The sequence below is a fragment of the Melopsittacus undulatus genome, unplaced genomic scaffold (genome assembly GCF_012275295.1).
Source record: "Melopsittacus undulatus isolate bMelUnd1 unplaced genomic scaffold, bMelUnd1.mat.Z mat_scaffold_562_arrow_ctg1, whole genome shotgun sequence".
Lineage (NCBI taxonomy): Eukaryota > Metazoa > Chordata > Aves > Psittaciformes > Psittaculidae > Melopsittacus > Melopsittacus undulatus.
In genome coordinates, this window is record NW_022994423.1 from 1 (window position 1) to 52,879 (window position 52,879).

Here is a 52,879-nt window from a genome sequence, read left to right on the forward strand (position 1 = left end):
ATAATTTCTGTATTTGTTATTACCTATACAGACATGAGAAAGAATACCAATGTTTAGAATCATACATAATCCAAATGAATTATGATTTAAAATCCTGGCTGTTTCTTTCCTGTGCATTTGGATGCTGCAGAAATTACTAGCACTTAGATCCTTAATTTACATTTCTGTTGAAACAGTCAGTGCTGTCATGCTTCCTCTATGCAGTCACAGAATCCAATAAAAAGCATACTTGAGTGTGGGTAACCCTCCAAAAATAGTTGTGATCTATCAAAGTGAATTCCCATGGACTAGTGACTGGTGTAACACATCTATGACATCTTTGATATGGTATTGTGACCTATAAAGGGTTTTTTTTTAATCTTCATTGAAAGTATCATGTATTTAAGCTACATGGCTCAATGTATCCATGTAATTGGCTTTCACTGAACATGTGCTTTTCACTAAAAAACTTTCAATAGCTATTCCTATTCAAAACACTTCTTTGAAATGCAGAATTGTTATCTGAACAAATTAGCATTTGATAGATAGTACTGAATATACTTTAAAACAATAATGCACTGGAGAACTAATGGTCTTTTGGATATAGTTTCCTCTCAGCAAGTTTGCCGATGACACCAAGTTGTGTGGGTCGGTTGATACGCTGGAGGGAAGGAATGCCATCCAGACAGACCTTGACACACTTGTGAGGTGGGCTGATGCCAACCTCATGAAGTTTAACCATGACAAGTGCAAGGTCCTACACCTGGGTTGGAGCAATCCCAGGCACAGCCACAGGTTGGGCAAAAAGGAAATTCATAGTAGTCCTGCAGAGAAGGACTTGGGGTGTTAGTCAATGAGAAAATGAACATGAGCCAGCTTCAGTGTGTACTTACAGCCCAGAAAGCCAGCCGTATCCTGGGCTGCATCAAAAGAAGCGTGACCAGCAGGTCGAAGGAGGAGATCCTGCCCCTCTACTCTGCTCTTGTGAGACCTCACTTGGAGTATTGTGTGCAGTTCTGTTGTCCTCAACATAAAAAGGACATGGAACTGTTGGAACAAGTCCAGAGGAGGGCCATGAGGATGATCAGGGGACTGGAGCACCTGCCGTATGAAGACAGGCTGAGAAAGTTGGGGCTGTTCAGCCTGGAGAAGACAAGACTGAGTGAAGACCTCATAGCAGCCTTCCAGTATTTGAAGGGGGCCTACAGGGATGCTGGTGAGGGACTCTTCATTCGGGACTGTAGTGATAGGACAAGTGGTAATGGTTTGAAACTTAACAGCAGAGGTTTAGACAGTATATAAGGAAGAAACTCTTTATTGTTAGGGTGCTGAGGTACTGGAATGGGTTGCCCAGGGAGGTAGTGAATGCTCCATCCCTGGCAGTGTTCAAGACCGAGTTGGATGAAGCCTTGGGTGATACGGTTTAGTGTGAAGTGCCCCTGCCCTTGGCAGGGGGGTTGGAACTAGATGATCTTGAAGTCCTTTCCAATCTTAACTATTCTATGATTCTATGATTCTATGACACTAATATACCTATATACTATTATTATTGTTATTTGGTCACCATTTATCCAACTGGAAGCATAAAAATCTCATTTTGGAAAATCAAATAAATTATTAATATAAGTTATATTCTACTATTATTATTTGTGGTCTTGAAACAAAGATTACTTTTAAAATAAATTTCTTCCATTTGGCTATCTCTGCTAAGCGATGACCTCTTGGCAGGGTGTCACATAATACCAAAAAAATGGCAGAGAAGAAAAAAAAAATCGCTAATGCAACATGAATGCTAGGTTAATTGAGTATTCTTTGGTTGTCCTTTTTTAGAAATGTAATTCTAAGGAGAATGAAATATTTATGACCTTAGGATTCAACCAAAAATTACCAGTAACAGTTATAATACTAATAAACATCACTAATGTTTTCTTTATGGAATGTATAAATAGTAACAGCCATTTTTCATTTCTCATTTCAGTGTGTATTATGCAAACCTACACTGGAACAGAATCCTCATTCTAACATTATTGTTATGCCTAAGCAGACACAGCACACAAAAGCCAAAGAACAAGGCACTAGGTCCTGAGCTCTTAGTGGAACATTTCCTTTGTCAAAATGGGATCAAATTCAAAATAATCTTCATTATTTAAAAAGCTCAAAAATTTGTCCTGACAGAAAAACTGATGCACTCACATATATACACAGAACCGACAAAAAGAGTCTGCTCCTAAAATAGCAGCATGGCAAACCTGTGAATACCCAGAAAGGCATAAATCATAAAAGTATGTTGCTACGGTCATGAAACAGACATTAGAGTTCACACACTTGTCTGAAGAGAGCAAGTGAACAGTAAAAATTCTAATCACTTACTTAAAGGTGAGGTTTTACTCAAAACAGCAGTCACAATGTTCTACTTCAAAAGGAATCCACCAGCATATTTTAAATGGAGATGAGAGAGTACTGAATTGCAGACTTTTACTTTAGTAACAGCATTGAGTGATAGTATGAAAAATAATAACTGATACAAAGTAACAATCAGAATGAAATAGCAACTCAGGTGATGAAGAGAGTACAGAATGCTGGATAGCTTACCATAGCAATGACTGCTGCTCCAGCTCCAGCAAGTGCCACAATGAACAAGTGGAATGTCATGTTTAGCTGCAAAGGGAGACAAAGAAAGTGACTTTCAGGGTGGCACACTAAACAGAAACTGATCAAAAAGTAAGAATAACATAGAGCAAATAATTACCTTCCTGGTGCCACCCCTCTACCAACTAACGATTACTGATACTTTTTACAAAAGACTGAGATCCCTACATGACATTGTGCTTGTATTTGTTTTGTCACAATACTCATAGCAGGGATAAAGCATAATCTATTTTAAAATATATTTAAATCATAAAATATTAAGCAAGCTTATTATTTAAAAATAAACAGTCCTACTTTTATTAGTTACAATAATACCGTATGAGATCTATAAACGTTTGTGGTGGTTTCAATAGTGGTAGAGACAGCCTAAGGAACCCTGTTTACCTTCATTAGATGTAGCTATCCACCCTCATATACTGATTTACTTCTCTTCCAAATTTCTCAATAAACTTTAACCATAGTCGTATAATATAAAACAGGTTTCTTAAACAATCCAAGTTAACTACCTTCCTTTCCCCACTCCAAACAAAATGACTACATTTGTTTTAATTTCAGTGATCTGGTTTACCAGCACACTGAGCATTGACTGCACAGCAAGGGTTGCATTTCCTTAGATGGTTTTGTTACAAAGGCAGATCATGTACCTTCATTCTAAGATTTATTCAAACACAGTAAGACCCAGTGAAGCATTTATCAAAGCATTCTCTGACTTCAGAGGGATCAAGATTTTAGCCTCTCTTTTTATGTGAATAGATGTAATTTTGTTTGTCCTTCATTCCTGATCATTTAAAAATGCAGAAACCTCAGCCAGACTGAAATAGGTGGCCTTTGCCTAAGGGAAAAACTGCAAAGAAAAATGTACTAGGCGTTATTATCCTAACACACTGAAAGATTTGGTCAAATCCATTTGAAAACCTTACTTTCCTGTCACAACAGTAATCATAAGATCTTCAAACAGTGATTCATTTTATAGACCTATTCATTGTGCAGCAGATGCATTAGCTTTCAAAAACATCTCGGTAAAAAATATACATGACAATGGAATTCATAAAAAAAGAAATGAAGAATACAAGCATATTTTAGAAAACAAAAGGTTGTAGAAATCGCAATGTCTAAATTTGATATGTGGTAAGAATGGGGAAAGTACTTGCTTAGTGTATTTTCCACTGGGACTTTATTGAATCACCATAGCTGTTAGAATTAGAACATTAAGAGCAAGAAAACACACATCAGTCATTTTCTACTATAACATATATTATGGTTTGCCAGAAGTATCACATTATTCACCTCATTAGAGTCACACATCTTGATGAAACTTTCTGAAGAGGTGCAAACCTTCTTTTCCTCTCCAATAGTTACAATACCTGGGAGCAGAATAAATATTCACAATATTTAATATTCTTATCATATAGAAACTTATTTCATACAAATTTGTGACTGACTTGCAGAACTTTAACAAAGGTCATTTTTTCGTTGATCAGGGGCTGGAAAACCATCCCTACTAAGAAAGGCTGAGAGAGTTGGGGTTGTTCAGCAGGGAGAAGACTTAGGGGAGACCTTATATTGGAAGGTGAGGCCTTCCAGTACCTAAAGAGGCCTACAAGAAATCTGGAGAGGAACTTTTTACAAGGGCATGTAGTGACAGTACAAGGGGGAATGGCTTTAAACTGGAAGATAGGAGATTTAAGTTAGATATAAGAAAGAAATTCTCTACTGTGAAGGTGGTGAGACACTAAAACTTGTTGCCCAGAGAAGCTGTGGCTGCCTCATCCCTGACAGTGTTCAAAGCCAGGTTGGACAGAGCCTTGGGCAAACTTGTCTAGTGGAAGTTGCCCCTGCCCATGGCAGGAAGGGCTGGAACTAAATGATTTTTAAGGTCCTTTCCAACCCAAACCATGCTGTGATCTATGATACTAGCTAATTTCAGCCATCACAAAACTAATACAGAATGTATTTAGTAAAAGCCCTATTAGAAAACATGCAGGTAATAATTTTTCAGCCATTTCTGAAAGTATCTTCATCCCTGATTTTGATCAACACACTAATCAAAACAACCGAAATTTATTTGCAACTCCTACATATACTCCTCATGTTGTTTACAAACATTCTCTATTCTCATGTGAAGAAATGTGCTGCATATTGTTTTCAAACATGTTGATCTGGTACAAAGCCTCATTTGTTAGTTGTAAAAAAGCATTACCCAAACATACACTTCATTGTAATACAGTTTTTCTATTAACAAAAATAACTGGAACCTTATCCATTGCTTCCTTTAGATAATGTCTAGGTGATAAATCAAAGACTAACTTGAAGAGAACTGTTATAACTTGGTTATCATGAAAAATGGTACTGTTCTTTCCTATCAGTAATCAGTGGTTTTTACACTGAATTTACAGGAACCAGGTATGTTTCCAGAATACACATTTTGTATGTTAACATTACATGCACATTTTAAATAGAATTAATGATAAAAAGTAGCCATGAGTATTAGCAAAATTAAAAGTCATGGGAAGAACACTCTTGAGATCTGTATGGATAATTGCTTTCTCGACTCACTTCTCATGCTGGTGGGAATCAATAAATTAAAAAAGATTATTTTTTTCTCCACATGAAAACACTAATGTGAAATATTTCATTGAAATATCACCACCAACACAAGAATTCTCAGACTTTTTACAATTACAAATCCCCTTTTGTCCAGATTTACCATCCCATCAGACAGAACACAAGTATGTGCATATCCCAACTTTATTTTAACCTTCACAGTTTAGGCTTTAGCTCTACTCTTTCTTCACCAGCCTCTTAGAGTTTTACTGTTTATATTATTACTCCTCATCAAAATTTTTGCAAGCAATCAGTCTTGTCCTGTCCCAGTTCACCTCTGCAGATAGAAATGATCCACATCTGTGAACCAGTGTCCTACCACAAGATTAAAGAGTCATTCTTCAGATAAATGACTAATTAAGCATTTCAGACAAGTTCCAGCAATTTCAAGAGACTCAACAGAAGCCCCAAGCCAAATTTTCAGTACTCTGGGAAGATCAACAATGCTGATTAAATTTTGTCAGGCCCAGAAATGCAGTGTATTTTTAATATACTGCTTTGACTAGCATGCAAAAGAAGAGAAAGAGATGCTTAACAATTGTTTCAGAAACACTGGAACGGTTCATTTGAGATACAAGAAAACAAAGCAATGTGATGTCCTCTTTTATGAAATCTTGGTTTATATTTAGTGCTGTTCATTCACATACCATACTGGCGAAGATCCAAGCAGAGATTAGCTCCATCCACTATGGTGGCATTTCGGCAAATGGTCCACAGATTGAAGTACATGTAAACAGGCAGAGATGTAAAAGCTGTAACTCCAAGCCAGGCCAACATAAAGATGTATGTCAGCATAATAAACTGCAGAAAAAGAGGAAAAAACCAAAACCAGTGGTATGTCAGAATTTAATTGATACTCCATTGCAAAAAAGAGAACAGAAAAATGACACATGCATTTCTGACTGGATTTGTCTGTATCTGCCCTTATTTAAAATTATGGTTTGGTCTGATGATCAATAAATAATCTGGTCAAAGTGACTTATAGAGCACTAACATGATGTTTTCTGAAGAAACAGCAGTTATGTTTCCGGAAGTACAAGCTTATTCCACATTCTTGTCGCTCTTTGGGCCTACAGTCGATGCAAAGCACCACAATCTGAAGTACAGACAGCTGCTTGCTTTGTGAAGCCTGCCTCTCCCTCTCTCTCATCACCAGTACTCCACAGTTAAGACAAGAGGCCACATGGTTGTTTTTTTTTCCACTAACAATCATGATTCAAAATATTAGAATGAAATACCATAAGCTTTGCTTGCTTTTGCTTTTAAAATCTGAGTCTTAATAAAACAAATACATTATCCATGGCAGTGTCAGAATCTCATTGGCAAATCCATTCTGTATTGAACCAATGAGACAACATATTTGTCATTTTATTACCATATTTAAATATATTTGGGGTCTACATAAAGGTAATTAATCATTAAGAACAAATTAGGGTGCTTACTTCTGTCAAGAAGTGTATTAAATTATGTGCTTTGTAACATGTGTTCTCCAAAGGCTACACATTTTCTTTTTTTAGCAAAGATTATAGCAATCTGCTTGTAGGAGGCATTGAACTCTACTTGCCTTCAGAGCCAGTAGTTGCATTAACACACCCAGCTTCTGTACATAGTTAAGCATGCTACATTACCACTCTGTTAACCTGAGACAACTAGTAGACACATTAATCAATAATAATTACCTTTTGGTTTTATGCTCTGGAAAAGATATGAAGATGCTACATGATTAAATGTGGAAGTAAATCAGCCTCAAGATTTGATGGCTTTGGAAATGCTGACAAATATAAACACATTACTGAATCAAAACACTTGCAGCATGCTAGTACTCCTTTAGTTGCTTACCATAGAAAAACACTAGCTGAGAATAAGAAATAAGAGCAATTTTTGAAAGCTGAGTAAGATGGTCCATAATCTGCTTAAAATTAAACCTTAATGACTATGTAAGGGGAAAATAGCAGATATTTGCTAATTCTTTTTTAATGTAAGTTCTCTCACATCAGGTGATAAAGGCAAAAGCCTAATATAAACACAGGTTTTAGCTGTGGAAATCAAACAAGGTCAGACTCAAAAAGGTTGTAAATAGTAGTAAGAATTGTTACAGGGGTGGCTTGTCCATGTGGATCTGATCAGGAATAGCAATTCAAACCAACAAACAGACTGAATTTTAGGTATGGCAGTTTTATTACTTTGAAGTTATGAGATGGACATTCTCAAGCAATATTAAAGAGGCCTTAATTTCATTTAATTTAACTCACTTCTAAAGATTATTAAATAAAAGCCATTTAAATTCTGAGGAAGTGTATTTACATAGGGATCTAATGTAGTTTAATTAATCCAGTTTAAAATTCAATTCAGATTCATTTTCCTGATTGTCCCTAGAGAGATGAGTCTTTTGCCAGATTTAAAAGCTAGAGAATTTGTAGCACTAAAAATATTTAGCAGACGGATGCAGGAATATTAAAGTGGAACAAATAGAAGTATTCCATATACTTGGTATCTTCTTTCTATCCTTTATTTAGGACTCAACACTTTAGCTTTACCTGCCAGTTGGCAAGTAATGAACCATTTTAACTTTAACATCAAAGCAGTTTAAAGATTTTTTAAATGTATTCATGAAGATAAAGGTCTTCTTTTCCAACTTTTCCCAAAATGATACTTACTAGAAAATCAATTGATAAAGTGAAAGCAAAGTCTATAAAAAAGTATATAATAAATCTACTACTTGAATGTTACGGAAGACTTTTCTGCCTGTCAGTTGCTTTATGTAATGGAAATACTATTCTAAATATTGGAGAGAAAATCATCAATGCAAGTAAATAGTGTTCCGTATGCACTTGTATTTATTTATTTTTCATTACTGCTCCTTTATTTTTTTCTCATATTTTTTCTCTCCATACTACTGTGGTAAGGCTAATGAGACAACATCTGGTTCAACCCCAGGCACTCATTTACAAATAATTACTTGGAAAATTACTTAGAAATGTAGATTCGCTTCAGGTCTATGAATTCCCAACTAAAATGCTATGTCTGATCTTAATTTATTATCAAGCTAAACAGTCGTACTCAATTTTTCTAAAGTGGGAGTGAGACATAAGAAAGAAGGCTTTCTCTTCTCAGAATCACCTTTAAATTCACAGTTTACTGAATTCTAGAAGTATTTTAAAAGTAAAATCAGCCTCCTATTCTATGAGTTTGGTAAAACTAGGTAAGTCTGAGACCTTATTCTTGTACCTTCTAGAATTTCTGAACTATGTAATATTTCATAAATTTAGTACAACTTTCAAAGTAGTACATGCATAATAGTTTAATGGACAACTAAATATTTTATATTAGTTGCATTACTGAACTGTGGTAACTGTTTTTAAGATTGGGTTCCACACAGATTCAGAAATCTTCCTCCTCCGTGGTGGTTACAACAGAATGGAGAAAAAATGTCAGCCTTATTATGAGCATTATTATCCCTTCTTAATATCATTTTATTTTCTGAGCTGCAGTATAGATGTAATTCTTTGTAGTCTTGCTTGCTTAAGAAGCTTGATTAAATATCTGTGCTGAGATAATACAAAGCACTGGTGTAGCAAAGAGGGGAAAAACAGAGCTTGTTATCCCCTAAAAAAAAAATCCGCCTTGGGCATAGAATAAGAGCAGGAGAAATCTGTCAGATGATAGGTGCTGGGAGTCACATGAACTGCTTTCTTAGAGAGAATTGCATTCTTGTTTGTGGAAGGGATTCTCTTTTAAAAACATGAACCTGTTTAGTTGAGTGTCTTAGAAAAATTAATCAAATGCTGACTTAATTTTAAAAACCATATTTTAGAAAAGGAAGAACTTCATTTTTCCTGTCTCAGTCACTTTTGACTGAATAGCTAATGGTTAACAATATGCCCAAATTCATGTCATAACACCAAAAAAAAAATTAGAGGAATTTCTTCTGTTTCATGTAAGCACAACTAAAATGTAAAATTTCACATAAAATCACTTGATAGTTATGAGTTATCCTTGGAAGCTGCTATAACTGATGTCAGTGAAGCAAAACACAAAAATGTGATCTGGCTAATACTACAATTTGTGCTTCAGGGGCAGTAAGATGCAAAAGGTTAACCTTGTACAAGAAGTTAGCAGTTTCTAGAAATAGAATGTGCTAGTTTGTCAATTTTCATTATAATGAGTGAAATTGTGAATTTTATTTTTTCCTTAAACTACAGGTGAAAAACTAGAGGGTTTTTTAGATAATTTTCTCTGCTTTAGAATCTTCTGTCTTCACTCTTGAGACTTTGCAAAAAATTCTTAAGGAGCCTGTTCACTCCAGCTATTAAATTCAGAACTCAGTCTCCTGAGAGTCAAAGGGATATTTCTGCTTTGAAGTAGCATTCATGATACATGACAAGCCAAAGAATTATGAAATAGCAGTACAGCATCTTAAAGAGGTATCACAGAGGTTCTTTAGTATGCTATGGTAGTGAAAATTGCTTTCTCTGATCTGTAAGAAGCCAAACACATAAACACAAAACAAACTATGAATGATAGTAAAATTCATCTACCAAATCATGAAGATGAAAGTTCACTATACTCAGTTCACATTGGGAAAGAAAAGCTAAAGTAAATAATTATTTGAAAAAAATATTCTTTAACTTTTTTAGAGGTTAATTTTTCATACCAAACACCATGGTAAAACCCTCTTGTCAGATTTAATAAAATTTTTGTTGACAGTAATGGCTTTCCTGAATCACAGATTATAAAAGCCAGCAAACCATCAACCCTACTGGAAAGACTTTTTTCTTATAAAATCAATGTCTGGAAGTAGAAATTTCGGAGCATGGTCTGAAATGATATGTATCCAGCATGACAGCTTTCCTTGGTGGTCATAGATGGTTGAAATCCTGTTTCCACTGAAAATATTAACTAAATCTTATCTGTTTTAATAAGATCTAGATTTCAGTCACCACTTTCTTTTTAAAATTTATGGCTGCTTGTCCCTTGGAAAGTACGTTCATTGAATTTCAAATACTGCTCTTGTTTTAGTTTGTGATACATATTTTAAGACCTGAAGAAATATTAGATGATTGCTTCAGTGACCCTAGGGACAAACGGTTACATCATTTCTAAAAGGTACTGTTACTAAAGAGAGTTGAATTGAAATTGAAACAAAGTAAACTCCAGTCATTTTATTGCATGATAACACTGCTGCTTACTAAAAAAAAAATAAAAATACAAAACCAACATAGCAACAGCAACAAATTCAGAAGTGTCTGAATAAAATTTAACTCCACAAACCTCATGTCTCTGTGAAATTTTGTCTTTGGCCTAACCCACTCAGCACTTGTATGTTCACTTCCTCTCAGCTTAGTCATATACCTTTTCTGAATTCTCTGACATGAGCTTTCAACCCAGAGAGCTGTAAGATGCACATCTTCGAATCATAGAATAGTTAGGGCTGGAAAGAACCTTAAGATCATCAAGCTCAAACCCCCCTGCCATAGGCAGGGATATCTCATACTAAAACAAATCACCCAAGGCTTCATCCAACCTGGCCTTGAACACTGCCAGGGATGGAGCATTCACTACCCCCCTGGGCAACCCATTCCAGTGCCTCACCACCCTAACAGTAAAGAATTTCTTCCTTATATCCAATCTAAACCTCCCCTGTTTAAGTTTTAACCCATTACCTCTTGTTCTATGACTACAGTCCCTAATGAAGAGTCCCTCCCCAGCATAATTATAACCCCCTTCAGATCCTGGAAGGCTGCTATGAGGTCTTCACTCAGTCTTGTCTTCTCCAGGCTGAACAGCCCCAACTTTCTCAGCCTGTCTTCATATGGGAGGTGCTCCAGTCCCTTGATCATCCTCGTGGCGCTCCCCTGGACTTGTTCTAACAGTTCCATGTCCTTTTTATGTTGAGGACACCAGAACTGCACACAATACTCCAAGTGAGGTCTCGCAAGAGCAGAGTAAAGGGGCAGGATCACTTTCTTTGACTTGCTGGTCATGATCCTTTTGATGCAGCCCAGAATACAGTTGGCTTTCTGGGCTGCAAGCGCACACTGCTGGCTAATGTTCATTTTCTCATCGACCAACACCCCCAAGTCCTTCTCCGCAGGGCTGCTCTGAATCTTTTCTCTGCCCAACCTGTGGCTGTGCCTGGGATTGCTCCAACCCAGGTGTAGGACCTTGCACTTGTCATGGTTAAACTTCATGAGGTTGGCATCAGCCCACCTCACAAGCATGTCAAGGTCCCACTGGATGACATTCATTCCCTCCAGCATATCAACTGAACCACACAGCTTGGTGTCATTAGCAACAGGACCAATGAACAAGACTGGTCCCAACACCGAACCGTGAGGCACACCGTTTGCTACTGGTCTTCATCTGGACATTGAGCCATTGACCACAACTCGTTTGCATGCTGCCATCCAGACAGTTCTTTATCCACTGAGTCATCCACCTATCAAACTGATGTCTCTCCAATTTAGAGACAAGGATGTCATGTGCAACAGTGTCAAATAGTCTGTACAAGTACCTTGCTGTTTCTATATCCGTTTGGATTTTTTATCCTATGACACCCACACAAACTTTATTTATTTTCAGCTTGATGATCTAAGAAGTTCCTTCCAAGCCTTCACAGGTTCAGAAATACTTTTTGACAGCTTTTGCCAGAGATCAAAACTGTACCTGCAGAGATCACGCACCTCCATCCTGCCAAAAGTCTATTGTGCTTTGCTATGAAAGCCTGTCTGTGCAGGACATCAGTTGAAGATAAGACCAGGGTGACCCTGTCTGTTTCTAACTGGAACAATGGGAGGCATCTGACCTCTGCAGTGCATTACGTAGTCCTGGTTCTGGTGCAGTTTCTCCTTTGCACATCAGAACAAGGCCCTGTGTGCCATTTGATGGCAACTCAGAAGCATAAGCAGGAATATCTTTTTAATTTCTTCCTGAATTACCATCTTTCTAACATCACGTTCATTTTCATTCAGCTATAGATTTAATTTCAATACTAATAAAACTTAGTTTTAGCACTTTGCCCAGCCTTAATTTAATAAATTATTTTTGGCTTGCAGGCATTTTGCCTCAGTCTTGTCCATTTTTCCTATGAGAAATTTCTCTGAGTTAATCCTACTGTTTCCTTACTCTGTGCACATTCTGAATAAATACATTTACATGCTCTTTTTAAAATTAGTTATTACAGTTGCCAAGTATTTTCTCAAATGCTGAACTTTGTCTTGATTAAGTTGGACTGATAGAGTGCACGGTTCTTCCTGCCGTTTATAAGAAGTCAGAATTTAAACTACTACATGTGTTCCTGTTGATGCAGGAGTCACAGACAACGTGGAGACAATCAATGTGATCAAGCAATTGCCAAAGTTTATTCAGATACAGTGCTCCTTTTATACCCTTATACCCTTAGGTTTCTTATGTAACAGCCTTGGATACTGAGCTCTAATTGGTTAGTCCAGAGGTTACTACTGTTTACAAAGCTAATGTTTATAACGTTTTATAATTGCGATTAAATACCTTACTCTAAAAATACAGTGGGAAACTACAACCTTGGCAGAGATCATTCTCTACGCATTTTCAGTGGAAAATTACAGAGGCCTAACAAGACAATTGACCTTGCTTATGCCTGCCAAGAATCTTCTTACTCTACAGTAATAAGGCTCAGGGTATCGGGATCACTCACTATGTGGCCTTGGCTCTTTAAGAATTCCCACATGTTCCTACCTCAGATTTATTGTTTACTTGCATTCAATTTTCTATGATGCAGGGTTATGCCTACGAGCTTACATCTACTGTCCCGAATCAGTACCTCTTTTGATCAATAGACTTTTATCATGGATTAGTATAAATACTAGATGTTTTGTTCTTGTTGACAATCCATATTTTTACCCTACAGATGTTTAGTTCTTTTTAATTTTGGGAGGTTCAGAATTCATTCAAACAGAATTTTGCATTTTTTGCACTTTTAAATAAGAATCTCTACATAAACGTTTCAACTTCTTCCCAAAGATTTTTACAAGAGCATCTTAAATATATTGTTCCAGATGTGGAAATACAAAAGAGAGGAGGGGAAAAACTTGATCAGTTCCTTTGGAAAGGACTTTAACATTGCCTAAGCTAAAACAGCCTTTGGTGTTTAAAAAAGAATGTCAGGTTGTCTAGAACTAATAATACTGGTTTTATTTATTTAAATCTAAATAAATCAGAAATTAAAAAAATATACAGATGTCTTTAAAATTACTGATATATCAATGCTTAAAAAGTTACACATCATCCTTTGCCACCCTAGACAACATCTCTTGGCATTCATTCACTCTCTTCTTACACACAGTATGAAATCTAAATATGTTTAAGGACTGTTAAGTATCTCATAACCACAGAGCTTCATCTGATATTCCCATTTCTGCACCAGCTAGCATCTCCTAAATTCATCCCTCGTTTCTCAACAAAAGTAAAAGATGAAGCAAAAGTATTTCAGCTTGTACCATTTTACATATAATGCTGCTGGAATACAGATACTAATGTTCTGATATTACCACTAAATGTGCTATAAATCACAGAAAATATACACTTACAAAATCTTTTCTGCTTTGTCTAATTTATCATTCTCGTCACTCACTATCACTTGTTGGACACTTATTATAGCCAGTACAAAACACGTTCCTTCTATCTCTCTCTCTGACATGTTATATTCCCAGGCACAGCTCCAAGAGTCTTGTAACACGGATACATTTCATGCTATGCTATTACTGTCATGTGGATGATTCTTCTTGGCTTAGGTTCAAGTCAACTGCTTCAACACACACAAAAAAAAAGTCAATGTTGGTCCAAATTTCTTTTCACAGTGGGACAGACTTTAAGCATCCGTTTTATGGATTTGTTTTGTTTAAGGCTTTTTAAACATTTTTCTTCTGCAGACATTTTTTGTGGATAAAAACCTGATTTTGACAAAATCAGAAGCAATCTTTCCTGTTAGTTTCTGCTTTTCATCTCCACACACATTTTCCTAAAATTTCCTTTTAATGTATATTTCAAGGTTGAAATGTTCTCTGCATGATGTCTATTGCTTTGCAACTATTAAGATGCTTACATAAAGCTGGTTTATTTTCTGATTTACTCTGAATTTATTTACTGCTAGCAATGGGTGAGGAGATTTCCACAGCTTCATCAGTAATACAAAAAGAAGATCCTTTAACAAACTGATCAGTTTTTTGAAAACTTGCTTTGTAAAACAAATCCACTAACAGAGCATATAAAGAAGAAATCTTTACTATGCAAAACTAGTTTTTCCCTGGAGATTTATCTTTTCAGTACTTCCTTATAAAACAATTATACTAATTTTAATTTATTTTTTTTATTTATGAATCTTCTTTAGTATATTGATGTTTTTGTAGAATTGTGCTGCTTAAAGTTGTTTGCATTAGTTATTTTATACAACCTTCAGGCAAGATAATAATTTTTTCATTCCAACAGGCTTCTGAAGTCTTGCAGAGAGCATTGGATCTTATCTGCTATTTAACAGCTGCTGAATTTCCTATTTAATTTTACAGATTAATTCCAGATAGGAATTACTTTTTCTCAAAAAAAAAACAAAAACAAAAACAAAACTCTTGTTTTTCTTTTTGGTGGTGTTTCTAACACTTTGGGCACTCTTCAGGAAAGCTATTGCTTTTGTGTTTAAACGCAATTACAGATAAATAAACCGGTTTTAAAACTACTTAAAAAATAATAATGGAGTAGGGATCTTATTAAATTCTGTTTCTTCATGGGTTCTTCAGGCTGTGTTCACACCACATAATGAATTCAAAGACATAGAATAAGAAAAAAAATCAGTTCCATCATGACCCACTCCCTACCAATACAGGCAGGTCCTTGTAGAAAATTTTTCAGGTATTTTGCTTCCAAACTGCTGACAAACCTATTTATAAGCTTCTGATACATGCTCTAATGGTTTTCAGGGTTGCCAAGTTTCTTTACACAGAATAAGATAACACCCGGCTGGGAAAAGACTGCACTCTACAGATTGTTTACCTTTTCACACTGCCAAGACTGCAATTTTAGTTCAGGAAGTTTGCATGGTCTCTACTTGGGAACAAGACAGTGAAGCTTGAACTAGAAAGTAAAAATAATACTCTCACAACTTCTCTAAACAGATGTGTGACTGAAAGTGAATGCTTGACTGTCAAAAATAGGAACATGTATTCTTTCCTGATTTGTTCTTAGTGGGGCTTCAAGAGCCTCTGAGACAATCAAGGGGTACGGACCTCAATTTCTCATTTGCTGTTTTGCCGAGAAATGAAAGTTGATAACATGACTTTTAATCAGCCAGGGGATTCTGAAAATGTGACCCTAAAACTTAAAGCTCTTCAGCTGAAAGAAATATTGATAAAATACTCTGGTTTGCTAAGACTAACCAGGTAATGCAAATGCTAATCATCATATGTAATAAAGGCATACAAGCAATGAGGGTATAAATTTACAAGTTCTCCTCCTTCTTCCTTGGCAAGCAATACAAAAAAAAACCCCCATTTAGAATGGTTGCTATGAATTTATAAGACATCAATATGATGATGAAGTTGATATGAAGGAAAAAAGCTGCATATGGTTTCTGTAGATTTTGAAGATAATAACTTTAAGTGGGAGAATTGAAAACTGAGCAGGCTAGAAACCATTGGGAGTATATAAGGGACACATCTTTGACCATAAATTTGTGATGACACCACTGGCATTCACAAGTGTGAATAAATACAAAAAGAGTAAGATATCTAGATACAGTGAAAAAGAACGAGACAGCCAGGGTTCAACAAAGTTCAGGAAAAACTGATCATCTGATGAAGTGTTTTAGTTAAAACTGAGAAGGATTATCTGAACCGAAGGGAAATAAAGCTATCATCTTGAACAATTTATGATGGTTCATAATAGGAAGCCCATGGAGAAAACGTAACAGCTCCCACAGTCAAGCACACCTTGGAAATGTATGACAGCAGTTTCTCAGAGAAAAGTTTAATTAAAGAAACTCCATCATCATCATCATCATCATGGCTTGACTTCGTGAACAAAGATATGGGAAGGGTTTTACCCAAACTTACTACAAGCATGCTGATGACTAAAACTGCCAATGTGGGATAGGCAAATCCAGTTGCAAAAAGCACAACGAAAGCTCTCCTTGGGTGGTATAGGAGGGGCGCAATTCTTTCTATGTTGTGTTTTCTCCTGGAGACCAGTTCTTCACGTGTTCTCAAAGGAGACAACGGCATTATGTATAGTGTGTCTCCACGTTTTCCGACTGGAGGCCAAGGTGGACCACTGATGGTAGTCTATATGGCCAAGGCTAAGGTATTGTTTCAGGGAGTCCTTATATCTGTTCTCTGGGGCACTTCTCTTGCGGCAACCAGTGGCAAGTTCACCTTAAAGCACAATGTTAGGGAGGCGATGATCCTTCATCCTTGAGATGTGCCCTGCCCAGCGCAGCTGCAATTTCAGTAATATGGCCTCGATGCTGGTGACCCCTGCCTGTTCAAAGACAGTAACATTTGACACATAGTCCAATGGAAGTTTAGAATTGTACGGAGACAGTGCTGATGGAAGTGTTCGAGGAGTCGCAGGTGATGGCGGTAGATAACCCATGATTCAGACCCATATAAAAGACTAGACAGTACAATGGCTCTATAGACACTAATCTTTGTACTTTTCTTCAGGTGCTTATTCCACCAGACTCTTTTATGGAGTTTTCCAAAGGCTCTATAAGCCTTTGCTATTCTGTTGTCTATCTCTTTGTCGATCATGGCATCTGAAGAAATAATGCTTCCCAGATAGCTGAACTGCTGAACTGACTTAAGCTCTGACTCGTCAATGGTAATGCGAGGATGATGATAATCTTCTTGTGGTACAGGTTGGTAGAGAACCACTGTCTTCTTCAAGCTGACTTCCAGCCCAAAAAACTCAGCCTCCTCTGCAAAGCAAGATGTTAAATGCTGCAGAGATGCTTCTGTGTGAGCAACAAGGGCAGTATCATCAGAAAACGCAGTTCATGGACAAGATGATTTAAGGTCTTAGTGTGGGTCTTCAGTCACCTTAGATTGAATAGGTTCCCATCAGTACAATATTGAATACAAATGCTGTTTTTTTCATCGAGGTCTACCATAACCCTTTGAAGCATCATGCTGAAGAAAATTGTGAATAAAGTTGGTGAGAGAATGTGACCTTGTTTCACACCATTGTTTATTAGGAAGGGTTCAGAGAATACATCACCATATCTGACTTGGCCTTGCTGATCTTCATGTAAGAGAATAATCATTTTGAGGAACTTGGGGGGACAACCTAATTGTTCCAAGATCAGCCACAGGCCTTTTCTACTCACAGTGTCAAAAGCTTTGGTGAGGTTAACAAACATTACATAGAGCCTCTTATTCTGTTCTCTACACTTTTCTTGCAGTTGTCTGAGAAACTACTTATTGACTGAGCTTACATGGCAAAGAAAAATTCTGTCCTCGATGTGAAAGACACACAGCACAATCTGAAGCAAAAATGTTTTGTCCGGTTTATCATCAACAACAAAATTTCTGTCAGTGGGAAGCCAGGCCAAGAGAAGCTACTGGCAAGGCATATTACAATGTCTGGCACACTCTATTAAAGGAAGTAAAGATCTCTGTAATCAACAAAAAGGCTGCATATAAAACACATGGTAAGTTATGTGAGAACAGGAATGATTAGATGAAAGAGTTACTTCATAAGTGTGATATCCCTGAGTGAGAAAAATCTCAGTATAAAATAAAAATAACCTAACAAAGCAACCTGGCCAGATTACAGGAATAAGACAGACTGAAAATACAGTCAGCATCTAAAAATATATATATAAAAAAATCTCTGAGCTCAGTGCAGATGACTTCTTAAAGTATAACAAGTATAGAAATTAAGAAAAAGTAATAAATTGCATTATTATTTATTTGTATTAACAGTGTACCTGGGAGTACTAGCATAAAGATGAGAGATTCTTTTAACCACTCATCTGAGTTCTGAAATATTGCTGGGGCTTATCCTTCCTACTTCAAGACCAAGAACAGATTACAAGGAATCTAGCCCTTTAAAGAAATTCCAACACTGATCTAGTATCCAGAGATCTGATGAATCTCAGAAACCAATACAATTGTTAATAAGTTTTATTTTATTTACTAACTCCAGCAATGTTTAAATAGCAAATGTTATTAACCTAAACTCCAGTTAAAGGGGCCAAGCATCATATCAAATTTAGGTAGCTGTCTGAAATGCTTAATAAAAAACGCCTCTCTTGAAAGACTTGAGGATTACTTTTTTTGCAAAAAATAAGATAGTCTTAGATAAATTCATCTCACCTGAGAAAGTCTCTCTAACCCTCTTATCTCTCCTTTAACTACTGAAGGAGTGTAGGCCCTTCTTTTGGCAACCTTAGCAAAATTACTAGTTAGGTGAGATATACCTGTGTCACAACACATTCCCTCTGAAACTAACTTCTCCATTAGCTTCTGGGTTATTATGGCAATAATTCAAGATTCTGTTTTTTAACTATGTAGTGTGAAAGGTCAGACCACCATACGAATCTCAACTTCCCCATTTCCTATGTCAGTGCCTGAAACTACTTATGGCATTTGTTGCTTACCATGTACGGGGACAAGAGTTCTGTTAGACTTTCCATATTTCAGATTGCATTAAAGGATTCTAGACTGATAAGTACATCTGATGTCTCAGAGAGAAGGCACTTCTCATAAATGAAGAAGCAGTGGTATGAAGCATTTTGCGTTCTTCAGATAAAGCAGTATTCAATCAGGAAGGCCTCTCTGTCTGTCAGCTCAGCATTTTGCCACCAGGATATGCAGACACAGTATCTGATTTTCAGAAATGAGAGCTTCATTTCTAGCATTCAGAACTGATGCATCTGTTCTGGGTGGGAAAGACAGCTGAGCCTGCACTGAATTCTGCTCCTTCTGTTACTCAGAGAATGAAATGTTAACATGATGCAGTTTCACTGCCTCTAGAATAACTGGTCTGGTAAGGGAAAGATGAAGTGACAATTTCACATCACTTACACGTTTTGTTTTTTTTTAATATTTTTGAAAGTTCAAGTTTTATTTTAAGCACTCAAGCAACATGGGTCAAATAGTATATAGTATTGAGGTAGCCAAAATAATTTTAAAAGGCAGAAAAATTCCTTTCACTTATTAAAATAAAATGTTCCTAAATACTAAAGACAATAAAGATATATCAGTCAGTGCAACTTCAAATATAAAATAGCCTTCTCTAGAGCCTTAACATGTTTCTACTAAAAGGTGAGATACAAAGAAATAGAAATACAACTGACAGGATGAAATCTTTATCCACTGTTTTCTGACAAATAAAAAGATCTGCTTCCTCATTTCCTAGCATAGAATGAAGAAAAAAGCCTAATCTTTGTTGCTTTCTTCATTTTTTTTAATTTACTCTGTAAGCAGGCATTCTAAAATAAGGTGTAAATGAAACTTTCCATGATCAGGCTAGCTTAAAATAAATAGGAAGGGTATCAAATCACAAATATACAGTGACACAGTTGGCTTCAGGCCCGTCTCCCATTCTTCACTAACCATGTTGCAGCACAATTATATATAGCTGTTTATTTAATTCTCTAAAAGCATGCTCAGACATAGAAAAAGAAGACTAAACCACAGCCTTCCCTTATCAAATGTGACTGGCATTGTTACACTACTTTTGTTTTACTTGTCATAGCAAATGAATTCTGAAAACGTTGCCAATGAGGCTCTTCACTGTCACAGTCACAGGCCCTCTCTCAGATCTGAGATGATACACTACACAGAAGCACTGGCATGACTTGGATGCTAACACTCTGAATACTCTTATTAATCAACTATATAATCCCTGGAAATGTTAGGTTGAGCTATTTCCTTTCCCATTACTTCAGGCAAAAAAAAATCCTTTTGCTATGCAGAACTTGAAAGTGAGCTATTCATAGTGAAGGAGAGTCAGAAAGGGCACATGAAAAGTTTTGTAGATGTTGGCTTTCAGTTTTCTTAAAAGCCTGCTTTTCAAAAACTATTTTGGTAAAGATGAAAAAAGATGTTACTCTTCAGATTTCCTGTGAGAAATATAGCTTTTCGGTACAAAGTTAAAACAAGCTTTACCTCCTTGGAATTCATTTATTTTTGTCCTCCATTTTCCTAGTAGATTTGGTCACAGGCATAAGAAACATGCTCATTAATATTTTGCATAATAGATTGCAAAATATTAATGAGAAGTGATTGGTGACAATGGTAAAGAAGGACATAATTTTCAAACTTTAAAATGCTAACTTGTTATTTAGAAATACATCAACAAATTTGAAGGGAAATCATAGAATCAGTCACAACTGGATTTTTAAAAGGTGGTTTTGATGTGGAGCCATTTTATCATTTTAATTCTTCAAAACAACGAGTATTCTGTGTGCACATTCCCGTTAGCATTAGGATATTGACAAACTGTTTAGTCTTTGGCAGTTTATATTTTTATATTTATAAAAGTATTATCTCAATATTTTATACAAGGAAGTTTTCTTGCAACATACAGTATCTGCCAATCCTCTTCAATAACATTAACACATTTTGGCAACTGTACATAACAAAATTTATTACAGCAAATTTGCATAGCAATACACTAGTCCGGGCTTGACACACAAGAGTACTAATCAGGTTCAATTTACATCTCCAGTCATCTTTTGATTGTTTTTAGAACTTATTTCTTCATAGCATTGCATGATTTAAGGAACTGAATAAATTACAAGCATGTCACTTCCAGACTGAAATATTTTCTAATTCCAAATGTTTTTTAAAATGTAATCTGTTATTTGCCCCTTTAGAATTTTGAATATGAGTTAATCAAAATAAACCTAGTAAAAAACAGTATCAAGTTTTAATTGACAAAATTGCTGTACATGCTATTTTACTCCCTAACCTCTAGAGCACAGAAGCAAAAGCCAGAATAATAACCTAAAATAGCTCCAGGCATTTGCATAGCAATCTTACTGATAGCATCATCAGAATAAAACAAGCAATCAAACTGCAGGTAAAATAAAGAACTTCCAACCAGTGCAAGAATAATAACAACAATGTATTTAACTCAAAATAATTGATGTCTTATTTTAATTGCAGTCATAAATAGTATACAACTTTAGCCTTAGCTACATAACATATATCAACCCAAGGTTTCTGAAAGTAAAACAAAAACATTACAAATTACTGATGAGGCAAGTAAAATGCTGAAGGAACCAATTTAATGAATCATTAACAATAACAGTGATATTAAATATAGGATAGATGTTTAACTGTTAATTTCTTCTACACATGCGCTACAGAATTACAGCTTATACTGTGAGGGAAAAGAAACCTGCAAGAGCACCATTGCTCTGCTGCAATACTGAGCATAGGCATTTTGGGAACCGTGAAGAAAACACAATGCACTGAAAAATTTGCTACTCTGCACAGAATTTGAACTAGCTTAGTAGGTTCTCACTGAATATAAATTAGAGACTTCTTTCCAGGAGATAAAAGCAGTGTTGGTATAAGCAATGATTGCTCTTTATTTAAAATGGTCCCAGTCTTTGTATATTTATTTAAAGGTTTTACAACAATACTTATTCAGTGTTAAAATCATACCATGACATTGGGCAGGTGAAAAATTAAAAAAAAAAAAATGAAATAGCAGCTTTACTGTGGAACATGTTACATCTATGTAGGGATGGCATACACACCCTATTCTCCAATTTCCAATGTCTAGATTATCTGTGTTCAGCTTAATTTAAAATGTCAGGATATCCAAAATAATAATTTTGATAGTCTTTAATGTGGCTGGAAGATATTCTCTATTGCTTATATTAGATCTTAGTGTGTATTCCAATTTAATGAGTTTTGAGATTTGAACCCTAACCCTCCTCTGGCTATTAAGTTATATATCAGCTTTCGTAAATATAGTACAACATTAAGTGTACCTTAACACCCAGATATACTTTTCAATATTTAATAATTTATTTTTCATCAGAAAATATGATTTAAATATGATTTAAATATGATTTATTCACACTGATGGTGTCTGTAGAGTTATCCAACTCCAACAGTTACCAAGTGTCCAGGCCTCTTACCTTGGATGCAGAAGAGTCAAATACCAGCAATGTTGGTTGGTTACCTGATGTTGAACAGAGATCTTAAAATAATCCTAGTTCAAACAGCAATTTCAGTATGACAAATCTCCATTAAAGTCCCAATACAAACCAGAATTTTTTGAATCTAGGTTTTCCAGGGTCATAAGTGAATGGTGATAAAATAAGAGCAAATAATGGCCTGTTTGTCATTTAAAATCAAAACAAACCTGATGATAGGTCTCAACTTGTCCCAAATCAGAACAGGCAAGATTTCTTAAAAAACAGTGAAAATATTAGTAAGAGAAATATTTCTTGCCTAGTAGACCTGAAGGTATAGCATGCTTTTAGTCCTGTCCCAAACAGTTGATGTTGCCAAGACAACAAGGTTTCCCATTCGACTAGTGAAATTAATTGTTCCTAAGTAGCAAGTTACTTAGTGACTAACCAATATAGAGAACATTTCTAACACTCTATTCCCCTTTGCTGATTTTTTTCCTAAACAAGAAAAGATTAAAGAATCAAAAAAATAAACAACCAAAAAATATACATCGCAAGGCATACAAAATATGTTGAAATTATCATAAGTACAAAAGGTTTCATAACCACTTACCCACGCACTAACACATCTGCCGCAAGTGGTGATTTTGAAATCCCCATAGAGATCCTTGATGGCACCAGTTGTAAAGAATCCCTCCACCATCAGCAAAATGCCATATACAAAGAATGCAGCTGCTACACCATATATCACGTACTTGAAGATGTCAATCCTGTATAGAAACAGCAAAAAATTATTTAACTGCATAAATATTTAAAGATGACTGAAATTTCAGGGTGAGACAATAGGACCAACTAAATCTCAAAGTTTCTATGCTGGAGACATCTGAAGTGCTGATGTGCTATAATGATAGCTGAAGCTGAGGACAAGAGTAAATTTTGGAATAAAATAGCATTGATACAGGAAACAATGGGCCATTTAATTTAATAATATGTAAAAATAGATCTGTGTAGGAAAGACAGAATAATTTGTCAGAAAAATTTAAAATTCAGTTAATTTTTGTTTTATTTGCTCTCTAAAGTTACAAAGAAAAAAAAGGGGAAACAAGCATCTGATACATCTCCTGAGTAACACATTGTAGTCAGCACTGCATCCAGAACATCGTTTCCTGTTATAGAAAAGATATTTTGTCACAAACTTCAATAAACCTTTCTACATACACAAGTAATTGTCAAGCTGTAATGCCAATCTTCTCCTCATTATTTTTCCACTTATATCCCAATGAAAAAAGTGTCTGATGCAGAATAATAGTCATCAAGAGATACCCCTAACTTTAAACCAGAAATATGTTATTATGAAAATCATAAGGTCAGATCATGTAGCATTATTTTATAATCGAGCTTCAAAAGCATCATTTCACAGACCCAAAATTCAAGAAACAGAAGAACGACTTATGTGTAACATGCAGAGCCCTACAAGGCTCAACTAATTACATAGAAGATTAACTGGGATATGTGGCTGTCCTGTGTGGCTATGTGGGCTATGTCCACTGTCTAGAAGCCCAACAGTGGCTTAAGGAGTGTTTGCCTCTCAGATGTATCTCACAACCAGGGTTTATGGAAAGATGTTTGGAAGAACCTCTCTGCTCTAAGTGTTTTGTCTAAACATAGAAACTTTCCTAGTGAACATTGCCTGGGGTCAGCAAGTTTCAATCACAGAATCACAGAATCCCAAGGGTTGGAAGGGACCTTGAAAGATCGTCTAGTCCAAGCCCCTGCAAAGCAGAGTAACCTAGACTACATCACACAGGAACTTGTCCAGGCAGGCCTTGAATATCTCCAATGTAGGAGACTCCACAACCCCCTTGGGCAACCTCTTCCAGTGCTCTGTCACTCTCACAGTAAAGAAGTTCTTCCTGTTGTTCACATGGAACCTCCTATGCTCAGGTTAAACCCATTGCCCCTTATCCTATCACTGGATATCACTGAAAAAAACCTAGGTACATCATTCAATATTTTTTTCTTGGATTTCCCTAAAAAACTAGCCACAGTAAACTTTGAGTTTATCAATATGACACTGCAGAAGTCGTGCCACACCTTAGAAAATGACTAGGTTTAAGATGTTAGTTAGTTCTAGTCACATTGTTCAGGTCAATATAGCAACAGCTCCTAATAAAGTAGGACAAAAACATAAACCAGAGACCCATTAGTATCTACAAAAAGAATTTTGACATGCACCAAACAGCTACCCAAGCTGCATATTACTCAAGAAAAAAGAAAAATTATTGTTATGAAAGAAATATTTAATGGTAATATTCATTTAGGATTATTTTTTTCATCACCATCCAAAAGGAAACTCTCAATATGTTTTACATACACAATCCAATAACAAAGCTCAAAACCCCATTAAATATCTTTGAGTTTGGACGGTTTTCAAGCATTTCAGATTAGAGTTTACAGCTGATATTTCAGATGTGTAACTGTGTCTACAGCTTAACTGAATGTATCATTAGTTTTCATTAGTCTCTTAAAAACACGGTTAAACTTATGACCTGATTGGGAGTGGAACAATTATTATAAAGTAATGCTTTGGGCACCTATTGTAGCATTTTTTTCATAAGGGTGTAACTGAAGGGTTCTGGGAATGAGATAGGATATGATTTTTTCCCAACATTCCACTGACAAAGTCCTCTCAGTTTTTCCCTACATCACTTTTTATTTCATATTCAAGTGAAAATGAGAGTAAGTTGGTATCTGTGTAGAATAGATGCGTGAATATTCAAAATGATGAAGCAAATTTAACACTGTAGCAGTACTAGATGATGCAAAGATTAAATCTATTTTAATGCATAAGACTGCTGATTACATTGTAAAAATCCTACTTCTCTAATTTTATAGTACTTCAGACAGTGTAACACTGTTTTAGTAGGAAAATGGTGGTTTGAGACTGTCTTATAGATACTGAAGAAAATAAATTTACAATAAGCATACAGCAACTTTGTGACTATTCCATAAGATCTCTTCCAATTCCTGCATTATCTATGTTATAAAATTGTGACCTCCACCAGCTGCTGAAGGGTGGGACTTTTGCCAGCAGCAGCTCCTCACAGATCTCTGTGTGCTCAGTGCTGTAGAAATTACAAACTATAATTGCCTAAGAGATTAAGACTTTGGGAAAATCCAGAAACTATTTCAGCTCTTGCAACAGCCCTTTAAAGCATCTGTCTGGAGCCTCCCACTGAGCTGCTTGTATCAAAAAATGTACTGAAAGATCTCTGCTTTTTCTTCCGCCTTATGTGTAACCAAAGGCATACCTTTTCCTTAAACTTTCCTTTCAAAAGGAAAAATATATATAGCTACACACTCGTCAAATATAGAAATAATTTTCTTCCTCATACACACTCTACAGAGGAAAGTGGTAAAATCTCTGCTGATCAGACTACATGAGATGAAATAGCCAGAATTACTCCAAGGAGAAATGATATTGCATAATGCAAAGAGTAAAAATAAAAATTGTGAAACAATCATTCAACTGCCTCTTTACAAGTCAGAATTTTATTGAAATATAACAACTTTTAGTGTGTGCTAAAGAGAACATACTACAAAAGTAATATTTTTATATATATAGTTTTGATGATAGTGGTGGTATTAAATTATTCTGCAGCACCTAATAAATTTCACATAAACTTTGATTTTCCAATAAAATGATAATAAAATATAGGTCTTGTAAATTGGAAATTGCCTTTCTTCAAAATAAAGTTTGATTTTTCCTGGATGAACCCAGGGCAATTAATTGCCATCTGTGTTTCAGCAAATTCTCAAATGTTGCAGACAGTGTATGAAAGCATGAGATTGAAGAGAAAGACAGAAGGGATGATGAACATGAGCCAATGGATGAGATGGGTAAGGACAAAAAAAAGGACAAGCAAGGCTTACACATGTGTTGGCTGGAATGGAAGGAAAAGGGTGGGCAGGAAGCAAAGGAAAAAGAGACAAAATTATAAACATAAATTTTTTACTGTTGACAGGATTGGAAAGAGATCTAGTAGATGAAGATTAAAGTTACACTAAATGAGAAGAACAAAAAGAAATCTTGAATGCTTATTCAGTAAATGTAGTACTCCTATTAATATTATATGATACATATAACAACATAATTAAAGCCGTGGAACATTTCTATTAAAGGGCAGTCAATAAAGATTGTGCAGATCTCAACAAATTTGCGCTGATCATGCAATTTTCACATAACCTAAGTTGCTGGGTAACATAAGCTGAATGATTATTTAATTCCCAATTTAATTGCGAAAATCACATCTTGAAATTAGTAAAACACTTTTTTTTTTTAATGGAATAATCTCAGACATAATGTCCATACTGTCTTAATCTTGTAGATGCTCCCCGGGTTCCAGATTTACTTTTCCTCCCCACACTGTGTTCAGAAATGTTAGGAAAATAAACATCATTGTTTTCAATTTGTGACTTAAATCAAACTGATCTTTCAATTTTTAGTCTTTTTCTGCTGCTGCATCATTAATTATTCCATATGAAGCAGACTTCCAAATTCATTCATCAGAATCTGGATTCTATTCAACAAGATGAATATTAAAATAGCCATAAAGAAAACACTTTCTTCTACTGGCAGAAGTTACTGATGGAAGCTGTCAATGCTAGCATCTCTGTGAACAGGTTGTACTTGAGCAGTGAGTAGACTATTCCAGCAGAAACAAGTTAAGAGGTAAAAACATTCTCAGTGAGTCAGGTCAATATTGCAGACTTCCTATCGTGTATTTTATTGGGTGACATGGTTTAGTGGGAGGTATCCCTGCCCATGGCAGGAGGGTTGAAACTAGATGATCTTAAGGTCCTTTCCAACCCTAGCTATTCTATGATTCTATGATTTTCACAGTGCTTTGGCAAATGCAAGGATTAAAAAGTAAAATAAATCAGCGAGCAATAAGACTAATTGCAGAATGACCAGGTCTATATGTAGCAGGCTTTTGTCAAAAATGTGTTATAACAAATTAAGTTATTTTGCTGTTATTGAGACTCCTTCAATCATCTAAGATCATAATTATTACAGCCTGTTTTGAAACTATTTCAATATTCATAATTAGTTCCTGTTAACCACATCTAGCAGTAATAATGTTTTAGTCTTGTGGAACAAGTAACTTCACTGGAATAAATCTTTACTGTTCCAGCATAATAAATGGATTTACTACCCCAACACAGAAGACAAGAAGAACTGTTAACACTGGCCTGTTATATTCTACTGTGTCATTGAAGGAAATGCAAACTGTAAAAACCTTGAAGCATTACACTACTCAGTCTAATCATGGTATACTTTCTACCCTCAAGTTTGAAGGTTGGTATTCAACTGATATACGCTGACATATTTTTTTATCAAAAATACTTGATATTTCTCTGGAGCAATCTACATGCTGGCTAGGGACATTTTTAATTTGGTTAACATAAGAACGCATTGCAGACCTTTTTTGTCAGTTAACAGCAGCAAAACCCACCACATCAGTTTGCCCTGTAACAGGTGATTCTCATGCTGTCCAGAAAACCTTTTTATACAATTAGAGTATGTGCAGGCTTCAGCCTGAACAAGTAATATAATCCTAATATTACAGAGATTTTGTTTGGCCTAGCCAGAGTAATAGATATTACTGTGAAACTAGTTTTCCAGCATTTATAATTCTGCCTCACATTTATTTTCCTGAATTTATAACTTCTCCAATGTAGATATGGACTTTCGATAACTACAGGTGCTGCATAGCAGACAATTGCCAGTAAGTGTACCTACACTTTCTGAATGCAAGTAGATTAAGGCAATTATACATATTTTCAAGCAAAACAAAAAAAAAAAAAAAAACCACAAAACCCAGACAAAAAAAAATCACACATAAAATAAGGATATTTAAGCTATCAAAGTGCTAAGAAAAGTTTGTTATAATAGTAAATTCCTAATTAAGAATTGCCTTTTTTTTATAGCTGGCATAGACAATTTAGGAACATGACAAATGCACATAATTACTACCATTGGGATAGATCAGTTTTTCCAGTTTGGGGGGTTTGTTTTTGTTCTTTTTTATTTCTTTAAATAGTTGATGATCACATCTAGAGTGCACAATTATCTCCCTTACTCTGTAAAACAGCAATGCTGGCCTTCATCCTGATCCTCTTGCCCCCTGAAACACTGATCCTGAGAGGCTGCTAAGAGGCTGAGATAGCAGCCTGATCCCTCAAGCTATCTCAACCTCGTAGAAGCAGTTTTGCAAATATGTTTTTTAAAGAGACAATATAAGGGGAAGTTTGCAAATAAGAAGGTTTGTCTAGGATATGCAGAACCCATTTCCCGTGGAAGTATTTAAAAACAGTGTTTAGGGTCTCCTGGGAACAATTTCTTGGTGTAAGTTCATAACACATCCACTTAAACAGCTTGAGCAAAGATGGTAGTTGGTACCATGAAGCATAGAGGAATTGTTAGCAAAAGGAAGAGACAGGCAAAGACAAACCCTAGAAGGCAAGCACACAGCAAGGAGAAAGAAGGATTTATTAATAATTGCCTGCTACCTGCAAAGTAAGTCCAAAAAAACTCTAGGTAGCAACATAAAGGAGGTAAAAGAAATAGAAATATCCTCACTATGGAGAAAGGGGAAATGAAACCAATAACAAAATGCAAGCATTCTGTCCATGAGGGATTTTTCTGAGATTTAAGTTAATACAGAGTCTAAATTTGTGAATATCAGGTGGAGAGAAAAACAAAACTGGAGTACAGAATGCTCAATTAAAGTTTGTCAGGAAATGCTAACAGGAGAAAGAATTAACAGCAGACAGAGCATAAGAGCAACAAAGACATAAAAGTAGAAATAAAACATTATAAAAAGAAAACAGAAACTTCTGATTCTGTATTTCTGAAAGAAATTTTGTATGTAATGGTATGAATAATTTGTTCAAAACTAAAGCCAGATTAGGATTATATAAATAAAAGATTATCATACTATAATATGGAAAATACATTCTGCAAGGGCCAGATTTAATTATTCTATTCTAAACAGAATATGATATCGTTGATTTTAACATTGGTTTGTAGTGTACAACTTTCTACAGGTAAGCAGAATACAACCGTAAATCATCATTCTGTAAAAGTTTGATGGTTGCTTCCTTCAGAAGAATGGGACAGTTGAGCCAAGATGTCGTGGAGCAGCTCTAAAAACAGTAAAGAATTAACAAGCTAAAGGAAAAGGAGCAATACCAGTGTAAAGCTGTTTTTTGCCCTGTGTATCTTGTTACTTTCTTGGAAGAGGAAAGCATCCAGTTTAAGAATTTAAATAATCATGAAAAATTTTAGTCCAAACCACAAGATTCTGACTATGACATATGGATGAGGCTCTTCTCAAAGTTATTTCTGAAAACCCAGGTTTGTTCTATCTGCTCACCTCTAGCAAAACTACTTTCTTAGAAATATTTTTAAAGATGCTAATTACAGAAGAAATCTGGAGCCCTCTTTGCCTGAAGAAGGACAAAAAAGATTTAAATTAGTGCACAGTAATACACAGACTTATTGCAGAATTACATGATGTTGTACACTATAGGTACTCAATTCTGTAGCAGTAGTGTAAAAAGATGTGGCAAAGGCATATCACAAGTTTTCTGAGTATTTTCTTATTACTAATGTAAATTTGGAGTCATACTCAGTACATACTGATAGTTTCAGGTTAACAACTTTATACTAAAACTCCAGATTGTGAAGGTAATACTTAATTTTACCATTCTCAGATCTCCTGTGGAAAGGCCAGTTATCCTAGTTTTGCATGTCTCATGAAGCAAGACTTACCAAAATGTATATTACATAAGAATTTATACTTTCCATTTTGCATGTTTATAAAGTAAACTAAGATTAAAAGGAAATGAAGGCATCTAAAAACAAAGAAGATATTTTCTATGAAGATGAGCCACCTGCTGAGAAAGGTCTATTGCAAATGCTTTGAGTCACAGGCACACAGTGGTTATAGCCAATCTAAAACTCCAGCCAACCAAGAAAGAGAGCTGCTTAAGACAGTATTAAATTATACAGCTGTTTGGCTAAAAGTAGTGGATTGTATTTTCACAGACAAAGGGAAGAAGGCCAAATACTTATTTATGTAATATTATTCTGCTGTTATTGAAATGCTCTCCTATGAATTTTCTTCTTCGATCATTTCATAAAATTAGGATCACACTTTTGCAGGTACCTCCCACATCCTAAATTTTACTTACATAGTTTCTTGCTGGTTTTACTTTTAACAGAATACAGAACACCAGGCTACACACTACAGCTGAGTAGGTAGTAAATGTGACATTTCAGCATTGTATCATCTTGAAAAGGTCATATTTTCAGGTCCTGGCACATTTTTTTAGAGTTAATGCATCTAACAATTGATACCAGATCTAAAATGCCATGTTCTGCATCTAATCTTTAATATGCTGTATTTGTCCATTGATACTTTTTGTGTGTGACTGAACCATTCCCATGAACTAGAAACTGTTCTCCTTAAGTAAAATGCATTTTTTTATATATATAAAAAATGCATCCTTTGATGACATTGTACTCTCTCTGGTTGTTCCTGTCAAATTATTGTACATGAACAAGACGTATGGGCCTTCCTTGAAGAGATAACTTAATTCTTCTACACATAACCAGAATCCAGGTACAAGAACTCAGAGTGCTACTAGTGGGAACTCTCCTTAGTCGAGTTACAAGTCTTTTTATCATTAAGCTTTAGGGTAGTAGAGATTATGGGTGCATCACCATTAGCATTTTGGGTCAAGAATATACTATGGAGGAGGGGGTTAAGCAAGTCTTGCAGCTGTCCCTGCTTATTGAAATATGGTTTGCATCGTGTTTTTCAGAGGGCACAACGTGAATTCCTTTCCATGTAAAGCTAAATGTTAAGTATGCTTCAGGAGTGCTCCTACTGCTCTCAGGCCACTCATGAGTATTCAGGCTATTTTACCAGGCAAGACTGAGCCCAGAATAAGCCCCTGAAATACTTACTGTATGAACAGCAAGTTATTAGAACCAAGTATTTAGGTCTACCAATAGTTTCTATTGTGTTAACACTGCTTTCTAATATGCATGTAGCCATATGACTTCTCCACTTAACTCTGGACCGCATCTTTGGAGATTACATCCCCAAAATATCAAAAAGGCAGATTCTGTATAGTCATCAAAAGAGGGTTAGACCACGTGGTCTAATGCAAAAGTATTGTAAATATCAGACTTCATACCAGCTAGCCCTTATTACAGGTCTCATTGTAATATTTTTCACAGTATTCCATTCATATTAGTATAAAAATATTGATAACAACAGTATTTTCAGTGGTACCAATATTTAACTTGTGATGATTGCAAAGCCAACTGAATGAAAGAACCAGCAGAAGATCAGGATATCATCCATCTATCTATCTATCTACCTCTCAAAACACTGTTTTCAAACACTAAGAGGGAGGATATAAAAACTTCTATGTATGCTCTTTTGTTTTTCATTCAAATAAAAACAGTTTCACGTACATATGTATATTGCCAAATAATATCCTTTTCAGAAACAACGACTGTCCACTGACAGAAAGCTTACCAGCAAGCATCAAACATGGACACAACAGCACCTGAAACAGAGGCTTTCATATCTTGAAAGGAAACTTTCGGCTGTAAGAGCGTGCCTACATTAGTGTCTGTGGCACTTCCAGTAGAGAAGATAGGAACAACAGATTTATAGACTGTGACTTCATTTAGTTTACTGTTTGGTTTCACACATTTAAAAGGAAGCGAATCTACAACAACCTGAATTATCTCTGACTGTAGTAGGAAAACGTTAATGTTTCTATCAGGAAGATTTCTTTATTTTGCACTCTAAGAGTGTGATTCCCTTGTTTCGTGGCCTATATATCATAAACATGTGACAGACGGCACTAGCTGGCCTTGCATACTAAAGAGAAAGAACTGTGAAAAGATGCTGTTGGGAAATAACACCAAACATACCTTGTGCTGCTGATTTCTTACAAGATATCTTCTAGAATTTGTTCAAAACAGAAGAAAAATATAAAAATACAGATAGTACAACACACATTTGATAATCATACATCTATTCCTGTTGACTTCAGAATCTTGCCAAAATCAGTGATTAAGGGAATGTAGTTATACCCAGCACTTTGCAGATATATACTACAATTTATTAAGTTATTAGAAAAATTACTGTATATCACATCCTCCTTAAACAGGTTACTCAGTTTCAGTGGTCTACAGAGCTGTTAAACGGACAAAGCAGGCAACATAAACCTTTCACCTCTTACATTTAAAATATCATAAAGGCAGTTTTTAGAATAATTTAAACCACCATATTTATTTTCTTAGGATCTCTTTAACAAGGAACTAAATTAAGCACTCTACACACACTGAAGTAATCCACATCCCAAACAGCAGCTTATGACAGCAATTTCCTTTCAATATGTATAGTTTTAAGTAGGTACTGCACTGTTTGTTTCTACTTACTTATTTTTTCTTTCTGCTTTTTAACCTTTCAAAGCAATATAATTACCACAAAGCTTTTGTACCACTAACTGTTAATCAGTAGTTGTGACAAAATATGAAGTATTTCTTCTACAAAATATTTTTAAAAGCAGAGTAATATATATTTAAACAGGTAGAAAATTGACTGTGCAAGTTTCTTGAGAATTACACAGTTTACCCAGTTAAAAGCAATGGCTCATCTCCTTTTAGTCAAAATATTTCCTCCTCCTCTTTCCTTTAAGACATAATTTTAGAGACATATTTCACAACTGAATAAACTAAAATTTTTATTCCGTTAGGTTTGCCAAGTAAAGAACTGGGTTTAGTATAACTTTAAGTAATCAAAAAACCCAAATGCATCAAAAAGCTACCAGTTAAGCTTAACAATTAAATGCCAAAAAAAAAAACCCAGACCAAAAAAACCCTTTTTTTTTACAGTTCCTTAATTATTTCCCATGAATTGGAAGCATTTGGCTTCACACAGTTTTATATGCATTTGAACTATATCTCCAGATTGATATTTTCATTTAAGCATTTGACAGAGAGAAGATGGAAAACTTGTTATGAAGAGAAAGCATTGATTTGTGGCTGTTCTGCACTAATGGCTTCCCAGAGACTAATAAAATAAGTTAGAGCTAATAAAATGACAGATCTTTTACTCATGTTAACAATGAACTTTAGTCACCAAGTCAAGTCAGACCCATTATTCCAAATGCCAAGCCAAAAAGGCAAGGCAGAAGTCACGTGCTTCCTATCGACCCATATATTATTATACAAGTACATCTAAATTTCTCAGTCCTAAGATGAAATCTGGATACAGAAGAAAACTGGGTACAGTGACATCCTTATTTGGTACATTGTCCCCTCTACTAATTCATCAGACAATACAGCTAAATAATCACAGAGGAGCTGTCTTAGGTTCAGCTGTAGCAGTAATTTTTTCTCCTTCTTAGTAGCTGGTACAGTGCTGTGTTTTCAACTCTAGCTTGACAACAGTGCTGATAACATCAATGTTTTCAGTTGTTGCTAAGTAATGTTTACTCTGATCAACTACTTTTCAGTCTCATGTTCTGCCAGGGAGGAGGGGAAGCCAGAAGGAAGCAGAGGCATAACACCTGACCCAAACTAGCCAAAGATGTATTCCATACCACAGCATGTCATGCCCACTGTATAAACTGGGGGCAGCTACCTGGAAGGGCTAGATCGCTGCTCAGGCTGGGCTGGGTATTTGTTGGCAGGTAGTGAGTGATTGTATTCTCTCCCCTTGTTATTTGCCTTATCATTATCACTATTAGTGATAGCAGTAGTAGTTTTGTATTATACCTTAGTTACTGGACTGTTCTTATCTCAACCCATTGGAGTTACACTCCTCCAATTCTCCTCCTCATTCCACCAGAAGCTGGAGGGAGTTAAAAAGGAGGAAGAATGAGCAAGTGGCTGCATGGTTCTGTGTTACTGGCTGGGCTTAAACCACAAAAGAAGCTTTGGGAAGCATGTTGATAATATAGCTCTACACAAGCTGAGATTTAAGATTCAGTCTTCAGCTTTCATGAACACGTGATACCAAGTCAGATCAAATACATATCTTGTCCATTTCCATCACAAACAATGAATTATAAAAAAGTAAAATCAGGCAAGGTGACAGAATAACACCCAATGCTATTGTAGCCTTTGAAACTTCCTCTGCTGGATGAATCCTTATATCATTGGAAACCATCATCTGGTTTCCAAGATTATCTGGGGGTTTATCCAGAAGATTTTAGCATCTATAGTGTGCAGCTAGCTTCACAGGTCTGCTATACAGCAGTTGAAGAACTGTCACTTGTACCTTCTGAACTTCATGACTACTAGTTTCCTCCAAAACCTCAAATTTCTTGTACTGGTAGAGAAAGACTATCTAACCTTGCACAGCTTATTCATAATGTTGTGCATTTACAGACCTCTAGCCCACCATCTCTTAATCATCCTCTTTCCAGATTAAGGAGTCCTATTATATTCAATTTTTAGCCACATAGTGTTTTGGTGGGGTTTTTTTTGTTTGTTTGTTTGTTTTTGTTTTGGTTTGGTTTGTTTTGGGTTTTTTTGCTTATTTGGGGCACTGATGTTGCACACAGTATTAATGATATGGATGAAAGATGGATTTATACAATGTCATAAGTATGTTATCTGCTTCTCTGTGGTTTTCCCAGTAGTTCCTGGTACATGGTTTGTTTTTTGACCACTGCTAAGCACTGAGCTGCCATTATCATGGAACTATACAACATAACACGTAATTGTTTTGATGGATGATCAAATCACTTCTCAAAAAATTATTAAAAAAAGAAAAGGTTTAAAAAACTGGGGATAATATTGAGCGTTAGTTATAAACATTAACAGCCAAATAAGAATTTGGATTTCAAATATCTGAGATCATGTTTTAAAGAAACAATATTAAAGAGATTAGCAAATACATAATTTAATTTCAGATTACAGTAAATTATTAAATTAAATTTATTTGCCAAAAGGAAGGAGGTGCTCAACAAAATAAATAGGTTTCAGGAGTAGCAAAACATGAAACCTTCAAAACAGATGAAATCTAGGAAAACCAGAGGCAATAGAACTCATTTATTGCATTTTTTCCTGGAACTAATCTGTTACTTGTTACAGACTCCTGCTTTATCTATGCAGATGTTTTAATTTTTTACACTTTACAGCAAAGAATAATCCAGGATAAAAAGGATAAAAGCAAGCATGAATGGAACAGATTCATCAGTATTACATGAAGTAATGTTTAGTAATAAATTAAATTATAACTATGGGAACTTAAATAGTGTTGCAAATTTCTTTTAAGTAGTAAAAATATCAGTTCTGTCAAAAATCCATCACCTGAGCTTATCCAAGTCACTCTTTCTATGATTTTCATTGCAATAAATTTTCTTGAGTCAAATATGTATTGCCTGTGGAAAACTTCAGTAGTTTTAAAAAGAAATAATTAAAAGAAACTAGTAGCTTACATGGTAAAGACATCAATAACATCTCCTGCAGCTCTTGTCATCTCAAAGTAGGTTTGCAGAATGTTGACAGTTCCTGAAAGTGCTTCATGTCCACAACCACAGAATAGTGCAACTCCAGCATACAGCAAGATAGTGGCAATCAAAGATGCATAGGGAATACCTCCCAGGCATTTGATGCAGCACTCAAAGCACCCTACAAAAAAATGAAATTGTCTGTTACTATATTATATGAAGAAAGCAGAAAGAAGATTTTTGCTCTAGAGAAATGCTTTTGAAAATTAAAGACTTCAGGCCAAAGAGAGATGAGGTCAAGTATAAGAACCCATAATGTCAGAAAATCTGTGAAACAGCACAGGTTAATTCAACTTCAGTCTTCTCAGTACTGCTGCAGAGTCTTCTCAGCTACTGCTTGACCTATTAAATATAGACATGCCATCTGATTATCATGAAAATTAAACAGTTAATTCCTTGTACAGCTTCATGGTTTTATTCAGAGCAGGTTACAATGTCAATCCTAAGTTATACCTACATTCACAGTTCCTGTTGCTAACATACTGGATTACTGAGGAGAACCCTCAAAAACAGGAAAACCACAGAAAGAGCATATCCAGTTCAATTCCTTCCATCGTTATAGCTTTATTCATTTTTCTCATCTATACAGTGCTGACAAAAGAATTGCTCCTGCCTACTGCATCATTTCTTTGTGCGTCACTGAAATACTTCACAAGTATAAATGAAGATATCCACTGAAAAGTACAGAATTAGAAACAATTATAGAACTTGAATTTTCTCTCAATATATTTTACTCTGTGTAATATTTGTTACGTGAGGACAACTGCTCCTGTGTTGTACAAAGCAACATTTTGTCCAGCCATCAGTGTCTAAAGCAGTGCCCAGTACCCCAGTACAGCAAACCCTTTACCCAGCAAGGGTGCTCAAGTTTCCAAAACTACCTTGCCTAGTTTGTCAAGTAGTCTTGTGAATGCAACATCTCTGACTCTCCCAAATCTCGTCATTCCCATATGGACTTTAATGTCCTGTAGAGCCCTTCCTATTGCCTTCTGGAAGGACAGGGAAGGCATGAATCACTGACTGAGAGAAGGTGAACATCCACATGCCAGAAGTTTTATTTTTGACTAAACGTTACCAGCTAATGCCAGAAAGGATTTCAGATAGAAACCAAGGTGAGGCCCATAAACTTGAAATGCTTATACACACAATAGCCAATTAAAAGTTATAAAACATTCAACAGGTGTGAGTCACTATATTTCAATGTGCCCCAAAAGCTTTACACTATGCTAAATCACAAGCATACCAGAGATATATTAAAAGAAGAAGAAACAAAAAAAACCAAACAATCCCCCCAAATAAACCCCCTAAAACAACATAAAAAAAGAAAAAAACAACAACAAAACACAAAAAAGCCAGTATCTTTAAAGAAACTATACCTACATTTCTCAAAGTAGATGTAGCCTCTACATGTAATTTTGTATTTTGTCCTTTAAGTTAATAAGTTTTTATTTCCTCTATCTTGGATAACCAAAGAAGTAATTTCCTCTGTTCATTCAAACATTAATTTTCTACTTTTAATGAACAAATAACAATCTATCTCATATATATATATATATATATATATATATGTATATGTTTAGTAGCTACTTATACACAAGATTCCCTGCAGAGAGCAATTTTCAAATATACATGCAGTATAGAAACCTCTATTGGTATTTTGTAAATATAGGTACTACAAAAGGCATTATTAAAATTGCTGGATAATTCCTGTAAGAAAAATTGAAATGAGTATACTAAATATGTACAAGAAAACAAACTTCAAAAGTCGGGGTAATTCCCAACTATGTGTGCTAGCTGTATAAAAATAAAAAGATGTATCTTGAGACTGCTTCTGCTTGAGGACAAATCACTATTATCACAGCCAGCTGTAAAATACCCAGATGCAAAATGTACTAATTCAGGTATTTAAATTACTTCTAAAGTCTTACTAAGGAACCAGTTGTACAAATCACCCACTGACAGCAGCCATCACCTGCACAGTTGTAATAGAGCTTTTGGAGTAACTAATTCTTCATGCACATAAATACAGGAAATTGCCTAAGATTCCTTTAGCCCTGTTTTCCAGGATTACTGTTAACAATAACTATTGTTCTTCAGTGTTTAAAAGCCTACACAAATATTAGAAAAATTATCCTTCATTGGATAATCTACTGTCTAAGGGCATAAAACCTAGAAATATGTATTGAAAATAATAAATTGAACAAGGACTGCAGGGAAATACATAGTTGTGTGATATCAGAGTTATCACAAAATGCTCATTGCCATTTTTCAGTACAGCATAACAGCAGAAAAAGCTTTAGGAAACTAGTAACACTCTTGACCTGTCAGCATTATATGAAAAGTAAAAAGAGAGGAAGAGATGACAGTAGAGTGATAAACAGACTGATGTATGAGGGCCTGTTAAGTCAAAGATAAAAAAAGAAAGTAGACAAATATTTACAGGGACACATGGAGTGTAGGGAGAGTGTTTCTTGATATTGCAATAGCTTGGGGCAGGGAGGTGAAAGAGAGACTTTTCTAAAGGTATCTTTTTCACTTTCTGAGACAGGTGAAGTGGAAGATAGTTAAAGAAATAACACAGGGACAAAAATAGCTACTAGTCTGAACGAGAATAAATTTCATTAAGGTCAAACTCACATACAACTCCTGTATTTAATAGACTGAGTATAGGTATCTGGAAACATCTGGTTGTGCACTACCTCCTGAAGCTCCTCTACAATGAGAGATGAGCACACACTCAGATATCACCAACCTAAATAAATATTCAGGATCGGTAATATTACTTTATTATAGTGAAATAATGTAATACAGTAGAACAGCATAACAGTAAAAACAGTACGATAAAGTGATAACAGATAAAATTAGGTGCAACCAATGAAACATTTCATCAGGAACAAATCCATTTTTCCCCCAGTTATTTCCAAATTTGAAAAATAACTGAAACATATTTATAATTTGTGAAGAAAAAGTGCTTCTGTTCCTCTCTCATGATAAAAATGTTCATGCTTATAATACTTTGAGGGAAGATTTCAATAGTAGTATATTTTAGCAGTTGAACACTTTTTCACTAGTACAAAAAATTACTGAAAAAATTCCTCCAACCACACAAAATTTTCAAATAATCAGGTATTCTTGAGCGAGGTTTTGCTCATTTATTCAGCTTTTCCATAAGCTTACTGCCTTTCTCACCACTTACTTCATGAGTAACTCTAGAGTTATCAGGGTTGTCAAATCAACTCAAAACTAAAGGAGATCAGTGAATCAGGGCTAAGATTTTAAAATGGTAACACACATCATTCATACACCACAGAAGATAATGCAGTGCACGTAACATTTACTCTGATTATTTTCTTTCAGCTGTTCATAATGTGAAAATAGCTGTGTAATAACAGAACAATAGAAATTCAATTTTAACTTGCACAATGGTATTGAACAACCAGTGCAGAATTTGACTCAGCTGTGCAATCTGTATATATGTCTGTGAGAGACAGGCAGTCATTCACAACTCTGAACACCATCTTCACAAGACAGTTAAATATACAGCCACAGAAATAATTACTAGGAAAGATAAAAAAGATTGCATGCTCCTTTGATACTTGTTTTCTTCTGCAAATACAGGTTTCATTACTTTTCAAACAGTTCACTCTGTACAATAAGCCTGCATAATGACAATATGCAACAGAATTCAGCATTTATTGTTCTTATTTTGCTTAAGTTTACCAATATTTTCCCTTAGATAAAAATCTAGATCTGCTGGAAGACATATTTTTGTATAAACCATAGGAAATAATCCAAACCATCATACTTTTATTGTAGCTTTCAACATAAAGAATGTTATAATTTTTTATTTTATCATAAATCATTTCACGGAGAAAACATAATAATAAAATACATAGAAGATGACAAGGAATGTTCTTTTACAAGGATAAAATATAACTCAAAAATACTGGCTATATTCAATTATTTAAATAGTGCACATGAACAATGCACTACATATACTCACTTTCAGTCAGCAAAGATCTTGTAGACATAGAAATACATCTGCTCCTCTAGTATAATTATTACTGTTTTTATCAGAAATAGTCTTGATATAGAACTTTCTGCCCTGAAAGGCATATGAAGTATTCCTTGTACAGGCTATCTGCACACACCTCTCCTAGTTCATGCTGCTATTTGGGTGAGAGATTGATAATATATAACCAAGTGCACCAGCCAGACATAACTTGACCTTTTCTTTTTATGTGATTTCTCCTCTGCATCAAGAAGTCAAAAGATTTATACCTTGAGCAGAAGCAGAAATTGTCTTTGTGATTGGGACTGGAGCACATCCCGTATGAAAACAGGCTGAGAAAGTTGGGGCTGTTCAGCCTGGAGAAGAGAAGGCTGCGTGGAGATCTCATAGCAGCCTTCCAGTATCTGAAGGAAGCCTACAGGGATGCTGGTGAGGGACTATTCATTAGGGACTGTAATGATAGGACAAGGGGTAATGGGTTGAAACTTAAACATCAGAGGTTTAGATTGGATCTAAGGAAGAAATTCTTTACTGTTAGGGTGGTGAGGCACTAGAATGGGTTGCTCAGGGAGGTTGTGAATGCTCCATACCTTGGCAGTGTTCAAGACCAGGTTGAATGAAGCCTTGGGTGATATGGTTTAGTGTGAGGTGTCCCTGCCCATGGCAGGGGGGTTGGAACTAGATGATCTTAAGGTCCTTTCCAACCCTAACTATTATATGATTCTACGATTTACATGCTAAATATGCACACAAATTGCACCGCCACAGTTATGTGAGCACTTTCTCCTCAGTGCAGATCAAGACATATTGATTGATTGATGTCTTGGCTTCATGAGCGAAGATTTGGGAAGGGCTTTAACTACACTTACTACAAGCAAGATGACCAAGGGCATGTGGAATATACAAATCTGGTTGGAAAAGGGTGCTTAGGTAATCAGGAAGTGTCTGACCAGGACTGTCATCTCCTGGGTAATCTCGAGCTACCTATGAGCTGGTCCGCCCTCATGAAAGGTTGGATCTGCAGTTTCTCATGCACCTTGTCACCTATCGTATCGACCCTCACCTGTCCATATAGACAAGCAAGAGTAAGCCCTTCCAGCCTGTGCAGTGGAATTTTTTTAGGTGAGGATCCATTTCACATCAATGCATTTAAAAAATGAAGCAACATCTCTTGCCCACATAAGTCTTTGAAAGTGAAGTTTTGGCTTAGGGTAGTCAAATGCAAATTCAAGTGTCTCATGTAATGCAAGGTGTTTTTTTTTTTTTTTTTTACGTCAGTAAATCCTCCTTGGAACACTAATTCTCATTAAAATAGAAAATCATGCAGTGAATTGGAATGGGAAAACTACTATGACCCTTAAAGACCTGCTTTCCAAATAAATTTAAAAATACCTATTTATTCTTAGTGCATAAATAAATTGTCAAGTTCTTTCTCTCCATGATAATTATCATTCAAAATACAGGTATACCTATTACATGGCACTGTAATATATGGCACGTATCTAAATACAATACATGACACAATATCCCTCCCTCTTTCTCATTTTGATACTCTCCTCTACTGATTAATGGATAACAGTAACATTAAAACCTGAACAAGGGCAACAGAATTTTTAGGTTTTGTACACTGCTTAAAATTAAGTATAATTTCATCCAGAATTGTCCCTGGTTTTTACTAAGCACTCAAAACTCCAGTTCAGATTGTAATGTTTAAAAAAATTACATTTACAGAAATAAAACTTAATTCAGCAGGTTCACTAATAATCCATCATGATACTTTCTATATCAGAAATATAATTTAGATATACATTTTCATCATATGCACTGGATAGAATTGTTCAGTTATATTCAAGGCAATTAAATCTCAAATGAAATGCCTAAATATGTTTCAAATAATTAACAGAATTAGTGCACAGAGGTAGTAATATGAAATATGTTAGTCAGTCAATGAGAAGAAATATGATTTCAAGAAATCTGCAACAGAATAACACTCAGCTATTAAAAAAACTATTTAGCAAATTCACTTGACAGAGATATATGCAATTTCTGTGTTATCATCACCCAGTATAACTTTTCAAAGCTAAATTAAAGATGTGGTTTATATCTGAACTAAATTATATTAAAACTTTGTAATACTGTTTATTTATATATTTATTGTTATTAAACTTTATAATATTTATAATTAAAAATATAAATTCAGTTTTCAACTAAGCTTAAAGATACATCTAAAATAAAGAAACATGGTTTTAATTCTCATCAAAGGACACAGAATGGCAACTTACACAGCAAGCGAGGAGGTCCTCTTTTTCTCCTAGATTCAGAGTCACAAGTATATACTTATCCCATAGATAACAAACATGCTTCTGTTTTGTTCCATCCTTCTTAACTGCACTGAAATCTAGAGGATTAAAAAAACGGCTACCTACTGCTTTTATTCCTGGGTAACTGAAACACAGCTGGATATAGATAAATACACATATTTATCTATACTGGAAATATACTAGAAAAGTGTGTATACAAACATTTCTACTATAACATCCAGCACGGTTGTCCTGGTTTGAGCAGTAGCAGTCATTTTTTCTCCTTCTTGGTAGCTGGTGCAGTGCTGTGTTTTGACTTTCGGGCTGAGAACGTTTGCTGATAGCAAGTATGTTTTGAGTTATTGCTCAAATGTTTGGTTTTGTCCAAGGCCTTTTCTGAGCTCATGCTCTGCCAGGGAGGAGGGGAAGCTGGGAGGAAGGGGAGACAGGACACCTGACCCAGGCTAGCCAAAGAGGTATTCCACACCATAGCACATCATACCCAGGATGTAACCGGGAGAGACCCGGAAAGGCTGGAGCTCTGGGGGGATGGAGGAGGTATCGGTCGGTGCTCGGTCGGGCAGGGTGGGATGAGTTATGGGTCGGTGGCTGGTGAGGTGTTGTATTCCCTTCACTTGTTATTGACTTTATAATTATTATTTGTAGTAGTAGCAGCAGTAGTGATTTATCTTATACCTTAGCTATTAAACTGTGCTTATCTCAACCTGTGGGGGCTACATTCTTTGGATTCTCCTTCCTAACTCTCCGGGAGTCGGGGGAGCAAGGGGGAGTGAGTGAACGAGCTGTGTGTGGACTTGCTTTAAACCATGACAACGGTACAGAACGAAATAAAAAAGTTATGTGTTGAGTGTATATACAAAAGCAAATCTGAATTAATTAGCAAATAAAATAATTTCCTCATGTCTTTCATTTGTCATACTTTAGCCATTCTGAAGGGTGAAAGTGCAAAAATTCAACTTCTGTCATACTGGATCAATGATCAAATAGTTTACTGACTTCCTCTGTTGCACTAAAGAAGTGTAAAAGTATTAGGAGACTTGCTATATATCATAATATTAGTACCTTTTGGCAGAATGCAGATCTAAGCTACTGTGACAGCAGAAAATCAGTGGCTCGGCAGTGAAGACTCATGAATCATGATGAAAGTTCTAAATTTTGTGCAATGAAGACACATTCCAAGCTTTGGCAGAGGCTGCACAGCATCCCAAATTGTTACTCTGTACCTCCTTTCTACTCCATAACTCTGAACCCAGGAGAGATATCTTTGATTGACCAAACCTATCTTATTTTAGGAAAAATGTCTCATCCTCCGCAAATCAGGCAGGAAGCTAGCATTTTCACCATTTTAGGTTTTTTTCCTTCTTCCTTGATGGACAGATCATCATACATCCTAGATGCTTCCTTTGAGGTATCACTATCACCTTTCCCAGGCCTGTCAACTGCAATTCTAAGAACTAATTTAAGAGAAAACTCTTGGCTGCACATATCACAGCTTGTCAAGAAATTGGCTCAGTTACTACACAAGTCTTCATTTAGTAAGGTATTGAGCATGTGCATGTCTCATCAATTTAAATCAAATTAAAATTGTAGCTTCAATAAAACAGAATATGAGGCAGATAGCCAGAAATAGGTGACATCACAGCACAATTATTTCCTAATAGTGCAGCCTCACCTTTTACTTGAATTCATTATTTTCTTAAGTAAGCATGTATGAAAACTTTTAACTTTCACTAATAAAAATGAGAGGAAGCCTCAGTTGTTTAGGGACAGGTTTAGACCAATATATTTTTTAATTTTATATATATATATTTTTTTTTTTAACTAGGTCTATAAGTATGTTATAAAACACTTTCTATCCTCTTCCCATTTTGTCTCTAACAACCACCATCCTTGCTGTTGTTCCTGAGGCCTGCTTGTAGTTTGATAGTTGTATTGTAGAAGTAGATGGAAAATCTAGTAAGATCAGACCCTAGATGGCTGAAACAATTTTAAAAATTGATACAGTATGGTGTAGGACTTTTCTTACCAAATTTGAGACACAGTACATGACACTGTTGCACATCTATATAAAAACTTTACATATGTGATATTTATAAATGTTCATGCTGGTTTTGTTTATTTGTGTCCAAATGTGTAATGCTGCCAGTGAGAGATGGAACAATTATTAAATGAAAACATTGGAAGGGGGATCTGTACGCATTTGAGAAGTCTCTCTTTTTATAGGTACCGTTGTAGCTTGCAATGTAAACTACTGCAACTATTCCATAAAAAGTATTAATTAAAATATTTGACATACGTACATGCAAAAACTTTTATAGTCCACAACTTTGAAAGACATAGCAACATGAATACTCCTATTTGTAAGACATTATTGATTATGACAACATACAGAAAACTGTGTTGTGACTAGCTGTTATAGATTCTTCAGTACATTAGGTTTATTGCTGTTTAATGAGCCAAATCTTAATCTAGTGGCTAATAAGTATTAAAGTTACTGACACAGAGCAGTCAGTTCCTGAAATACTAATCAGTTAGGCATAACACAGTCAATCTTGTAATCTTAAAAAAAAACCTGATGGCTGATTTAACACAGACGTTTGTCAGCTTCAAAATCACTAAAACTAAAGGGACAGCAATGAAAGAAATTAGCTACAGAAATGTGATAGAAAATAAGAATTTAGTCAGTGGTTTGCCCACTACATGCATGTTATGCATCATGTGTCCTAAGATTTGTTAATAAAATAAATTAGCAATTCATTATTGCTAATAAATAGGTTATAAAAATATGATATGTATCAATAATGCATGGAACTATTATATTCATATCAATAATGATTGAAACTATTACAGGTGTTCATAATAATGTTTTTGGTCTGCTGGAAAGAATAGCAGTTTATAAGAAAACTAATTCTGTACAACATTTATTACTCTCATTATAAAGCAAATTACAATGCCATGGACCATAACACTAGACAATAAGTATCCTTTTCATCCCATTCATCTAGAGTTCATAGTGTCAATCACTCGATCATTCTCTTCAGACTTGAACAGAACTATTTCTCCCAAGTAGAAAACTACTACAAAGCATGTATTGAAGCATAATTCAGCAGTAATTTTTCCTCATTCACAATAGACTGAGTTACACAGGGCTTTATGGTACATGTTTTTTCTTTATTTAGTGCATTATCCAAAACTTACAACCACAGAGAATATCCCTTCATGACTTTTCTGTGTATCCACATGTTTAATTGCAATGTTCTACAATCCTTTTACATGTTTAAAAGCTATTTTTTGTTTTAAACATAAAAAAATGTTATATTGTTTACCAATCAAACATTTTGACTGATTATTAAATCAGTCAAAAATTAATTTTAGAGAAGGTAGCATCCTCCTTTTTATTTTTGGTGGTGGAACAGAGGAACATACAGGGTATTTGGCAAGTGACTTTGGTACTCAAAACAACTTCGCTCTTTATTCTATATCATATGCAACTTCTGATGTTTTTATCTCAAAAACCTTTCTTTGGCTTATCTTCTCCCTTTACCCTCAGGCTGTCTTCATCCTGGCCAGTCTTACTCCTTTGAACACCTGCTTTCCTGAGAAACAACCAAAGCAGGCAATCTTGCTCATTCTCTTCTTTCTCTTTAAAGTTGGGAGAAACGAAGCTCATGTGCTTTGGGGGATAAGCAGTGGGAACACAGCTTTGTCTCTGTCTTCTTCCCATCCTTGTTGTAGGCATCTAACTCCACCAACTTTCTCCAAGGCATTGAAATACTCCTCAATGAAACAAGTTGTCATATATTATTTATTACACAAAACAGGCAGAATAGCTCCAAATAAAGCAGAAAAAAACTCCAAAAACCAATTATAGAAACTTCAGTCTGAAGCTTTGAATATCATGAATATTTCTGTCTGGAAATAAAACCATAATCTTTTAATGGTAGTATTAGATAACACATGACTATCACTTCAACACCTCAGAGAGAAGAATAGACGAAGCAACAGATGATGATGGGGCAGATAGCTGTCATCCTTCCGAATGATCTGAATAAACCAGTCATGATTTGGCTACTTATGAGGAAGACTGTTCCATGAAATTAACTAATGACATCTTATGCATTTTTCAAAACACATACATGTGAATATGTACAACACTTTAAATGCACTGTTTTAGACTCCTATATATAGTAAATAACCCCTTAATCCTATTTAAAAACACAAATCAATGGAATTACCAATAAGCAATTTTGCAGATATAAATAAAACTATCACTGTTTGTTACTGAACTTAAACAATTTAAAGGTATCATTTAGTTACTGCAAATTTACAGTCACCTTTTTCTTTAATAACAGCTTAAAAGATACAGGTCATAAGCTAAGTCTCTTTGCTTGACATACTCTGTTAAGCCTGAAACTAATAATGATATCATACTGAAAATTTTTCACTGGAACTGAGTCACTGACTTTCATTCTACGAAGATCTCAAGTTAAGTTATGTATGTCTTTGAACTGAAACATCTGCAGCAGACAAATTCTATGGCTTCAGAAAGACCATGTATTTAAAACCTAAGCCGTCTCTCACTAGAGTTAAACAGCATTTCTTACTGCCTCCAGCAGGAACAGAAATCTCAGCAAGTATTCAGTGAAGTGACAATTTTTAAAGTAAAGGAGTGAATAACGTGCATCAAGGAAAATAGCTCTCAACTAGACAAATTAGAATCTAGTGAAAGATCAATCTGCATTAAGCATGCACTTAATTTTCACTCTCTACATAAACTGGAAAAAACATTTATTCTTATATATTAAACTACTAAAAACCACTCACAACTAATATATGAAAGGCAGACAAGAAAATTCCTTTTCAAGAACACTCAGAATTCATGTTTCATATTACTTTTATTCAACTGCTTCTTTGCCGTGAAATTCTTTTCTGTCTAGTTTCAGAAAGGTTCATCTGTAAGATAATTAGATATAATTATATTCATTAAATTTGATAGTTTAGTCAAAACTCAGTCTAGATAGAATGCAGAAAGTCACTAATAAATCTTAATATCTTTGCTATTAGATACTCTGCCCCCTTTCCTTTTGTAGGTGTTTTATTCAATGGAAAAAAAATTTCTTTAAGGATGATGGCTGCACAAGATGAGAACGTTCTACTAATTCTGTGCTTTCTTGAAATTTTTGAGCTAAAAGCAAGGCGTGTTTCCTTAGCTAAGATTAATTGAAGGATAGGGAGGTAATAGATAATATTGCAAAGAGTTCTTCAGTAACACAGAACATGAAACATGATTAATATGCATCACATCCTTTTCTTAATCTTAGAAATCCAAGGTTATGGAACTATTTTTAAAACAGGCACATGGAAAAGCAAGAAAACAACTCTGAAAGAGTCAAGGCAATAAAAAGGTGGGAAACTCGCTGAAAAGTAAAAGTAAAGCTGCTATTTAACACTTTTATCCAAATACTGACAGAAACTTACAAATTTTTTTTTTAAAAAATCATTTATTATGAGACCAAGCTGCAAGAAGCCAATATACTTCCCATAAAATCTAACCCTTACCTAAAAGTACACTAAGACTGTAACTTACAACTGAATTGCTTTCTAAAAAGAAATCAAGTATTAATTTATGAATTTCAAATGACACAGAATGAAACATGGAGGACATTGTTCTCTTGGAGTGAGTCCAGAGGAGGGCCATAAAGATGATCAGAAGGCTGGAACAACTCTCTTAGGAAGACAGGCTGTGAGAGAGTTGTGCTTCTATGGCAGGAGAGCTCTCTAGTTCTCCACAGTTACACCACTGTGATGGGGTGCTCTCTAATCTCACATTTCACAGCCAGAAATACCCACCTTCCTGTAAATTATTTTAATGAAACAGTTCCAAAAAAAGAAATCAAACAACAAACCAAATATCAAGAAACCAATATATCATATGTAGGAAGAAACCATAGATACAATAAAAACAGTTCAAAAGAAAATTTCGCAAAAGTATAAGGACCTCTTCAATAAGAACAGTCTTTAAAAATAATTTTTATATGTAAAACTTTTATTGGATTTTCTGTATTTAAAATATTTGTAGTTACTTTATTACGGTTAAACAAAGAAAATTTCCAAGTAGAGTTGAAGTCTGACTTTGAAACACAGATGGTTTCTCACATTCTCAAAAAGTTTAAGCATAAAAACTTTCTAATGTAATATCTTATCAAATATACTGGTGATTTAAAGCAAGGTCACTACAGAAAGTGTACAGCAGCTGCTTTAGGAACACATGATGTTATTACCAATAAATAATAGCCATATTTATTTTTTTACAGCAATGATTTTTACCTAACATTGCTGTTACAAGTCACTTGATGATGATGGTCAAATACTAATTAGTGAATGTTAAATTTGTTTTCATTTTAGTTTCTCAGTTTATAACTCTGGTTCTGGTTTCAGCTGGGATAGAGTTAATTTTCTTCCTAGTAGCCACTGCAGTGTTGTGTTTTGGCTTAGTCTCTGAACAATGCTGACAGCACACCCATGTTTTAGTTGTTGCTAAATAGTAAACATGAACTAAAGAGCAATAACCCCTTTTTGATAAAGCAGTTACCATTATGTATAACTATATTAAAAAAATTCACAACCTTTTTTTTTCTATTTTTTTTAAGAAAATGAAAATATGTTATATTTTTTCACTAAAATTAAAGTAACAACAGCTGCAAACTACTACTTTTTTAAAAATTGAAGCTGTCCAATTAATCCATTGCAGCGTCTGTGCACTAATTTAAATAGGTTACCACAGTTATCTGCAGAAGGTAGCTTTTCATATTTAGAAAAGGTCATAGTCTGTAAGTCTTACTGAGCTCCTTTACAGTCTTCTCATTCTACCACTGTGCTAAGAATGATATCTTTTACGTCAGGGAAATAAAAAAAAATGCAAAAGTGAAAAGGTCCACAGACAGAAAGTTCTGAGACAAAATATCAAAACAAAGACAAACACATTAGAAGAAGAAAAAATTTAAAAGGTATACATCTGTAAGTATCTGTACTATACTTATTCATAAGTATTTATATAACTTAATTTAGGTTAAACTCAGGGTTTTTTTTTAATTATTTTTTTACTGTATCAATTTTTATGTCTATGGCAGTTATGTCTAGGTTTGGGAATGCAAAGATGAGTCTTTTCATTTGGGATCTCATGTATGCCTTTACAATATCATTACTTCCAGCACACGCCATCACCCACATTTACATGGGAAATTCCTCTATTACATATGAGAAGAAAGCTGTGTTGCACTTAACAGCTGCTGTAGTGTGATAAGAGGCTGTGGTCAGGATATTCACAATTGCAATATAGATAAATTTTGAAAATTGAAGAATCAGCCACTCTTGTGACCTAATGTCATCTGTATGAACTGCAAATTGAGAAAGCACTTATTCTGGCTGCCACTAGACCACTTTTTGAGATAGTGGAAGCACTGCACAGAACTACACAGTCTGGCAAGAAGGAATTAGTACTATCTTCAGAGGTATTCTAAGCAATGTTTTAGCCCTCTCTCCCCCAACCATTTCAGAAAGTGTTGTTCATTAAATACAATCTATTGGAAAGAAAACTACAATTTCAACAGATTTGTTTATTTTTCACGTTGCCTGAATTTCAGTACTTTTCTTTAAAAAATATTCTTATAGGAGATTGTCGTGGTTTAAATCAAGTCCCCCAACTCCCGGAGAGTTAGGAAGGAAAATCCAAAGAATGTAGCCCCCACGGATTGAGATAAGAACGGTTTAATTGCTAAGGCATAACACAAAACCCCTACTGCCATTTACTACTACAAATAATAATGATACAGCAAACAGCAAGTGAAAACAATACAACACCTCACCAGCCACCAACCCATAACTCACTCCACCCTGCCCGGCCGAGCACTGAGTGCTCCTTCCTCCATTTTCCTCCACAGCTCTCCCCCCTCCAGCTCTCTCCTTCACAGTATGCCTCCTGGGCATCACGTGCTATGGTATGGAATACCTCATTGCCTAGCCTGGGTCAGGTGTCCTGTCTCTCCTTCCTCCCGGACTCCCCTCCTCCACCTGGCTGGAAAAAGCCTTGAACAAAAACACCCTCAAAACATGCTCAAACCATGACAGAGATTTACATAAAAATAAAATTAAAATAAAATAAACACAGAAGTTTTTGGTAAAGCCAAGTGGTTTCTATGAATTAACAATTCATAAATGAGACTGAGATTTCAATACTTCAGCTCTTTCAGGATAGAAGAGTTGAATACAGAGTGTCCAACTTATGTTCCTTATACTTTAAGACACTGAGAAAAGAAGACGGGTATATACTTTGATTCATCATGTAATGATCTATTGCTTGTTTTCTCTAAGAACTTCAAATAAAGTATCAAGATTAAGATACCCTTGTTACTTTGCCTCTTGCATTACCTATTCTGCCTGGGCATACTCAAAGAGTGCTAAACTTTTCATTTATAAATACATGTATTAGCTGGATCCCAGACAAGCTTATTCTGAATCGCTTGACAAGTATGTGGACTACCTCTTCTCTAAATGTGCAACACAGAAAAGAAACTGAGAATCCTAAACATTATATAGGGAGGTACTCAAGGATTTGGAAGACAGCTGTTTTGCTGACCAAATCCTCAGTGTATTTGAAATTAAATATAGTAAAATACTGAATTTTCAGTGAATTCTAGCTATTCTGATTTATGTCAACAATACTGAAAGCATACCAACAAGCTGAAGGTTAACTGATGAACTATGTGTAACAAAAAAATGCAAGCTAATGGGATTCACATTTTGATGGGAGTTTGCAACCAGATGTCGAAGAAGGCAACAGAAACCAGAACACAAGTTTTCCATTTAATTTTTTTAAATGATGTTGATTTAAAATTTCTATTTTATGAACAGGATATTATCCAACATGGAAGTTACAAATTTCTCTGTTTGGTAAGACACTAGTAAATTGTTAACAACACATGTATAAAATATTATGCTAAAAATATTTGGATTATACATCCCTTGCTGGTCACATTGCAGCAGTGTTGGCATGGATTTATAATGCTGTTTCCCTAGTTTACAAAAGATTTTGATCTTATTCATTACACATAGCCAAATATAACAGTGCCTGATGAAGAAGAATGCATGAAAGTTCTTTCCAAAGCTGCTGATCTCCTCCCTATATGAAGATACCACAGCTGTGTATGCTGCAGCAAATACTATCAGGGAGCACTACGAAAAACACTCTATTGTAACAACTGTTATTGTAACAACTACAATTTAGTCTACTTCCACATTCTGTAGATAAATATCATGGGATAGTTCCAAAATATGCTCAGATCACTGTCAATCATTTCAGTGCATTCCGATAAAAATATAGAAGCTGGTAATTCTATTCCATTTTAATTCAGGAAACACACCAGTATGTTACATGCAATCTCAGAAAGGTTTCTTCCAGTTGCTTTTCAATCATGGCTTAATTGTAATCAGGCTAGGTTACAGGCCACTAGTACAGGGAACAAAAATCCAGCTGCCTCCAGGGGTTCATCTGCTTGGCCTTGCAGAATTCATTGAAAGAGATGATGGGGGCGGGGCGGAAACCAGTTTACAATAAATGATCCCTTGTGCAGCTCACAAAACTCACTGAACACAAAATGAGTAGAGTAGCTTACCAGTTTATGGTGGGAAATCTCAGTCTGGCTGCAAGCACACATGGTCTGTGTCAATAAGCTGTGCACTTATTGAGTATATTAAGGGGTAAACACTTAGAGTATCAGCAAAGCTTCAAGATTACCTTAAATATAACATCCAAAGACTCCAAACAGGCATTAACGAGCACACAAACCACATAGAACTAGAGGCAACATCTTTCTTTTATAATCTTTCTTTCATAATCTTTCATGGTCTTTTACAGTTCAGATTCTCATATGCCTTTGCTTATCCTTATTTCAACATCATACACCAAAAATTTATGTAACCAAAAATATATATTAAGAAAATAAAAAAAGAAAGAATTATTCTTATTTGCTTTTCTGCATAGGAAACACTAATGGACACTACTTTTTCCTTCTTAAGGCATCATCTGCCAATTATTTTTGAGGCTACAAATATTTCTCCTGCAACATAATAGACTAACTTGATAAACACTTTAAAGATATAAATCAGAATATAAAAATAACTTAGTTGATTATTGTTTGTAAAAAGAGATTCAGAAGAAGGATGATGTGTGCAAAGGGAGAAACACATTCTAGAAATCAGAGAATTACATTCCTGCAGTCCAAGAGATACTGAAGGAAAGTAGCCAATGGCCTTCTGAATAAACTAAAGTAAACATTACCTACAGTCATGCAGTTGGCCTCTAGAAGCTCAGTATTAGAATCAGTAGACTCACAACTGGATTTTTTGGAAGCTGGCTATATTTGAATTCTGAGGCTGGGAGAATGGCATATATGTAGTGAAAAGCATTTGCAATGATATGAGTAATTGTATAGCTTCATGAGAATGAATTAAAGAGCAGTTCTTCTCAGAGACATAAGCAAAGAAAAAAAGGTTTCCATTTCCAGAAATTGTCAAACA

At 35.2% G+C, this 52,879-nt stretch overlaps 1 protein-coding gene across 1 annotated transcript; it reads right to left on the minus strand.

The window, feature by feature from the left end:
* Positions 1-2,532: 2,532 nt before the first annotated feature.
* On the minus strand, positions 2,533-36,092 carry LOC117438699 (neuronal membrane glycoprotein M6-a-like; the record flags this gene model as incomplete). Its single annotated transcript, XM_034074144.1, has 5 exons — positions 2,533-2,637; positions 3,916-3,992; positions 5,880-6,033; positions 22,971-23,127; positions 35,900-36,092. Coding segments are annotated over 5 exons (686 nt in total), but the record flags the coding sequence as incomplete, so codon positions are not given.
* Between the last annotated feature and the right edge of the window lie 16,787 nt (positions 36,093-52,879).